Source organism: Dipodomys merriami, unplaced genomic scaffold (genome assembly GCF_024711535.1).
Source record: "Dipodomys merriami isolate MVZ:Mamm:240054 unplaced genomic scaffold, mDipMer1.0.p SCAF_53, whole genome shotgun sequence".
Lineage (NCBI taxonomy): Eukaryota > Metazoa > Chordata > Mammalia > Rodentia > Heteromyidae > Dipodomys > Dipodomys merriami.
In genome coordinates, this window is record NW_027206102.1 from 2,591,989 (window position 1) to 2,658,416 (window position 66,428).

Sequence of the window (66,428 nt, forward strand, 5' to 3'; positions counted from 1 at the left end):
TTTGGGTTACAGTTAGGTTGAGGGTGAGGGTTAGGGTGAGTTTTTGTTTAGGCTTAGTGTTAGGATTAGGGTGAGGTTAAGGGTTAGGGTGATGGTTAGGGTTAGGGTGAGGGTGAGGCTTAAGATGATGGTGAGGGTTACAGTGAGGGTCAGGGTTAGGGTTAGGGTCTGGGTTAGGATGAGGATTAGGGTTAGGGTGAGGGTGATGGTTAGGATTAGGGTTAGGATCATTGTAAGTGTTATGGTTAGGTTTACATTTGCAATTAGGGTGAGGCTGAGGGTGAAGTTTAGCGTTAGGGTTAGGGTTAGTTTTAGGGTTAGGATTAGTGCTAATGTTAGGGTTAGGGTTAGAGTTACGGTTTGGGTGAGGGTGAGGGTGAGATTTAGGGTTAGGGTTATTGTGTGGTTTAAGGATAAGGTTAGGATTAGGGATAGGGTGAGGGTGAGGTTTAGAGTTAGAGTTAGGTTGAGGCTGAGGGATATGGTGACTGTTAGGGTTAGTGCTAGTGTTAGTGTTAGTGCTAGGTTTAGGGTGAGGGTTAGATTGAGGTTTAGGGTTAGGGTTAGGTTTAGGATTAGGTTTAGGGTGAGGGTGAGTGTGAGGGTTAGGATTAGTATTAGGCTTAGGCTTAGGGTAAGGTTGAGGGTGATGGTTGGGGAGAGGATTAGGCTTAGGGTGATGTTTAGCCTTAGGGTTAGGGTGAGAGTTAGGGTTAGGCTTAGGGTTAGGATTAGGGTTAGGGTGAGGGCTAGGGTGAGGGTGAGGGAAAGGTTTAGGGTTAGGCTTAGGCATAGGGTTACGATGAGGATGATGGTGAGGGTGGGGTTAGGGTTATAGTGATGGATTAGGTTAGGTTTAGGGTGAGGGTTAGGATGATCGTGACGGTAAGAGTAACGGTGAGGGTTAGCCTGAAGTAGAGGGTTAGGGTAAGGGTTAGGGTTAGGGTTAGACTGAGGATTTGGGTTAGGGCTAGTGTGAGGTTTAGGGTGAGGATAAGGGTTAGGGTTAGAATTAGGGTTAGGGTGAGGGCTAGCGTGAGGGTGAGCTTTAGGTTTAGGGTTATGTTTAGGGTGAGGGGTAGGGTTAAGTTTAGGATGAGGGTTAGGTTTAGTGTGAGGGTTACGTTTAGGGTGAGGGTGAGGGTGGGGGTAAAGGTTATGGTGAGGCTTAGATTGAGGGTGAGGGTTAGGGTTAGGATTAGGGATAGGGTTAGGTTTAGGCTGAGGGTGAGCCTGAGGGTGAAGGTAAGGTTTAGGGTTAGGGTTATGTTTATGGTTAGGGTGAGGTCTAGGGTGAGGGTGAGGGTTAGGGTGAAGTTGAGGGTTAGGCTGAGGGTCTTGGTTAGGTACTGGTTAGGGTTAGGGTGACGATTAGTTGAGGTTTAGGGTGAGGGTGAGCTTGAGCGTTAGGGTGTGGGTGAGGGTTAGGGTTAGGGTGAGGGTTCGGGTAATGGTGAGCTTTAGGGTGATGTTGAAGGTTAGGGTTAGGGTTATGTGAGGGTTAGGGTTAGGGTTAGGGATAGGGTGAGGGTGACGGTTAGGATTAGGTTTAGGGTTAGGGTGAGGTTTAGTGTGAGGGTGAGGTTTAAGGTTAGGCTTAGGTTTGGGGTGTGGGTAAGTGATAGCATGAGGGTTAGGGTGAGTGTTAGAGTTAGCATTATGGTTAGGGTGAGGATTAGGGTGAGGGTGAGTGTGAGAGTGAGGGTTAGGGTGAGGATTAGGGTGAGTTTTAGGGTTAGGGAGAGGGTTAGGTTTAGGGTGAGTGTTAGGGTGAGGGTTAGGTTTATGGTTATGCTTAGGGTTAGGGTGAGGTTTAGGGTTAGGATTAGGGTGAGGGTTAGTGTGACGATTAGTTGAGGTTTAGGGTGAGGGTGAGCTTGAGCGTTATGTTGTGGGTGAGGGTTAGGGTTAGGGTTCGGGTTCGGTTAATGGTGAGGGTTAGGGTGACGTTGAAGGTTAGGGTTAGGGTTATGTGAGGATTAGGGTTAGGGTTAGGGATAGGGTGAGGGTGAGGGTTAGAAATAGGTTTAGGTTGAGGGTGAGGGTGAGGGTTAGGGTTAGGGTGAGGATTAGGGTTAGGGTGAGCCTGAGGGTGAGGGTGAGTGTGAGGGTTAAGGTTAGATTGAGGGTTAAGCTAAAGGTTAGTTTGAGGGTTAGGTTTAGGGTGATGTTTAGGTTGAGGGTGAGGGTTCGGTTGAGGGTTTGGGTTAGGGTTAGGGTGAGGGTGAGTTTGAGTGTTAGGTTTAGGGTTAGGCTTAGGCTTAGGATGAGGGTGATTGTGAGGGTTATGGTTAGGGTTATTGTTAGGCTTAGGTTTAAGCTGAGGGTGAGGGTGAGTTTGAGGGTTAGGGTTAGGGTGAGTGTGAGCGTTAGGGTTAGGGTTAGGGATAGGCTGAGGGTTAGATGCGGGTGAGGGTTAGGGTTAGGATGAGTGTTAGGCTTAGGGTAAGGGTGAGGGTTAGGTATAGGTTGATGTTTAGGGTGAGATTGAGGGTTAGGGTGAGGGTGACGGTGAGCGTGACTCTTAGGGTGTAGGTGAGGTTTAGGATTAGGTTTAGGGTCAGGGTGAGGGTTTAGATTTAGGGTTAGGATGATGGTTAGGATGAGGGGCAGGGTTAGGGTTAGGGTGAAGTTCAGGGTTAGTTTAAGGGTTAAGATTAGTGGTTGGGTTAGGGTGAGGTTTAGGGTTAGGTTTAGAGTTAGGGTGAGGGTTAGGGTGAAGATAGATTTTAGGGTGAGGGTTAGGGTGAGTGTGAGGTTAGGGTTAGGGTGAGGGTTAGTGTTATTGTTAGGGTTAGGTTTAGGGTTACGGTTACGGTGTGGTTGCGGGTGAGGTGAGGTTTAGCGTCAGGGTTACTGTTAGGGTGAGGGTAAGTGTTTGGGTGAGGGTTAGGCTTAGGGTGAGGTTTAGGGTGAGAGTGAGGGTTAGTTTTAGGGTGAGGTTAAGGGTTAGGGTTAGGGTGAGTGTTAGGATTAGCATTAGCTTTAGGTTGAGGGCTAGGTTGAGTGTTCAGGTTAGGTTAGGGCGAGGGTTAGGGTTAGGGTGAGGGTTAGGGTGAGAAGAAGAATAAGGGTAAGGGCGAGTGTTAGGGTGAGATTGAGGGTTACGGTAAGAGTGAAGGTTATGGTGATGGTGAGGGTTAGAGTGAGGGTTAGGCTTAGAGTGTGGGTGAGGTTGAGTTTTTGAGTGAGTGTTAGGTTTAGGTTTAGTTTGAGGGTTAGGATTAGGGTAAGGGTGAGGTTTAGGGTGAGGGTTAGGTTTAGGGTTAGTGTTTGGGTGTGGGATAGGCTGAGGAATAGTGTTAAGATTAGGATGAGGTTTAGGGTGAGGGTTAGGGTCAGAGTGAGGGTTAGGGTTAGGGTAAGGGTTAGCGTTAGGATTAGGGTTAGGGTCAGGTTTAGGGTGACTGTGAGGTTTAGGGTGAGGATTAGCTTTAGGGTTAAGGTGAGGGTTAGGGTAAGGGGTATGGTTACAGTTAGGGTGAGGGTTAGGTTTAGTGTGAGAGTTATGGTTAGTGTTAGCGTTAGGATTAGTGTGAGGGTAAGAATTAGGGTGATGTTTAGGGTGAGGGTGAGGTTTAGGTTTAGGAATATGGATAGGATTAGAGTTACGCTGAGGGTGCGGATGAGGGTGAGGGTGAGAGTTAGGTTTAGGGTTAGGGTTAGGGTGAGGGTTAGGGTTAGGTTTAGTTTGGGACTGGTGTGAGGGTGAGGTTTAGGGTGAGGCTTGTGGTTAGGGTGAGGGCTAGGTTGAGGGTGAACTTTAGGGTTATGATGAGGGTTAGGGTTATGTTTAGGGTGAGGGTTAGGGTGAGGGTTAGCTTTAGTGTAAGGTTTACTGTTAAGGTTAGGGTGAGTGTTAGGGTAAGTGTTATGGTGTGGGTTAGGGTGAGGGTGAGGTTTAGGGTTATGATTAGAGATAGGGTTAGGTTTAGGCTGAGGGTGAGGGTGAGGGTGCAGGTGAGGTTTAGTGTTAGGGTTAGGGTTAGGATGAGCGCTAGTGTGAGGGTGAGGTTTAGGTTGAAGGTGAGGCTGAGGGTTAGAGTGAGGGTGAGGGTTTGGGTTAGGGTTAGTGTTAGGGTGAGGGTGAGGGTTAAGATTAGGGTTAGGGTTAGAGTTATTGTTAGGGTTAGAGTGAGGGTTACAGTTCAGTTTAGGGTGAGGGTGAATGTGAGGGATATGGTTACGGTTAGGGTGAGGTTTAGGGCTAGGGTTAGGTTAGTGTTAGGAGGAAGTTTAGGGTGAGGGGTAGGGTTAGGGATAGGGTGAGGGTTATGGTTTTGGTTAGGGTTAAGGTGAGGGTTTGGCTTAGGGTGAGGTTTAGGGTTAAGGTTAGTGTTAGGGTGAGGGTTAGGTTTAGCAATAGGATTAGTGTGAGGGCTAAGGTGAGGGTGAGGGTTAGGGTTAGGGTTAGGTTTAGGGTGAGGTTTAGGCTTAGGCTGAGGGTTAGGGTTAGTGTGAGGGTTGTTGTTAGGGTTAGGCTTAGTGTTAGGTTGAGGATAAGGGTTAGAGTGAGGGTTAGGTTTCAGGTGAGGGTTAGGGTTATGGTGAGGGTCAGGGTTAGTGTTATGGTTAGGCTGAGGGTTAGGTGAGAGTTAGGGTTAGGGTTACGGTAAGGGTTAGCGTTAGGGTGAGGGTTAGGTTTAGGATTAGTGTAAGAGTTATGGTTAGGGTTATGGTGAGGCTTTCGGGTTAGGGTTATGGTTAGGGTTAGGTTGAAGTTTAAGGTGAGGGTGACGGTTAGGGTTAGTTTTAGGTTTATCGTGTGGGTAAGTGATAGTGTGAGGGTTAGGTTGAGTGTTAGAGTTAGCATTAGAGTTAGAGTGAAGTTTAGGGTGAGGGATATGGTTAGGGTTAAGGTGAGCTTGAGGGTGAGGTTTAGGGTTAGGTTTAGGGTTGGTTTTAGGGTTATGGTGAGGTTTAGGGTTAGTGTTAGCGTGAGGGTAAGGGTAAGGGTGAGGGTGACGGTTAGGGTTAGAGTTAGGCTGAGGGTTAGGTTAGTATGAGGTTTAGGGTGAGGATGAGGTTAAGGCTTATTTTGAGGTTTAGGGTAAGGGTGAGGGTTAGGGTTAGTGTTAGGGTGAGGGTTAGGGTTAGGGATAGGGATAGGGTTACGGTTAGGGTGAGGGTTAGGGTAATGGGTATGGTTATGGTTAGGGTGAGGGTTAGGTTTAGTGTGAGTATTAGGGTTATGGTTAGGGTTAGGATTAGTGTGAAGGTAAGAATTAGGGTGACGTTTAGGGTGAGGGTGAGGTTTAGGGTTAGGGTTAGGGTTATGGTTAGTGTTACACTGAGGGTGATGGTGAGGGTGAGGGTGAGTGTGAGTTTTAGGGTTAGGGTTAGGTTGAGGGTTAGGGTGAGGATTAGGGTTAGGGTGAGATTTAGGGTTACGGTGAGGTTTAGGGTCAGGGTTAATTTGAGGGTGGTATGAGGGTGAGGTTTAGGGTGAGGGAAAGGGTTAGATTGAGGGCCTGGGTGAGTGTGAGGGTTAGGGTTAGGGTGAGGGTTTGAGTTAGGTTTAGTGTAAGTGTTATGATGAGGGGTAGGGTTAGGTTTAGGGTGAGGTTAGGTTTAGTGTGAGGGTTACTGTTAGGGTTAGTGTGAGGGTGAGGTTAGGGGTTATGGTGAGGGTTAGGGTGAGGGCGAGGTTTAGGGATAGGAATAGGGATAGTGTTAGGGTTAGGCTGATGGTGAGGATGAGGGTGCGGGGGAATTTTTGGTTTAGGGTTACGGTTAGGGTGAGGGATAGGTTGAGGGTGAGGGTTAGGGTGAAGGTGAGTGTGAGGGTGAGGGTCTTGTTTAGGTAATGTTAGGGTTAAGGTGAGGATTAGGTGAGGGTTAGGGTGAGGGTGCAGGTTCAGGTGATGGTGAGGGTTTGGATGAGGTTGAGGGTTATTAACCATAACCGGGTTAGGTGAGGGTTACGGTTAGGGTTAGGGTTAGGGTTAGGAGAGTGTTAAGGTTAGGCTAAAAGTTTGTGTGAGGGTTAGGGTGAGGGGTAGGGTTATGGTTAGGGTGAGTATTAGGGTTAATGTGAGGGTTAGGGTTAGGGTGAGGATAAAGTAAGGTTGAGAGTTAGGGTGATGGTGAGGTTTAGGGTTACTATTAGAGTGAGGGTTAGGGTTAGGTTTAGTGTTAAGGGGAGGGTTAGGGTGATGGTTAGGGTTAGGCTTAGGGTTAAGGAGAGGGTGAGTGTGAGCGTGAGGCTTAGGGTTAGGGTTAGGGTTAGGGTGAACTTTAGGGTTAGGGTGGAGGTTAGTATTAGGGTTAGGGTTAGGCTTAGGGTTACGAAGAGGGAGAGGGTGAGCGTGAGGGTTAGGGTTAGGGTTAGGGTTAGGGTGAACGTTAGGGTTAGGGTGGAGGTTAGTATTAGGGTTAGTGTGAGGTTTTTGGTGAGGGTTAGGGTTATTGTTAGGGTGTGGGTTAGGCTGAGGGTTAGGTTTACGATTAGAGTGAGGTGTAGGGTGAGGGTTAGGGTGAGGGTGAGGGTTATGGTTAGGGTTAGCATTAGGGTTAGGGTCAGGTTTAGGGTGACTGTGAGGTTTAGGGTGAGGTTTAGGGTTAGGGTTAAGGTGACAGTTAGGGTAACGGGTAGGGTTACTGTTAGGGTGAGGTTTAGGTTTAGTGTGAGAGTTAGGGTTATTGTTAGGGTTAGGATTAGTGTGTGGGTAAGAATTATCTTGGTGGTTAGGGTGAGGGTGAGGTTTAGATTTAGGAATATGGATAGGATTAGTGTTATGCTGAGGGTGAGGATGAGGGTGAGGGTGAGGGTTATTTAGAGTTAGGGTGAAGGCTAGGCTGAGGGTTAGGGTTAGGTTGAGGGTTAGGGTTAGGGTGAGGGTTAGGGTTAGTTTTATTTTGAGGCTGGTGTGAGGGTGAGTTTTAGGGTGAGGTTTGGGGTTAGGGTGAGGGCTAGGTTGAGGGTGAACTTTAGGGTTATGATGAGGGTTAGGGTTATGATTAGGGTGGGGGTTAGGGTGAGGGTTAGCTTTAATTTGAGGTTTACGGTTAAGGTTAGGGTGAGGGTGAGGGTAAGGGTTAGGGTGAGGGTTAGGGTGAGGGTGAGGGTGAGGGTTATGATTAGAGATAGGGTTAGGTTTAGACTGAGGGTTAGGGTGATGATGCGGGTGAGGTTTAGGGTTAGGGTTAGGGTTAGGGTGAGGGCTAGGGTGAGGGTGAGGGTTAAGGTGAAGGTGAGGTTGAGGGTGAGCGTGAGGGTTTGGGTTAGGGTTAGTTTTAGGGTGAGGGTGAGGGTTAAGATTAGGGTTAGGGTTAGGGTTATCGTTAGGGTTACAGTTCAGTTTAGGGTGAGGGTGAAGTTGAGAGATATGGTTACGGTTAGGGTGAGGTTTAGGGTTAGGGTTAGGGTTAGTGTTAGGAGGAAGTTTAGGGTGAGGGGTAGGGTTAGGGTTAGGGTGAGGGATAGGGTTAGTGTGAGGGTTAGGGTGAGGGTTAGGGTTAGGGTTAAGTTGAGGGTTAGGGTTTTGGTTAGGGTTAAGGTGAGTGTGAGGGTTAGGGTGAGGTTTAGGGTTAGGGTTAGGGTTAGGGTGAGGGTTAGGTTTAGGGTGGAGTTTAGGATTAGTTTTAGGGTTATGGTTAGGGTGAGACTCAGTGTTAGGGTTAGGGTTAGTGTTAGGAGGAAGTTTAGGGTGAGGGTTAGTGTTAGGGTGAGGTTTAGTGTTAGCAATAGGGTTAGTGTGAGGGCTAAGGTGAGGGTGAGGTTTAGGGGTAGGGCTAGGTTTAGGGTGAGGCTTAGGCTTAGGCTGAGGGTAGGGTTATTGGGAGGGTTGGTGTTAGGGTTAGGCTTAGTGTTAGGGTGAGGGTAAGGCTTAGGGTGAGGGTTAGGGTTAGGGTGAAGGTTAGGGTTAGGGTGAGGGTCAGGGTTAGTTTTAGGGGTAGGCTGAGAGTTAGGTTAGGGTTAGGGTAAGGGTTTGCATTAGGGTTAGGGTTAGGGTTAGGATTAGTGTTAGAGTTAGGGTGAGGGTTATGGTGAGGGTTTCGGGTTAGGGTTAGGGTTAGGTTGAGGGTTACGGTGAGGGTGAGGGTTAGGATTAGGTTTAGGTTTATCGTGTTGGTAAGTGATAGTGTGAGTGTTAGGGTGAGTGTTAGGTTTAGCATTAGGGTTAGAGTGAAGTTTAGGGTGAGGGTTAGGGTTAGGTTTAAGGTGATCTTGAGGGTGAGGGTTAGGGTTAGGGTTAGGGTAAGTTTTAGGGTTAGGGTGAGGCTTAGGGTTAGTGTTCGTGTGAGGGTAAGGTGAGGGTAACTGTTAGGGTTAGAGTAAGGGTCAGGGTTTGGTTTTGTGTGAGGTTTAGAGTGAGGATAAGGTTAAGGCTTAGGGTGGGCTTTAGGGTAAGGTTGAGGGTTAGGGTTAGGGTTAGCGTGAGGGTGAGGGTTAGGGTGAAGGTTAGGGTTAGGTATAGGTTTAGGTTTAGGGTGAGGGTTAGGGTAAGGGGTAGGGTTATGATTAGGGTGAGGGTTAGGTTTAGTGTGAGTGTTAGGGTTAGGGTTAGGGTTAGGATTAGTGTGAAGGTAAGAATTAGGGTGACTTTTAGGATGAGGGTGAGGTTTATGGTTAGGATTAGGGTTATGGTTAGTGTTATGCTGAGGGTGATGGTAAGGGTGAGAGTGAGTGTGAGATTTAGGGTTAGGGTTAGGGTGAGGGTTACGGTGAGGATTAGGTTTAGGGTGAGGGAGAGGGTTAGGCTGAGCGGTAACTGTAGGGTTAGGTGAGGGTAAGGGTTAGTTTGAGGGTTAGGTGTAGGGTTAGGTTGAGGGTAAGGATTAGTGTGAGTGTTAGGGTGAGGGTGAGTGTTAGGGTTAGGCGGACGGTAAGAGTTAGGGTGAGGGTTAGATTGATGGTGAGGTTTATGGTTAGCATTAGTGTTAGGGTTATGGTGAGGGTTAGGTTTGGGGTTAGGGTCAGGTCTAGGGTGAGGGTGAGGGTTATGGTTAGGTTTAGGGATAGGGTGAGTATTAGAGTTAGGATTAGGGTTAGGGTGAGCATTAGGCTGAGGGGTAGGGTTAGGGTTAGTCTTCGTTTTAGGGTTAGGCTTAGGGTGAGGGTGGGGTTGAGGATTATGGTTAGGGTGATGGTTAGGGTTAGGGTTAAAGTGAGGGTTAAGATGAGGGTTAGGGAGAGGGAAAGTGTTAAGGTGAGGGTTAGGGTGAGGGTGAGGGTTATGATTACCATTAGGGTTAGGTTTAGAGTTGGCGTGAGGGTTAGGTTTAGGTTTAGGGTTAGGGTGAGTGTGAGGGTGAGGGTTAGGTTTAGGGTTCGGGTGAGGGCTAGGTTTAGCGTTAGGGTTAGGGTGTGGGTTAGGGTTAGGGTTCGTGTGAGGGTGAGGGTGAGGTTTAGGGTGTGGGTGAGGGTGAGGTTTAGGGTTAGGAATAGGGTGGGGTTGAGTGTGAGTGTGAGGGTTAGGGTGAGGAATTGGGATAGGGTGAAGGTGAGTGTTAGGGTGAGGTTTAGGGGTAGGTTAAGGTGAGGGTGAGAGTTAGGGTGATGGTTTGTATGAGGGTTAGTTTAAGGTTAAGGGTGAGGGTTAGGGTGAGGGTTAGGGTTAGGATTAGGTTAGGGTGAGGGTTAGGGTGAGCGTTAGGGTTAGCGTTAGGGTTAGGGATAGGTTTAGGTTTAGGGTGAGGTTTAGGATGAGGGTTAGTATTAGGGTTAGGGTTAGGGTTAGGGTGAGGGTTAGGGTCAGGGTTAGATTTACGGTGAGCGTAAGGGTTAGCATGAGGTTTAGGGTGAGTGTGAGGTTTAGAGTTAGCATTAGGGTTAAGGTGAGGTTTAGGGTGAGTGTTAGGGTTAGGTTTATGGTTAGGGTGAGGTGAGGGTGAGGGTCATTTTGAGGTTTATAGTTAGGGTGAGAGATAGGTTTAGGGTGAGGGTTAGGCTTTGGTTTAGGGAGTGGGTAAGCGTGAGGGTGACAGTGAGGCTTAGGGTGAGGGTGAGGGTGATTGTGAGGGTTAGGCTTAGAGTTAGCTTTAGGGTTAGGGTTAGTGTGAGGGTGAAGGTGAGGGTTAGGATTAAGAGTACAGTTAGGTTTAAATTTAGGCTGAGGGTGAGCGTGAGGGAGAGGGTAACGGTTAGTCTTAGGGTTAGGGTTGCTGTGAGGATTAGGGTGAGGGTAAGGTTAAAGGTTATGGTGAGGGTTAGGGTTAGTGTTAGGGTGAGGGTTAGGCTTAGGGTGAGGTTAGAGTTAGGGTGAGGTTTATTGTTAGTGTGAGGCTTAGTGTTAGTGTTAGGTTGAGGGTAAAGGTTAGGTTGAGGGTTAGGGATAGGGATAGGTTTAGGGTGAAGTTTCGGGTTATGGTGAGGTTTAGGGTCAGGTTGAGAGTTAGGGTTAGCAATATGGTTAGTGTGAGGGTTAGCGTAAGGTTAGTGTGAGGGTTAGGGTTGGGGTGAGGGTTAGGTTGAGGGTGAGAGTAATGTTAAGTGTGAGGGTTAGGATTATGGTAAGCTTGTGGGTTAGGGTGAGGGTTAGGTTTAGGTTTACAGTAAGGGTGAGGGTTAGGGTGAGTGTTTGGTTTGGGGTTAGGGTTAGGGTGAGGGTGAGATTGAGGGTTGGGAATAGGGTGAGGGTTAGGTTTAGGGTGAGGGTTAGGATTAAGATTAGGTTTAGGGTGAGGGCTAGGGTGAGGGTGAGTGTTAGGGTTAGGGATAGGGTTAGGTTGAGGGTTAGGGTTAGGCTGAGGATTAGGGTTAGTGTAATGGCTAGTTTTAGGTTTAGGGTTAGTGTTAGGGTGAGACTAAGTTTTAGGGTTAGGTTTAGGGTTACGGTGAGGTTGATGGTTAGGTTAAGGGTGAGGGTTAGGGTTAGGGTGAGGGTGAAGGTGAGGGTTAGGATAAGGGTGAAGGTGAGGGTTAGGATAAGGGTTAGGATTAGGCTTCTTTTTAGGTTTAGGGTTAGGTTTATGGTTACGTTGAGGGTGAGGGTGAAGGTGAGGGTTAGGGTTAGTGTGAGGTTTAGGGTTAGGGTTAGGTTTAGGGTTAGGTTTAGGATGAGGTTTAGGGTGAGGGGTAGGTTTAAGGTTAGGGTGAGGGTTAGGGTTAGTGTGAAGGTTAGGGCTAGGGTTAGGATGAGGTTTAGGTTGGGGTTGAGGGTTAGGGTTAGTGTTAGGTTGAGGTGAAGGTTTAGGTTGAAGTTAGGTTAGGGTTTAGATTAGGGTTAGGGTGAGAGTGAGGGTTAGGGTGACGTTAAGGGTTAGCTTATGTTTACGGTTAGGGTGAGGGTAAGGGTTAGGGTTAGGGTTAGGCTTAGGGTGAGGTTTAGGGTGAGGTTGAGGGTTAGGGTTACTGTTAGGTTGAGGTGAAGGTTTAGGTTGAGGTTTAGGGTGAGGGTGAGTGTTAGGGTTAGCATTAGGGTTAGGGTGAGGTTTAGTGTGAGTGTTTTGGTTAGTTTAGGGTGAGGTTTTGGGTTAGTGTGAGGGTTAGGGTGAGGGTAAGGTAAGGGTAAGGGTGAGGTTTTTGGTGAGGGTGAGGGTTACGGAACGGGAGAGGGTTAGGGTTAGTGTGAGGGTTAGAGTTAGGGTTAGGAAACGGGTTAGTGTGAGGGATAAGGTGAGGGTGAGGATTAGGGTTAGGGTTAGGTTTAGGTTGAGGGTTAGGTTTAGGCTGAGGGTTAGGATTAGTGTGAGTGTTGGTGTTAGGTTTAGGCTTAGTATTAGGGTGAGGGTAAGGTTTAGGGTGAGGGTTAGGTTTAGGGTGAGGGTTAGGGTTAGGGTGAGGTTGAGGGTTAGGGTTACGGTGAGGGTAAAGGTTAAGGTTAGGTCTAGGTTTAGGGTAATTGTGGGTTTTGTTGAGGTTTAGGTTTAGGGTTAGTGTACGGGGTAGGGTTAGGGTTAGTGTGAGGATTAGGTTGACGGTTGGCTTGACGGTTAGGGTTAGTGTGAGGGTTAGGGTTAGGCTGAGGGTGAGGGTGAAGTTGAGAGTTAGGGTTAGGATTAGGGTTAGGGAGAGGTTTTGGGTTTGGTTTAGGGTTAGGATGAGGGTTAGGGTGAGGGGAAAGTTTAGGTTTAGAGTGAGGTTAGATTTATTGTGAGGATTAGCATTAGGGTTAGGGTCAGGGTGAGGGTGAGGATATGGTTTAGGGTGCGGGTTAGAGTGAGGGTTAGGGTTAGGGATAGGGTTAGGTTTAGGGTGACTGTTAGCTTGAGGGTTTGGTTTAGGCTTAGGGTTTAGGTTTCTGGTGAGGGTTCGGGTTCAGTTTAGGGTTACGTTAAGGGTTTCGTGTTTGGGTTACTGTTAGGGTTAAGGTGAGGTTTATGGTGAGGGTGAGGGTTAGGGTTAGGTTTAGGTTTATGGTGTGTTTAAGTGATAGCGTGAGGGTTAGGGTGAGTGTTAGAGTTATTAGTAGGCTTTGGGTGAGGGTGAGGGTGAGGGTTAGGGTTAGGGTTAGCGTGAGAGTGAGGGTGAGGGTGACGGTTAGGGTTAGAGTTAGGGTGAGGGTTAGGTTTAGTGTGAGGTTTAGGGTGAGGATGAGGTTAAGGGTTAGGGTGAGGGTTAAGCTTAGGGTGAGGGTTAGGGTTAGGGTTAGTTTGTGGGTGGTGTGAGCGTGAGGTTTAGGATGATGGTTAGGATTAGGGTGAGGGCTAAGGTGAGGGTTAGGGTTAGCATTAGGGTGAGGGTCAGGGTTAGGTTTAGGTTGAAGTTTGGGGTGAGGGGTAGGGTTAGGTTTAGGGTGAGGTTTAGGTTTAGTGAGAGCGTTACAGTTAGGCATAGGGTGAGGGTGGGGGTAAGAGTTATGGTGAGGGTTATGATGGGTTGATGGTTAGGGTTAGGATTAGGGGTAGGGTTAGGGTAAGGCTGAGTATGAAGGAGAGAGTGCGGGTGAGGTTTACGGGTAGGGTTACGTTTAGGGTGAGTGCTAGGGTGAGGGTGAGGGTTAGGGTGAAGGTGAGGGTGAGGGCCTTTTTAGATAATGGTTAGGGTTACTGTGAGGATTAAGTGAGGGTGAGGGTGAGGGTGAGCTTTAGGGTTAGGGTGTGGGTTAGTGTTAGGTTTAGGGTGAGGGTTCAGGTGATGGTGAGTGTTAGGGTAAGGTTGAGATTTAGGGTTAGGTGAGGGTTAGGTTTAGGGTTAGGTTTAGAGTTAGGATGAGGGTTTGGGTAAGGGGTACTATTAAGGTTAGGGTGAGGATTAGGGTTAATGTGAGGGTTATGGATAGGGTGAGGATAATGTTAGGGTGACGGTTAGGGTGAGAGTGAGGGTTAGGGTTACTGTTAGGGTGAGGGTTAGGGTTAGCTTTAGTGTTAAGTTGAGGGTGAGTGTGAGGGTTAGGGTTAGGCTTAAGGTTAAGGTGAGGGTGAGGTTGAGGATGAGGGTTAGCTTGAGGTTTAGGGTTAAGGTGAGGGTTAGGTTTACGATTAGGGTTATTGTTAGGATTAGGTTTAGGGTGAGGGTGAGGATGAGGGTGAGGGTAAGGGTGTGGGATAGGGTTAGGGTTAGGTTTAGGGTGAGCATGGGGGTTAGGGTTAGGGTGAGGGGTAGGGTTAAGTTTAGGGTGAGGGTTAGGGTTAGTGTGAAGGTTAAGGTTAGGGTTAGGGTGAGGTTTAGGCTGAGGGTTAGGTTGTGGATTAGGGATAGGTTGAGGGTGAGGGTTAGGGTGAGGTTTATGGTTAGCTTAGGGTTAGGTTTAGGGTGAGGGTTAGGGTGAGGGTAAGGATTAGGGTGAGGGTTAGGTTTAGGGTGAGGTTTAGGGTGAGGTTGTGGGTTTGGCGTTAGGGTTAGAGTGAGTTTCAGGTTTAGAGTGAGGGTTAGGGTGAGGGTGAGTGTTAGGGTTAGCATTAGGGTTAGGGTGATGTTTAGTGTGAGTGTATTTATTAGGTTAGGTTGAGGTTTTGGGTAAGTGTGAGGGTTAGGGTGAGGATAAGGTAAGGGTAAGGGTCAGGTTTTTGGTGAGGGTGAGAGTTACGGAAAGGGTGAGGGTTAGGGTTAGGGTTAGGGTTAGGGTTAGAGATAGAAAAAGGGTTAGTGTGAGGGATAAGTTGAGGGTGAGGATTTGGGTTAGCGTTAGGTTTAGGTTGAGGGTTAGGTTTAGGCTAAGGGTTAGGGTTAGTGTGAGGGTTTGTGTTAGGGTTAGGCTTAGTGTTAGGGTGAAGGTTAGGGTTGGGTGAGTGTTAGGGTTAGGGTGAGGGTAAGGGTTAGGGTTAGGACTAGGTTTAGGGTTATTGAGGATTTTGGTGATGTTTAGGTTTAGGGTTAGTGTAAGGTTTAGGGTGAGGGTAAGGGTTAGGGTTAGGACTAGGTTTAGGGTTATTGAGGATTTTGGTGATGTTTAGGGTTAGGATTAGTGTAAGGGTTACGGTTAGGGTTAGTGTTGAGGATTAGGTTGAGGGTTAGCGTGATGGTTAGGGTTATTGTGAGGGTCAGGGTTAGGCTGAGGGTGAAGTTGAGGGTGAGAGTTAGTGTTAGGGTTAGGGTTAGTTATGATGAGGGTGAGGGTTAGGTTTAGGATTAGGGTTAGGGATAGGTTTTGGGTAGGTTTAGGGTTAGGATGAGGGTTAGGGTGAGGGGTAAGAGGTTTAGGGTGAGGGTTAGAGTTATTGTAAGCGTCAGCATTAGTGTTAGGGTTAGGGTGAGGGTGAGTATAAGGTTTAGGGTGAGGGTTAGGGTGAGGGTTAGGGTTTGGGATAGGGTTAGGTATAGGGTGACACTTAGCTTGAGGGTTAGGTTTAGGGATAGGGTTAAGGTTTCGGGTGAGGGTTAGGGTTCAGTTTAGGGTTAGGGTTTCGTATTTCGGTTAGGGTTAAGTTTAGGGTGAGATTTAGGGTGAGGGTGAGGGTGAGGGTTATGTTTAGGTTTATGGTGTGAGTAAGTGATAGCGTGAGGATTAGGGTGATTGTTAGAGGTAGCAGTAGGATTGAGTGAGGGTGAGGGTTAGGCTTAGGGTTAGGGTGAGTTTTAGGGTTAGAGTGAGGGTTAGTGTTAGGGTTAGCATGAGGGTGAGGGTGAGGGTGACGGTTAGGGATAGAGTTTGGGTGAGGTTTCGGTTTAGTGTGACTTTAGGGTGAGGATGAGGTTAAGGGTTAGGGTGAGGGTTAAGGTAAGGGTGAGGGTTAGGGTTAGGGTCAGTGTTAGGGTGATGGTTAGGGTTAGGATTAAGGTTAGGGTTAGGGTGAGGGGTAGGGTTAGAGTTAGGTTTAAGGTGAGGGCTAGTGTGCGGGTTAGGGTTAGGGTTAGGGAGAGGGTTAGGGTTAGGGTTAGTTTGAGGGTGGTGTGAGGGTGAAGTTTAAGATGAGGGTTAGGATTAGGGTGAGGGCTAGGGTGAGGGTGAGGGTTAGCGTTAGGGTGAGGGTTAGGTTTAGGTTGAGGTTTGGGGTGAGGGGTAAGGTTAGGTTTAGGGTGAGGGTTAGGTTTAGTGTGAGGGTTAAGGTTAGGGATATTGTGAGGGTGAGGGTAAGGGTTATGGTGAGTGTTATGATCAGGTTGAGCATTAGGTTTAGGATTAGGGGTAGGGTTAGTGTAAGGCTGAGCATGAGGGTGAGAGTGCGGGTGAGGTTTAGAGTTAGCGTTACATTTAGGGTGAGGGATAGGGTGAGGGTGAGGGTTAGGGTTAGGGTTAGAGAGAGGGTTAGGTTAGTGGTTAAGGTTAGAATTAGGGTGAGGGTTAGGGTGAAGGGTAGGGTTAGGGTTAGGGTGAGCATAAAGGTTAATGTGAGGTTTAGGTTTAGGGTGAGGATAAAGAAAGGGTGAGGGTTAGGGTTACTGTTAGGGTGAGGTTTAGGGTTAGGACTAGTGTTAAGGTGAGTGTAAGGGTGAGGGTTAGGGTTAGGCTTAGGTTTAAGATGAGGGTGAGGGTGAGGGCGAGGGTTAGCGTGAGGTTTATGGTTAGGTTGAGGGTTAGGTTCAGGGTTAGGGTTAGGGTTATTGTTAGGGTTAAAGTTCGGGTGAGGGTGAGGATAAGGTTGAGTGTGAGGGTTAGGATTAGGATTGGGGTTAGGGTGAACCTGAGGGTGACTGTGAGGGTTAGGGTGAGGGTTCAACTAAGGCTTACAGTGAGGCTTAGGTTTAGTGTGATGTTTAGGGTGAGGGTGATGTTTAGGGTGAGAGTGAGGGTGAGGTTTTGGTTGAGGGTTTGGGTTAGGTTCAGGGTGAGGGTGAGTGTGAGGGTTAAGGTTAGTGTTAATATTAGGCTTAGGTTTAGGCTGAGGGTGAGGGTGAGTGTGAGAGTTAGGGTTAGGGTGAGTGTGAGTTTTAGGTTTAGAGTTAGGGTGAGGATTAAGGTGAGGGTTAGGGTTAGGATTAGGGTTCGGGTTAGGCTGAGGGTGAGGGTGAGGGTTAGGGTTACTGTGAGGCTTAGGCTTAGGGTGAGGGTGACCGTTAGGGATAGGTTGATGGTTAGGGTGAGGGTGAGTGTTAGGGTGATGGTTAGGGTGAGGGTTATGGTGCGAGTGAGGTTAAGGGTTAGGTTTAGGGTTAGGATTAGTTTTAGGGTGAGGGTGAGTGTAAGGGTTAGGGTTAGCTTTATTGTTAGGCTTAGGATTAAGCTGAGGGTGAGGGTGAGTATGAGGCTTAGTGTTATGTTGAGTGTGAGCATTAGGGTTAGGGTTAGGGTGATTGTTAGTTTAAGTGTTAGGGTGAGGTTTAGAGTTAGGGTTAGGATTAGGGTTAGGTTTAGGCTGAGGGTGAGGGTGAGGGTTATGATTAAGGTGAGTGTTAATCTTAGGGTTAGGGTGAGGGTTAGCCATAGGGTGATGGTTAGGGTGTGTGTGAGGGTGAGGCTTAGGGTGAGTGTGAGGGTGAGTGTTAGGGTGCGGGTAAGTTTTAGGGTTAGATTTTGGGTTAGGGTGAGGGTTAGGATGATGGTTACGATGAGGGGCAGGATTAGGGTTATGGTGAGGTTCAGGGTTAGTTTGAGGGTTAACGTTACGGTTGGGTTTAGGGTGAAGATTAAGGTGAGGGTTAGAGTTAGTTTTAGGGTTAGGCTGAGGGTTAGGGTGAGGGTAAGTTTTAGGGTGAGGGTTAGGTTGAGTGTGAGGGTTAGGTTTAGGGAGAGGTTTAGGGTTATGGAGAGGATTAGGGTTCGGTTTAGGGTGAAGGTGAGGGTGATGATGTGGGTTAGGGTAAGGATTAGGTTTAGGGTTAGGGTTAGGGTTATTGTTAGGGTTAGGGTTAGGTTTACGGTTAAGGTGAGGTTGCGGGTGAGGTGAGGTTTAGCGTTATGGTTAGCGTTAGAGTGAGGGTTTTGGTGAAGGTAAGTGTTGGGGTGAGGGTTAGGGTTAGGGTGAGGTTGAGGGTGAGGTTGAGAGTTAGTGTTAGGGTTAGGGTTAAGGTGAGGTTTAGGGTGAGGTTGAGGGTTAGTGTTAGGGTTAGGTTTAGGGTGCGATTAAGGGATAGGTTGAGGGTTAGGGTGAGTGTTAGGGTTATGTTAGGGTGAGGATTAGGGTTAGGGTGAGGTTTAGGGTTAGTGAGGGTTAGTGTTAGGGTTAGGCTTAGTGTTAGGTTGAGGGTAATGTTTAGATTGAGGTTTAGGTTTAGGGTGAGGGTTAGGGTTAGGGTGATGGTTAGGGTAAGGGTGAGGATTAGGGTGAGGTTTAGGGTTAGGGTGATGTTTAGGGTGAGGGTTAGGGTGAGGTTGAGGGTGAGTGTTGGTTTGAGGGTATGGGTTAGAGTTAGCGTGAGGTTGAAGGTGAGGGTGAGAATTAGGCTTAGGGTTAGGGTGAGGGTGAGTGTGAGGGTTAGGGTTCGGGTTAAGCTTAGGCTTTGGGTTAGGCTGAGGGTGGGGGTGAGGGTGAGGGTTAGGGTTAGGGTTAGGGATAGGGTGATGTTTAGGGTGAGGGTTATTGTCAGAATTAGTGTTAGGGTTTCGCTTAGTGTTAGGGTGAGTGTAAGGTTTAGGTTGAGGGTTAGCATTAGGGTGAGGGTTAAGGTTAGTGTGAGGGTTAGGGTTTTGGTAAGGGTGAGGTTGAGGGTGATGGTGAGGCTTAGGGTTAGGGTTTGTGTGAGGGTGAGTGTGAGTGTTAGGGTTAGGTTTAGGCTTAGGCTGAGGGTTAGGCTGAGGGTGATGGTGAGGGTGTGGGTGAGGATTAGAGTTAGGGTGAGTGTTAGGGTTAAGGTTAGCGTGAGGGTTTGGGTTAGGCTTAAGTTTAGGATGAGGGTTAGGTTGAGGGGTACGGTTACGGTTAGTGTGAGCGTTAGGGATAGCGTTAGGGTTAGGGATAGGTTTAGGGTTAGGGTGAGGTTTAAGATGAGGTTTAGGGTTACAGTAAGGGTTAGGGTTAGGGTTAGGATGAGGGTTAGGGAGAAGGTTAGGATGAGGGTTAGTGTGAGGGTTCGGTTTAGGGTTCGGGTTAGGGTTATGGTGAGGGTGGGGGTGAGGGTGAGAGTGAAGGTTAGGGTTAGAGTTAGGATGCAGGTGAGGATTAAGGTTAGGGTTATGGTTAGGTTTAGGTTTATCCTGAGGATGTGGCTGAGGGTGTGGGTGAGGATTAGGCTTAGGTTGAGTGTTAGGGTTAGTGTTAACGTAAGGGTTTGGGTTAGGGTTAAGTTTAGGATGAGAGTTAGTTTGACGGGTACGGTTACAGTTAGATTGAGCATTAGGGTTAGCTTTAGGGTTAGGGATAGAGTTAGGGTTAGGGTGAGGTTTAGGATGTGGGTTAGGGTTAGGGTGAGGGTTAGGGTGAAGGTTATGGTTAGGGTTAGGGTTAGGGTAAGGGATAGGGTCAGTGCGAGGGTTAGGGGTAGGGTTAGATTTATGCTGAGAGTAAGTGTTAGCGTGAGGTTTAGCGTGAGAGGGTTAGAGTTACATAAGGGTTAGGGTAGGTTTAGGGTGAGGGTTAGGGTTAGGTTTAGGTTTAGGGTGAGGTGAGAGTGAGGGTGATTGTGAGGTTTATTGTTAGGGTGAGGGATAGGTTTTAAGTGAGGGTTAGGTTTAGGGTGAAGGTGAGCGTGAGGGTGACAGTGAGGCTTAGGGTGAGGGAGAGGGTGAGTGTGAGGGTTAGGATTAGGTTTAGGTTTAGGGTTAGGGTTAGTGTGAGGGTAAAGGTGAAGGTTAGTGTTAGGAGTAGGGTTATGTTTAAAGTTAGGCTGAGGGTGAGCGTGAGGGTGATGGTTAGGGTTAGGGTTAGGTTGAGGGTTAGAGTTAGTGTGAGGGTTAGGGTGAGGGTAAGGTTAAAGGTTAGGGTGAGGGTTAGGGTTAGGGTTAGGGTGAGGATTAGGGGTAGGGTTACGGTTAGGGTTAGGGTGAGGGTGAGGTTTAGGGTGAGGGTAAGGGTGAGCATTAGGGTGAGGGTTAGGGTTTGGATTAGGTTTAGGGTGAATGCTAGGTTGTCAGTGAGGGTTAGGGTTAGGGTGAAGGTGAGGGTTAGGTTTAGGGTTAAGTTGAGGGTTTGAGTGAGGTATAGGTTTAGAGTTAGGCTGAGTGTGAGGGTGAGGGTGAGCGTGACTGATAGGGTTAGGGTTAGGGTGAGGGTTAGGGTGAGGATGAGGGTAACTGTTAGAGTGAGGCTTAGGGTTTGGGAGAGTATGAGGGTTAGGGTTTGGGTGAGGGTTAAGGTTGGGTGAGTGTTAGCATGATGGTGAGGTTGAGGGTTAGGGTTGGGTTTAGGGTCAGAGTGAGGGTTAGGGTGAGGGGTAGTGTTAGGTTTAGGGTGAGGTTTAGGGTTAGGGTGAGGTTTACTGTTACTGTGAGGTTTCATGATAGGTTTAGGCTTAGCGTTAGGGTAAGAATAAGGGTTAGGTTGAGGGTTAGGTTTATGGTGAGGTTTAGGGGTAGTATGTGGGTTAGGGCTAGGGTGAGGGCAATGGTGAGGGTTAGGGTTAGGGTGATGTTTAGGGTGAGGGTGAGTATTAGGGTGAGGGTGAAGGAGAGGGTTCATTTGTGGGTTTGGGATAGGGTTAGGGTGAGGTTGAGGGTGAAGGTGAGACTTAGGGTTAGGTTTAGGGTGACGGTGAATGTGAGGATTAGGGATAGGGTTAGGCTTAGGTTTAGGGTTAGGCTGAGGGTGACTGTGAGCGTGAGGGTTAGGTTTAGGTTGAGGGTTAGAGTTAGGGTGAGGGTTAGGTTGAGGGTGAGGGTTAGGGTTAGGATTACGTTTAGGGTGAACCTGTGGGTGAGGGTGAGGGTGAGGGTTAGGGTTAGGGTGAGGGTTAGGCTAAGGTTTAGGGTGAGGGTTAGGTTTAGGGTGATGTTTAGGTTGAGGATTTTGGTTAGGGTTAGGGTGAGATTGAGACTTAGGGTTAGGTTTAGTGTGAGGGTGAGTGTGAGGTTTAGGGATAGGGTTAGGCTTAGGTTTAGGGTTAGGCTGAGGGTGACTGTGAGCGTGAGGGTTAGGTTTAGGTTGAGGGTTACAGTTAGGGTGAGGGTTAGGTTGAGGGTGAGGGTTAGGGTTAGGATTACGTTTAGGGTGAGTCTGTGGGTGAGGGTGAGGGTGAGGGTTAGGGTTAGGGTGAGGGTTAGGCTAAGGTTTAGGGTGAAGGTTAGGTTTAGGGTGATGTTTAGGTTGAGTGTTTTGGTTAGGGTTAGGGTGAGATTGAGACTTAGGGTTAGGTTTAGGGTGAGGGTGAGTGTGAGGTTTAGGGATAGGGTTAGGCTTAGGTTTAGGGTTAGGCTGAGGGTGACTATGAGCCTGAGGTTTAGGGTTATGGTGAGCATTAGGGTTGGGGTTAGGGTGAGGGTAAGTGTTCGGGTGAGTGTTAGGGTTTGGGTGAGTGTTAGCGTTAGGTTTAGGGTTAGGGTTAGGTTGGAGGTTAGGGTTAGGGTGAGGGTTAGCGTTAGGATAAGGGTTAGGTTGAGCGTGAGGGTGAGGGTTAGGATTAGGTTTAAGGTGAACCTGAGGGTGAGGGTGAGGGTGAGGGTTAGGGTTAGGGTGAGGGTTAAGCTAAGGGTTAGGGTGAGGGTTAGGTTTAGGGTGATGTTTAGGTTGAGGGTTTGGGTTAGGGTTAGGGTGAGTGTGAGGATGAGTAAGAGGGTTAGGATTAGTGTGAGGGTTAGGTTTAGGGTGAGGGTGAGTGTGAGGGTTAGGTTTCGGGTTATTGTTAGGCTTAGGTTTAAGCTGAGGGTGAGGGTGAGTGTGAGGGTTAGGGTTATGTTGAGTGTGAGCATTAGGGTTAGGTTTAGGGTGAGGGTGAGGTTGAGGGTTAGGGTGAGAGTTAGAGTTTGGGTTAGGGTGAGGATTAGATGAGGGTGAGGGTTAGGGTTAGGGTGAGGGTTAGGGTTAGGGTGAGAGTGAGGATTAGCGTTATGGTGAGGGTTAGGGTTCTGGTGGGGATTAGGGTGAGGGTTAGGGTGAGGGTGATGTTTAGGGTAAGATGAGGTTGGTTTGAGGGTTTGCATTAGGTTTAGGGTGAGGTTGAGGGTGAGGGTGAGGCTTAGAATTAGGGTTAGGGTGAGGGTGACTGTGAGGGTTAGGGTTAGGGTTAGGCTTTAGGCTGAGGGTTAGGCTGAGGGTGAGGGTGAGGGTGATGTTTAGAGTTAGGGTGAGGGTTAGGGTTAGGTTTAGGGTGACGGTTAGTGATAGTGTGGGGGTTAGGTTTAGGGTGAGGTTTAGGGTTACTGTGAGGGTTCATGTTAGGTTTAGACTTAGTGTTAGGGTGAGGGTAAGGGTTAGGTTGAAGGTCAGGTTTAGGGTGAGGTTTAGGGTTAGTATGAGGTTTAGGGCTAAGGTGAGGGTAAGGGTGAGGGTTAGGTTTAGGGTGATGTTTAGGGTGAGGGTGAGGCTTAGGGTGAGGGTGAGGGTGAGGGTTCAGTTGAGGGTTTGGGTTAGTGTTAGGGTGAGGTTGAGTGTGAGGTTTAGGAATAGGGTTAGTCTTAGTTTCGGGTTAGGCTGAGGGTGACTGTGAGCTTGAGGGTTAGTAATATGGTGAGCATTAGGGTTGGGGTTAGGGTGAGGTAAGTGTTGGGGTGAGTGTTAGGGTTTGTGTGAGGGTTAGCGTTAGGTTTAGGGTTAGGGTTAGGTTGGAGGTTAGGTTAGGGTGAGGGTTAGCGTTAGAGGTAGGGTTAGGTTGAGCTTGAGAGTGAGGGTTAGGGTTAGGATTAGGTTTAAGGTGAGCCTGAGGGTGAGGGTGAGGGTGAGGGTTAGGGTTAGGGTGAGGGTTAGGGTGAGGGTTAGGTTTAAGGTGATGTTTAGGTTGAGGGTTAGGGTTAGGTTGAGGGTGAGGGTGAGTGAGAGGGTTAGGGTTAGGGTTATTGTTAGGCTTAGGTTTAAGCTGAGGATGAGGGTGAGTGTGAGGGTTAGGGTTATGTTGAGTGTGAGCATTAGGGTTAGGTTTAGGGTGAGGGTGTGTTTGAGGGTTAGGGTTTGGGTTAGGGTGAAGGTTAGATGAGGGTGAGGGTTAGGGTTAGGGTGACGGTTCGGGTTAGGGTGACGGTGAGGGTTAGCGTTAGGGTGAGAGTTAGGGTTATGGTGCAGATTAGGGTGAGTGTTAGGGTTACTCTGATGTTTATGGTGAGGGTGAGGGTTGGTTTGAGGATTTGCATTAGTTTTAGGTTGAGGTTTGGGGTGAGGGTGAGGCTTAGGGTTAGGGTTAGGGTGAGGGTGACCCTGAGGGTTAAGGTTAGGGTTAGGCTTAAGCTGTTGGTTAGGTTGAGGGTGAGGGTGAGGGTTAGTTTTAGGATTAGTGTTAATGATATGGTGATATTTAGGGTGAGGATCAGTGTGAGAGTTAGTGTTAGGGTTAGGCTTAGTGTTAGAGTGAGTGTAAGGGTTAGTTTGAGGGTTAGGGTTAGGGATTGGGTGAGGGTTGTGATGACAGTTAGGGTGAGGGTAAGGTTTAGGGTGAGGGTTATGGTGAGTGTGATGGTTAGGGTTAGGGTTAGGGTGAGGGTGAGGGTGAGGGTGAGGATTCAGTTGAGGGTTTGTGTTAGGGTTAGGGTGAGGTTAAGTGTGAGGGTGAGACTCAGGGTTAGGTTTAGGGTGATGGTGAGTGTGAGGATTAGGGATAGGGTTAGGCTTAGGTTTAGAGTTAGGCTGAAGGTGACTGTGAGCGTGAGGGTGAGGGTTAGATTGAGGGTTAGGGTTAGGTTGAGGGTTAGCGTTAGGGTTAGGGTTAGGGTTAGGTTGGAGGTTAGGTTTAGGGTGAGGGTTAGCGTTAGGGGTAGGGTTATGTTGAGGGGGAGAGGGAGGACTAGGGTTAGGATTAGGTTTAGGGTGAGCCTGTGGGTGAGGGTGAGGGTGAGGGTTAGCGTTAGGGTGAGGGTTAGGCTAAGGGTTAGGGTGAAGGTTAGGTTTAGGGTGATGTTTAGGTTGAGAGTTTGGGTTAGGGTTAGGGTGAGTCTGAGGGTGAGTGAGAGGGTTAGGATTAGGGTTAGGGTTAGGATTAGGGTGAGGGTGAGTGTGAGGATTGGGTTTGGGTTATTGTTAGGCTTAGGTTTAAGCTGAGGGTGAGGGTGAGAGTGAGGGTTAGGGTTATATTGAGTGTGAGCATTAGGGTTAGGTTTAGGGTGAGGGTGAGGTTGAGGGTTAGTTTGAGGGTTAGTGTTAGGGTGAAAGTGATGGTTAGCGTTAGGGTGAGGGTTAGGTTTATGGTGCAGATTAGGGTGAGTGTTAGGGTTACGGTGATGTTTATGGTGATGGTGAGGGTTGGTTTGAGGTTTTGCATTAGGTTTAGGGTGAGGTTGAGGGTGAGGGTGAGGCTTAGGGTTAGGGTTAGGGTGAGGGTGACTCTGAGGGTCAGGGTTAGGGATAGGCTTTATGCTGAGGGTTAGCCTGAGGGTGAGGGTGAGTGTTAGGGATAGGGTTAGGGTTAATGATAGGGTGATATTTAGGGTGAGGGTTAGTGTGAGAGTTAGTGTTAGGGTTAGGCTTAGTGTTAGAGTGAGTGTAAGTGTTAGGTTGAGGTTTAGGATTAGGGATAGGGTGAGGGTTGGGATCAGGGTTAGGGTGAGGGTAAGGTTTAATTTGAGGGTTATGGTGAGTGTGAGAGTTAGGGTTAGGGTGAGTGTTAGGGTGAGGGTGAGGGTTCAGTTGAGGGATTGGGTTAGGGTTAGGGTGAGGTTGAGTGTGAGGGTGAGACTTAGGGTTAGGTTTAGGGTGATGATGAGTGTGAGGATTAGGGATAGGGTTAGGCTTAGCTTTAGGGTTAGGCTGAGGGTGACTGTGAGTTTGAGGGTTAGGGTTAGGATGAGAGTTAGGTTTAGGGTGAGGCTTAGTGGTAGGGTTAGGGTTAGGGTTAGGTTGGAGTTTAGGTTTAGGGTGAGGGTTAGCGTTAGGGGTAGGGTTAGGTTGAGTGTGAGGGTGAGGGCTAGGGTTAGGATTAAGTTTAGGGTGAGGGTTACGGTAAGAGTGAGGGTTAGGCTTAGGTTTAGATTTACGGTGAGAGTAAGGGTTAGCGTGAGGTTTAGGGTGAGTGTGAGGGTTAGAGTTAGCATTAGGGTTAGGGTGACGTTTAGGGTGAGGGTTAGGTTTAGGTTTAGGGTTAGGGTGAGGTGAGGGTGAGGGCGATTGTGAGGTTTATGGTTAGGGTGAGAGATAGGCTTAGCGTGATGGTTAGGGTTAGGGTTAGGGTGAGGATGAGCGTGAGGTTGACAGTGAGGCTTAGGTTGTGGGTGAGGGTGAGTGTGATGGTTAGGCTTAGGGTTAGGTTTAGGGTTAGTGTGAGGGTGAAGTTGAGGGTTAGTGTTAGGAGTAGCGTTAGGTTTAAAGTTAGGCTGAGGGTGAGCGTGAGGATGAGGGTGACTGTTAGGGTTAGGGTTAGGGTGAGGTTTAGGTTTAGTGTGAGGGTTAGGGTGAGGTTAAGGCTAAAGTTTAGGGAGAGGGTGAGGGTTAGGTTTAGGGTTAGGGTGAGGGTTAGGGTGAGGTTCAGGGTTAGGGTTATGGTTAGCGTTAAGATGAGGGTGAGGGTTAGGGTGAGGTTGAGGGTGAAGGTTAGTGTGAGGGTTAGGGTTAGTGTGAGGGTTATTGTTAGGGTTAGTGTTAGGGTTACGGTTAAGGTGAGGTTGCAGGTGAAGTGAAGTTTAGCGTTAGGGTTAGCGTTAGGATGAGAGTTAGGGTGAGGGTAAGTGTTGGGGTGAGGGTTAGGGTTTGGCTGAGGTTTAGGGTGAGGTTGAGGGTTAATGTTAGGGTTATGGTTAGTGTGAGTTTAAGGTTTAGGTTGAAGGGTTAGTGTGAGGGTGAGGGTTAGGGTTAGCATTAGGGCTAGTGTGAGGGTTAGGGTGAGTGTTAGGGTTAGGTTAGGGTGAGGGTTAGGGTTAGGTTGAGGGTTAGGATGAGGGTTAGGTTTGGGTTAGGGTGAGGGTTAGATGAGTGTGAGGGTTATTGTTAGATTGAGGTTTAGGTTTAGGGTGAGGGTTATGGTTAGGATTAGGGTTAGCATTAGGGTTAGTGTGAGGGTTAGGATGAGTTTTAGGGTTTGTTTAGTGTGAGGGTTAGGGTTAAGGTGAGGGTTAGCGTTGGGTTAGGGTGAGGGTTAGATGAGGGTGAGGGTTAGGGTTAGGTTGAGGGTTAGGTTTAGGGTGAGGGTTAGCGTTAGGATTAGGGTTAGGGTGAGGTCTATGGTGAGGGTGAGGGTTAGGGTGAGTGTTAGGGTTAGGGTGAGTGTTAGGGTTAGGGTTAGTGTGAGGGTTAGGGTGAGGGTAAGGTTAAAGGTTAGATTGAGGGTGAGTGTTAGGGTTAGGGTTAGGGTGAGGTTTAGGGTTAGAGTTATGGTTAGGGTTAGGGTGAGGGTGAGTGTGAGTGTGAAAGTGAGGCTTAGGGTCAGGGTGACGGTGAGGGTGAGTGTGAGGCTTAGACTTAGGGTTAGGTTTAGGATTAGGGTTAGGTGAGTGTGAAGGTGAATGTTAGTGTTAGGAGTAGGGTTAGGTTTACAGTTAGGCTGAGGGTGAGTGTGAGGGTGAGGGTGATGGTTAGAGTTAGGGTTAGGTTGAGGGTTAGGGTTTGTGTGAGGGTTAGGCTGAGGGTAATGTTAAAGGTTAGCGCGATGGTGAGGGTTAGGCATAGGGTTAGGGTGAGGATTAGGGTGAGGTTTAGTGTTAGGGTTACGGTTAGTGTTAGGTTGAGGGTGAGGGTTAGGTTGAGGGTAAGGGTGAGGTTAGGGTGATGGTTAGGGTTAGGGTGAGGTTTAGGTTGAGGATGAGTGTGAGTGATATTGTGAGGCTTAGAGTTCGGGAGAGTATGAGAGTTAGGGTTTGGTTGAGTGTTAGGGGTGGGTGAGTGTTAGGGTGAAGGTGAGTGTGAGGGTTAGGGTTGGGTTTAGGGTTAGAGTGAGGGTAGGGTGAAGGGTAGTTTTAGTGTTAGGGTTAGGGAGAGGGTTAGGGTTAGTGTGAGGGTTAGGGTTAGGGTGAGGTTTAGGGTTACTTTGAGGGTTTATGTTAGGTTTAGTCTTAGTGTTAGTGTTAGGGTTAGGGTTAGGTTGAGGTTTAGGTTTAGGGTGAGGTTTAGGGTTAGTATGAGGGTTAGGGCTAGGGTGAGGGAAAGGGTGAGTATTAGGGTTAGGGTGATGTTCAGGGTGAGGGTGAGGGTTAGGGTTAGTGTGAGGGTGAGGGTTAAGTTGAGGGTTTGGGTTAGCGTTAGGGTGAGGTTGAGGGTGAGGGTGAGTAGTAGGGTTAGGTTTAGTGTGAGGGTGTGTGTGAGGGTTTGGGATGGCGTTAGGCTTAAGTTTAGGGTTAGGCTGAGGGTGACTGTGAGCGTGAGAGTTAGGGTTAGGGTGAGGTTTAGAGTTAGGGTGAAGGTGATGGTTGAGTTGAGTGTTAGGGTTAGGGTGAGGGTTCACGTTAGGGTAAGGGTGAGTGTTAGCGTTAGGTTGGAGGTTAGGGTTAGGGTGAGTGTTAGCGTTAGGGTTAGGGATCGGATTAGGTTGGAGATTAGGGTAAGGATGTGTGTTAGCGATAGGGGTAGGGTTAGGTTGAGGGTTAGGGTGAGGGTTAGGGTTAGGTTGAGGGTGAAGGTGAGGGTTCAGTTGAGGGTTTCGGTTAGAGTTAGAGTGAGGGTGAGGGTGAGTGTGAGGGTTAAGTTTATGGTTAGGTTTAGGTTTAGGGTGAAGGTGAGTGTGAGGTTTAGGGTTAGGGTTATTTTTAGGCTTATGTTTAAGCTGAGGGTGAGTGTGAGTGTGACCGTTATGGTTATGTTGAGTGTGAGAATTAGGGTTAGGTTTAGGGTGAGGGTGAGGTTGAGTGTTAGGGTGAGGTTTAGTTTGAGGGTTTGTGTGAGAGTTAGGTTTAGGGTTAGTGTTAGGGTTAGGGCTGTGGTTAGGGATAGGCTTAGTGTTAGGCAGAAGGTGAAGGTGAGGGAGAGGGTTAGGGTTTGGGTGAGGATGAGGTTTAGGGTTAGAATTAGCATTAGGGTGAGGGTTAGTGTTAGGGTTAGGGTTAGTGTTACAATTAGGTTTAGGATGAGGGTGAGTGTGAGGGTTAGGGTTAGGATTAGACTTAGGGTGAGGGTGAGAGTGAGGGTAAGGGTGAGGGTTAGGTTTAGGCTTAGGGTTCGAGTATTGGCTAAGGTGAGGGTGAGGGTTAGTGTTAGGGTTGGGGTGAGGGTTAGGGTGAGTGTGAGGGTTATGGTTAGTCTTAGGCTTAAGCTTAGGCCGAGCATGAGTGTGAGGGGGAGAGTGTTAGGGTTAGGATGAGGGTTAGGCTTTTAGGGTTAGGGTGAGGGATAGGATGAGGTTTAGGGTTAGGATTAGGGTTAAGTGAGGTCTACAGTGAGTGTGAGGGTTAGGGTTAGCGTTAGGTTGAGGTTTAGGGTTAGGGTTACGTTGAGCGTGAGGGTTAGGTTTAGGGTGAGTGTTAGGGTTAGGGTTAGGTTGAGGGTGAGGTTTAGGATTAGGTTTAGGGTTAGGGTTAGGTTTAGTATTAGGGTTACAGTGAGGATGAGTGTGTGGATTAGGGTTAGGGTTAGGCTTAGGCTTAGGATTAGGCTGAGGGTGATAATGGGGATGAGAATTCGCTTTTGAGTGATGGTTAGGGTTATGGTTAGGTTGAGGGTTAGGATGAGGGTTAGGGTTAGGATTAGGGTTAGGGTGAGGGCTAGGATGAGGGTGATGTTTAGGGTTAGGGTTAGTCTTAGGCTTAGGGATAGGCTGAGGCTGAAGGTGAGGGTGAGTGTTACGGTTAGGGTGATGGTTAGGGTTACAGTTAGGGTGAGTGTTAGAATGATGATTACGGTTAGGGTGAGGGTTAGGGTGAGGGTGACAATAAGGGTAAAGGTGAGGGTTAGTCTGAGGGTGAGTGTTATGGTAATGGTTATGGTTAAGGGTTAGGGTGAGGGTTAGGTGAGGGTTAGGGATAGGGTTAGTGTTAGCGTTAGGGTGAGGGTTAGTGTGAGGGTTATGGTTAGGGTTACAGTTACGATTAGGGTTAGGGTGAGGGTGAGTGTGAGGGTTCGGGTTAGTCTTAGGCTTATGCTTAGGCTTAGGCCCAGCTTGAGGTTGAGGGTGGGGGTTACGGTTAGGGTGAGTGATAGGGTTAGGGTAATGGTTAGGGTTAGGGCAAGGTTGAAGTTTAGGGTTAGGGTTAGGGTGAGTTTTAAGTTTAGGGTGATGGTTAGGTTTAGTGTGAGGGTTAGTTTTCGGGTTAAGGTGAGTTTTAGTGTGAAGGTAAGTGTTAGGGTGAGGTTTAGGGTTAAGGTGAGGTTTAGGGTTAGAGTTAGTGTAGGGTGTGTGTTAGGGTTATGGTTAGTGTTAGGGTTGGGGTTAGAGTGTGGTTTAGGGTGGGGGTGAGTGTTAGGGTTAGGGTTAGGATTAAGATTAGGGTTAAGGTGAAGGTGAGTGTGAGGGTTAGGGTTAGGGTTAAGGTTAGGATTAGAGTTATGGTGAGGGTGAGGTGAGGGTTAGGGTTAGGGCAAGGGTTGGGGTTAGGGTTAGAGTGAGGTTTAGGGTGAGGGTTAGTTTTAGGCTCAGGGTTAGGGTATGGCCTAAGGTGAGGTTGAGGGTTACGGTCAGGGTTAGAGTGAGGGTTAGGGTGAGGGTTAGGTTTAGGGTTAGTTTTAGGGTTAGGGTTGGGGTTAGGGATAGTCTTAGTGTTAGGCGGAGGGTGAGGGTGAGGGTGAGGGTTAGGGTTGGGGTTTGGGTGAGGTTTATGTTTAGTGTTAGTGTTACGGTGAGAGTTAGTGTGAGGGTTAGGGTTAGGGTGACTGTTACTTTTAGGGTTAGGGTGAGGGTCAGTGTGAGTGTAAGGGTTAGTTTTAGTCTTAGGCTTAGGCTTAGTCCGAGCCTAAGGGAGAGGGTAAGGGTTAGGGTAGGGTCAGGGTTAGGGTTAGTATGAGGGTTATGTACAGGGTGAGGGTTAGGGTCAGGGTTAGGGTTAGAGTGAGGGTTAGGGTGAGGGATAGGGTTAGGGTTAGTGTGAGGGTTAGGGTTAATGTGAGGTTTAGGGTTAGGGTGAGTTTTAGGGATAGTGTGTGGGTTCATGTTAGGTTTAGGCTTAGTGTTAGGGTGAGGGTAAGTGTTAGGTTGAGTGTTAGGGTTAGGGTGAGGTTTAGGGTTAGTATGAGGGTTAGGGCTAGGGTGAGGGTATGGGTGAGGGTTAGGGTTAGGGTGATGTTAGGGTGAGGGTGAGACTTAGGGTTGGGTTCAGGGTGAGGGTGAGGGTTAAGTTGAGGGTTTGGGTTATGGTTAGGCCTAGGTTTAGTGTTAGGCGGAGGGTGACTGTGAGCATGAGGTTTAGGTTTAGGGTGAGGTTTAGGGTTAGGTTGAGGGTTAGGTTAAGGGTGAGGTTTAGGGTTAGGTTCGAGGTTAGGTTTAGAGTGAGGGTTAGCATTACGGGTAGGGTTAGGTTGAGGATGAGAGTGAGTTTTAGGGTTAGGAATATGTTTAGTGTGAGCCTGTTGATGAGGGTGAGGGTGAGGGTTAGGGTTAGGGTGAGGGATAGGCTAAGGGTTAGGGTGAGGGTTAGGTTTAGGGTGATGTTTAGGTTGAGGGTTTGGGTTTGGGTTTGGGTGAGTCTGAGGGTGAGTGAGAGGGTTAGGATTATGGGTTAGGGTTAGGTTTAGGGTGTGGGTGAGTGTGAGGGTTAGGGTTAGGGTTATTGTTTGGCTTAGGTTTAAGCTTAGGGTTAGGGTGAGTGTGAGGGTTAGGGTTATGTTGAGTGTGAGCATTACGGTTAGTTTTATGGTGAGGTTGAGGTTGAGGGTTAGGGAGAGGTTTAGGGTTTGGGTTAGGGTGAGGGTTAGATGATGGTGAGGGTTAGGATTAGGGTGAGGGTTAGGGTTAGGGTGAGGGTGAGGGTTATCGTTAGGGTGAGGGTTAGGGTTTTGGTGCCGATTAGGGTGAGTGTTAGGTTTACGGTGATGTTTATGGTGAGGGTGAGAGTTGGTTTGAGGGTTTGCATTAGGTTTAGGGTGAGGTTGAGAATGAGGGTGACGCTTAGGGTTAGGGTTAGGTTGAGGGTGATTGTGAGGGTTAGGGTTAGGCTTTAGGCAGAGGGTTAGGGTGATAGTGGGGGTGAGGGTGATGATTAGGGTTAGGGTGAGGGTTAGGTTAGGGTTAGGGTGAGGGTTAGGCATAGTGTGATGGTAAAGGTTAGGGTGAGGTTTAGGGTTATTGTAAGGGCTCATGTTAGGTTTAGGCTTAGTGTTAGGGTGAGGGTAAGGGTTAGGTTGAGGGTTATGTTAGGGTGAGGTTTAGGGTTAGTATGAGGGTTAGGGCTAGGATGAGGGTAAGATTGAGGGTTAGGGTTAGGGTGATGTTTACGGTGAGGGTTAGGGTGAGGGAGAAGGTGAGGGTGAGGGTTCAGTTGAATATTTGGGTTAGGGTTAGGGTGAGGTTGAGGCTTAGGGTTAGGTTGCGGGTGAGGGTGAGTGTTAGGGTTAGGGTTAGGGTTAGTGTTATCGTTAGGGTTAGGGTTAGAATAACGTTGAGGGTGAGGATTAGGGTTAGGGTTAGGGTGAGATTTAGGCTTAATGTTAGTGATTGTGTTAGGGTTAGGGTTAGGGTGAGAGTTAGGAGGAGGGTTAGGGTTAGGGTTAGGATTAGGTTTAGGGTGAGGGTGAGTGTGAGGTTTAGGGATAGGGTTAGGCTTATGTTTACGGTTATGCTGAGGGTGACTGTGAGCTTGAGTGTTAGGGTTATGGTGACCATTAGGTTTGGGATTAGGGTGAGGGTAAGGGTTGGGGTGAGTGTTAGGGTTTGGGTGAGGGTTAGCGTTAGGTTTAGGGTTAGGGTTAGTTTGGAGGTTAGTGTTAGGGTGAGGGTTAGCGTTAGGGGTAGGTTTAAGTTGAGGGTGAGGGTGAAGATTAGGGTTAGGATTAGGTTTAAGTTGAGCCTGAGGGTGAGGGTGAGGTTGAGGGTTAGGTTTAGGGTGAGGGTTAGGCTAAGGTTTAGGGTGAGGGTTAGGTTTAGGGTGATGTTTAGGTTGAGCATAAGGGTTAGGGTTAGGGTTAGGGTGAAGTTTCAGTTGATGGTTTGGGTTAGGGTTAGGTTGAGGGTGAGGGTGAGTGAGTGGGTTAGGTTTAGGGTTAGGATTCGGTTTAGGGTGAGGTTGAGTGTGAGTGTTAGGGTTAGGTTTATTGTTAGGCTTAGGTTTAAGCTGAGGGTGAGGGTGAGTGTGAGGTTTAGGGTTATGTTGAGTGTGAGAATTAGGGTTAGGATTATGGTGAGGGTGTGGTTGAGGGTAAGGGTGAGGGTAGGGTTTGGGTTAGGGTGAGGGTTAGATGAGGGTGAGGGTTAGGGTTAGGGTAAGGGTTAGGTTTAGGGTGAGGTTGAGGGTTAGCGTTAGGGTGAGGGTTCGGTTTATGTTGCAGATTAGCGTGAGTGTTAGGGTTACGGTGATGTTTATGTTGAGGGTGAGGGTTGGTTTGAGGGTTTGCGTTAGGTTTAGGGTGAGGTTGAGGGTGAGGGTGAGGCTTCGGGTTAGGGTTAGGGTGAGGGTGAATCTGAGGGTTAGGGTTAGGGTTAGGCTTTAGGCTGAGGGTTAGGCTGAGGGTGAGGGTGAGGGTTAGGGTTACGGTGAGTTTTAGGGTTAGGGTTAATAATAGGGTGATATTTAGGGTGAGGGTTGGTGTGAGAGTTATTGTTAGGGTTAGGCTTAGTGTTAGAGTGAGTGTAAGGGTTAGCTTGAGGGTTAGGGTTAGGGATAGTGTGAGGGTTGGGATGAGGGTTAGGGTGAGGGTAAAGTTTAGGGTGAGGATTATGGTGAGTGTGAGGGTTAGGGTTAGGGTTAGGGTGAGGGTGAGGTTTAGGGTCATGTAAGGGCTAAGGTTAGGGTTAGGATGAGGGTTAGCGAGAGGGTTAGGATGAGAGTTAGGGTGAGGCTTCGGGTTAGGGTTAAGTTTAGGGTTATGGTGAGGGTTAGGGTTAGGTTTAGGGTCAGGGTGAGGGTGAGGTTTAGGGTTATGGTAAGGGCTAGGGTTAGGGTTAGGATGAGGGTTAGGGAGAGGGTTAAGATGAGGGTTAGGTTGAGGGTTCGGTTTAGGGTTCGGGTTAGGGTTAGGGTGAGGGTGGGAGTGAGGGTGAGAGTGAAGGTTAGGGTTAGAGTTAGGATGAGGTTGAAGTTTAGGGTTAGGATTAGGGTTAGGGTTAGGTTTAGGCTGAGGATGAAGCTGAGGGTGTGGGTGAGGATAAGGGTTAGGTTGAAAGTTAGGGTTAGGGTTAGGTTGAGGGTTTGTGTTAGGGTTAAGTTTAGGATGAGAGTTAGTTTGAGGCGTATGGTTATGGTTAAGATGAGCGTTAGGGTTAGCGTTAGGGTTATGGTTAGGGTTAGGGTTAGGGTGAGGGTTAGGGTCAGTGTGAGGGTTGGGGTTAGTGTTAGCTTTATGGTGAGAGTAAGGGTTAGCGTGAGGTTCAGGGTGAGTGTGAGGGTTAGAGTTAGCATTAGGCTTAGGGTGAGGTTTAGGGTGAGGGTTAGGGTGAGGTTTAGGGTTAGGGTGAGGTGAAGGTGAGGGTGAATGTTAGGTTTATGGTTAGGGTGAGAGATAGGTTTAGCGTGAGGTTTAGGGTTAGGGTTACAGTGAGTGTGAGCGTTAGGGTGACACTGAGGCTTAGGGTGTGGGTGAGGGTGAGTGTGAGGGTTAGGTTTAGGGTTAGGGTTAGTGTGAGCGTGAACTTGAGGGTTAGTTTTAGGAGTAGTGTTAGGTTTAAATTTAGGCTGAGGGTGGGCGTGAGGGTGAGGGTGACGGTTAGGGTTAGGGTTCGGGCTAGGTTGAGGGTTAGGTTAGTGTGAGGGTAAGGTAAAGGTTAAGTTTAGGGTTACAGTGAGGGTTAGGGTTAGGGTTAGGGTTATTGTTAGTGTTAGGTTAGTGTTACATTTGCGGTGAGGGTGAGGCTGAGGGTGAAGTTTATGGTTAGGTTTAGGGTTAGGGTTATTGTTAGGGTTAAGGTTATGGTGAGGTTTAAGGTGAGGGTTAGGGTTAGGGTTAAGATTAGTGTTATGGTGCGGGTGAGGGTGAGGGTTAAGTTTAGGGTGAGTGTTGGGGTTAGGGTAAGAGTTAGCGTTAGGGTGAGGGTTAGGATTAGGCTTAGGGTTAGGGTATGGGCTAGGGTGAGGGTGAGTGTTAGGGTGAGGGTTAGGTTTAGGGTTAGTGTTAGGTTTAGGGTTGGTGTGAGGGATAGGCTTAGTGTTAAGCGGTGGGTGAGGTTGAAGCTGAGGGTTAGGGTTACGGTGCGGGCGAGGTTTAGGTTTAGTGTTAGCATTAGCGTGAGGGTTAGTGTAAGGGTTAGGATTAGGGTGAGTGTTACTGTTAGGGTTAGGGTGAGGGTGAGTGTAAGGGTAAGGGTTAGTCTTAGGCTTAAGCGTAGGTTTAAGCTGAGCCTAAGAGTGAGGGTGAGGGTTAGGTTTAGGGTGAGGGTTATGGACAAGGTGAGGGTTAGCGTTAGGGTTAGGGTTATTGGTAGGATTAGGTTTAGGTTTAAAGTTACTGTGACGGTGAGGGTTGGGGATAGGGATAGTGTAAGGTTTAGGTTTAGGGATAGGGTTAGAGTTAGGGTTAGGGTAAGGGTGAGGTTTGGGGTTAGTTTTAGGTTTAGTGTTAGGGTTAGGGTTAGGGTGAGGGTTAGTGTGAGTTTTAGGGTTACGCTTAGGCTTAGGCTTAGGCTTAGGCCTAGCATGAGGGAGAGTTTTAGGGTTAGGGTTAGTGTGAGGGTTAGGGTTAGGGTGAAATTGAGTGTGAGGGTTAGGGTTAGTCTTAGGCTTAGGCTTAGGCCGAGCATATGGGTGAGGGTGAGGGTTAGGGTTAGGGTCAGGGTTAGGGTGAGGTTTAGTGTGAGGGTTAGGTATAAGGTTAGTGTTAGGGTTAAGGTTGGGGTTAGGGATAGTCTTAGTGTTAAGCGGAGGGTGAGGGTGAGGGTGAGAGTTAGGGATAGGGTTTGGGTTTGGGTGTTAGGATTTGGGTGAGTGTTAGGATGAGGTTTAGGGTTAGGATTAGGGTTCGGGTGAGGGCTAGTGTGAGGATGAGGATTAGGGTTAGCATTAGGGTGAAGTTAGGGTTAGGGTTAGGGTTACATTGAGGATGAGTTTTAGGGTTAGGGTGAGGGTTAGGGTCAGGGTTAGGGTGATGGTGAGGGTTAGAATTAGGGATATGGTTAGGGTTATTGTTAGTGTTATGGTTAGTGTTAATCTTATGTTGAGGGTGAGGCTGAGGGTGAGCGTTAGGGTTAGGGTTAGGGTGACGTTTAGGGTTAGGGTTAGGTTTAGGGTTAGGAGGAGGGTTTGGTTAAAGGTGAGGGTGAGGGTTAGTGTTAGGGTTAGGGTTAGTGTTATCGTTAGGGTTAGGGTTAGAATAACAGTGAGGGTGAGGATTAGGGTTAGGGTTAGGATGAAGTTAAGGGTTAGTGTTAGTGTTAGGGTTAGGGTTAGGGTTAGGGTGAGAGTTAGGAGGAGGGTTAGGGTTAGGATTAGTGTTAGAGTGAGGGTGAGGGTGTGGTTTAGGGTTAGGATTGGGGTTAGGCTTAGGGTTAGGCTGAGGGTGAGTTTGAGGGTGACGGTTAGGGTTAGGGTGAGGCTGAGGTGAGGGTTAGGGTTAGGCTTAGTGTTAGAGTTAGAGTTAGGGTGAGGGTGAGGGTTAAGATTAGGGTTAGGATTAGGGTTAGTGTGAGTTGAGGTTTAGGGTTAGTGTTAGGGTTAGGCTTAAGTTTAGGCTGAGGGTGAGGGTTAGGGTGAGGGTTAGGATTAGGTTTAGGGTTAAGGTATGGGCTAGGGTGAGTGTGAGGGTTAGGGTCATGTTTAGGTAAGGATTAGTGTGAGGCTTAGGTTTAGGGTTAGTGTTAGGGTTAGGGTTGGGATTAGGGATAGCCTTAGTGTTAGGCGGAGGGTGAGGTTGAGGGTGAGGGTTAGGGTTAGGGTGAGGTTTAGGGTTAATGTGAGGGTTCATGTTAGGTTTAGCCTTAGTGTTAGGGTGAGGGTAAGGGTTAGGTTGAGGGTTAGGTTAGGGTGAGGTTTAGGGTTAGTATGAGGGTTAGGGCTAGGTTGAGGGTAAGGGTGAGGGTTATGATTATGGTGATGTTTAGGGTGAGGGTGAGGGTTAGGGTGATGGTGAGGGTGAGGGTTCAGTTCAGGGTTTGGGTTAGGGTTAGGGTGAGCTTGCGACTTAGGGTTAGGTTTAGGGTGAGGTTGAGGTTTAGGGTTAGGGTTAGGGTGAGGGTTCAGTTGTGGGTTTGGGTTAGGGTTAGGGTGAGGTTGAGACTTAGCGTTAGGGTTAGGGTGAGGGTGAGGGTTAGGGTAAAGGTTAGGGTTAGTGTTATCATTAGGGTTAGGGTTAGAATAACTGTGAGGGTGAGGATTAGGGTTAGGGTTAGGGTGAGGTTTACGGTTAAGGTTAATGATAGTGTTAGGGTTAGGTTTAGGGTGAGAGTTAGGAGGAGGGTTAGGGTTAGGGTTAGGGTTACGATTAGGTTTAGGGTGAGGGTGAGGGTGAGGTTTAGGGATAGGGTTAGGATTAGGTTTAGGTTTAGGCTGAGGGTGACTGTGAGCTTGAGTGTTAGGGTTATGGTGAGCATTAAATTTGGGGTTAGGGTGAGGGTAAGGTTTGGGGTGAGTGTTAGGGTTTGGGTGAGGGTTAGCGTTAGGTTTAGGGTTAGGTTTAGGTAGGAGGTTAGTGTTACGGTGAGGGTTAGCGTTAGGGGTATGGTTAGGTTGAGGGTGAGGTTGAGGGTGAGGTTGAGGGTTAGGGTTAGGATTAGGTTTAAGGTGAGCCTGAGGGTGAAGGTGAGGGTGAGGGTTAGGTTTAGGGGGTGGGTTAGGCTAAGGGTTAGGGTGAGTGTTAGGTATAGGGTGATGTTTAGGTTGAGGGTGAGGGTTAGGGTTAGGGTGAGGGTGAAGGTTCGGTTGAGGGTTTGGGTTAGGTTTAGGTTGAGGGTGAGGGTGAGTGAGAGGGTTAGGTTTAGGGTTAGGATTAGGTTTAGGGTGAGGGTGAGTGTGAGGGTTAGGGTTAGGTTTATTGTTAGGCTTAGGTTTAAGCTGAGGGTGAGGGTGAGTGTGAGGTTTAGGGTTATGTTGAGTGTGAGCATTAGGGTTAGGTTTAGGGTGAGGGTGTGGTTGAGGGTTAGGGTGAGGGTTAGGGTGAGGGTTAGATGAGGGTGATAGTTAGGCTTAGGGTGAGTGTTAGGGTTAGGGTTAAGGTGAGGGTTAGGGAGAGTGTGAGGGTTAGGGTTAGTCTGAGGTTTAGGGTTACTGTGAGGGTTCATGTTATGTTTACCCTTAGTGTTAGGGTGAGGGTAAGCGTTAGGTTGAGGATTAGGTTAGGGTGAGGTTTAGGGTTAGTATGAGGGTTAGGGCTAGGGTGAGGGTAAGGGTGAGGGTTAGGGTTAGGGTGATGTTTAGTGTGAGGGTGAGCGTTAGGGTGACGGTGAGTGTGAGGGTTCAGTTGAGGGTTTGGGTTAGGGTTAGGGTGAGCTTGAGACAGGGATAGGTTTAGGGTGAGGGTGAGGTTTAGGGTTAGGGTGAGGGTTAGTGTTATCGTTAGGGTTAGAGTTAGAATCAGGGTGAGGGTGAGGATTAGGTTAGGGTTAGGGTGAGTTTTAGGATAATGTTAGTGATAGTATTAGGGTTAGAGTTAGGGTGAGAGTTAGGAGGAGGGTTAGGGTTAGGGTTATTGTTACGATTAGGGTTAGGGTGAGGGTGAGTGTGAGGTTTAGGGTTAGGGTTAGGATTAGGTTTAGGGTTAGGCTGAGGGTGACTGTGAGCTTGAGTGTTAGGGTTATGGTGAGCATTAAGTTTGGGGTTAGGGTGAGGGTAAGCGTTGGGGTGAGTGTTAGGGTTTGAGTGAGGGTTAGCGTTAGGTTTAGGGTTAGGTTTAGGTAGGAGGTTAGTGTTAGGGTGCTGGTTAGCGTTAGGGGTATGGTTAGGTTGAGGGTGAGGTTGAGGTTTAGGGTTAGGATTACGTTTAAGGTGAGCCTGAGGGTGAGGGTGAGGGTGAGGATTAGGTTTAGGGGGTGGGTTAGGCTAAGGGTTAGGGTGAGGGTTAGGTTTAAGGTGATGTTTAGGTTGAGGGTGAGGGTTAGGGTTAGGGTGAGGGTGAAGGTTCGGTTGAGGGTTTGGGTTAGGTTTAGGTTGAGGGTGAGGGTGAGTGAGAGGGTTTGGTTTAGGGTTAGGATTAGGTTTAGGGTGAGGGTGAGTGTGAGGGTTAGGGTTAGGTTTATTGTTATTCTTAGGTTTAAGCTGAGGGTGAGGGTGAGTGTGAGGTTTAGGGTTATGTTGAGTGTGAGCATTAGGGTTAGGTTTAGGGTGAGGATGTGGTTGAGGGTTAGGGTGAGGGTTAGGGTGAGGGTTAGATGCTGGTGAGAGTTAGGGTTAGGGTGAGTGTTAGGGTTAGGGTGAGGGTTAGGGAGAGTGTGAGGGTTAGGGTTAGGCTGAGGTTTAGGGTTACTGTGAGGGTTCATGTTATGTTTAGCCTTAGTGTTAGGGTGAGGGTAAGCGTTAGGTTGAGGATTAGGTTAGGGTGAGGTTTAGGGTTAGTATGAGGGTTAGAGCTAGGGTGAGGGTAAGGGTGAGGGTTAGGGTTAGGGTGATGTTTAGTGTGAGGGTGAGCGTTAGGGTGACGGTGAGTGTGAGGGTTCAGTTGAGGGTTTGGGTTAGGGTTAGGGTGAGCTTGAGACTTAGGGATAGGTTTAGGGTGAGGGTGAGGTTTAGGGTTAGGATGAGGGTTAGTGTTATCGTTAGGGTTAGAGTTAGAATTAGGGTGAGGGTGAGGATTAGGTTAGGGTTAGGGTGAGTTTTAGGATAATGTTAATGATAGTATTAGGGTTAGAGTTAGGGTGAGAGTTAGGAGGAGGGTTTGTGTTAGGGATAGGTTTACGATTAGGGTTAAGGTGAGGGTGAGTGTGAAGTTTAGGGATAGGGTTAGGCTTAGGTTTAGGGTTAGGCTGAGGGTGACTGTGAGCTTGAGGGTTAGGGTTAGGGTGAGCATTAAGTTTGGGGTTAGGGTGAGCGTAAGGTTTGGGGTGAGTGTTAGGTTTGGGTCAGGGTTAGGTTTCGGTTTAGGGTTAGGGTTAGTTTGGAGGTTAGTGTTAGGGTGAGGGTTAGCGTTAGGGGTAGGGTTAGGTTGAGGGTGAGGGTTAGGGTTAGGATTAGGATTAAGTTGAGCCTGAGAGTGAGGGTGAGGGTGAGGGTTAGGTTTAGGGTGAGGGTTAAGCTAAGGGTTAGGGTGAGTGTTAGGTTTAGGGTGATGTTTAGGTTGAGGGTGAGGGTTAGGGTTAGTGTGAGGGTGAAGTTTCTGTTGAGGGTTTGGGTTAGGGTTACGTTGAGGGTGAAGGTGAGTGAGAGTGTTAGGTTTAGGGTTAGTATTAGGTTTAGGGTGAGGGTGAGTGTGAGGGTTAGGGTTAGGTTTATTGTTAGGCTTAGATTTAAGCTGAGGGTGAGGGTGAGTGTGAGGTTTAGGGTTATGTTGAGTGTGAGCATTAGGGTTAGGTTTAGGGTGAGGGTGTGGTTGAGGGTTAGGGTTTGGTTTAGGGTGAGGGTTAGATGAGGGTTAGGGTTAGGGTTAGGGTGAGGGTTAGGGTTAGGGTGAGGTTGAGGGTTAGCGTTAGGGTGAGGGTTCGGGTTATGGTGCAGATTAGGGTGAGTTTTAGGGTTACAGTGATTTTTATGGTGAGGGTAAGGGTTAGTTTGAGTGTTTGTGTTAGGTTTTGGGTGAGGTTGAGGGTGAGGGTGAGGCTTAGGGTTAGGGTGAGGGTGAGGTTGACTCTGAGGGTTAGGGTTAGGGTTAAGCTTTAGGCTGAGTTTTAGGCTGAGGGTGAGGGTGAGGGTTAGGGTTAGGGTGAGTGTTAGAATTAGGCTTAATGATAGGGTGATATTTAAGGTGAGGTTTAGTGTGAGAGTTAGTGGTAGGGTTAGGCTTAGTGTTAAAGTGAGTGTAAGTGTTAGGTTGAGGGTTAGTGTTAGGGATATGTTGAGGGTTGGGATGAGGGTTAGGGTGAGGGTAAGTTTTAGGATGAGGGTTATGGTGAGTGTGAGAGTTAGGGTTAGGGTTAGGTTTAGGGTGAGGGTGAGGTTTAGGTTTATGGTAAGGGTTAGGTTTAGGGTAAGATGAGGGTTTGGGAGAGGGTTAGGATGAGGGTTAGGGTGAGGGTTCGGGTTAGGGTTCGGGTTAGGGTTCGGGTGAGGGTGGGGGTGAGGTTTAGAGTGAAGGTTAGGGTTAGGATGAGGGTGAGGATTAGTTTAAGATTATGGTTAGGGTTAGGTTTAGGCTGAGGATGAGTCTGAGGATTTGGGTGAGGATTAGGGTTAGGTTGAGTTTTATGGTTAGGGTTAGGGTGAGGATTTTTGTTAGGGTTAACTTTAGGATGAGAGTTAGTTTGAGGGGTACGGTTATGGTTAAGATGAGCGTTAGGGTTAACGTTAGGGATAGGGATAGGGTTAGGGTTAGGGTGAGGTTTAGGATGAGGGTTAGCGTTAGGGTTAGGGTTAGGGTCAGGGTTCGGGTGAAGGTTATGGTTGGGGTTAGGGTTAGGGTGAGGTTTAGGGTCAGGGTGAGGGTTAGGGTTAGTGTTAGATTTATGGTGAGAGAAAGGTTTAACATGAGGTTTAAGATGAGTGTGAGGTTTACAGTTGGCATTAGGGTTAGGGTGAGGTTTAGTGTGAGGGTTAGAGTTAGGTTTATGGTTAGGGTGAGGTGAGGGTGATGGTGATTGTGAGGTTTATGGTTAGGGTGAGAGATAGGTTTAAGGTGAGGGTGAGGGTTAGGGTTAGGGTGAGGGTGAGCATGAGGGTGACAGTGAGGCTTAGGGTGTGGGTGAGGGTGAGTGTGAGGGTCAGGGTTAGGGTTAGGTTTAGGGTTAGTGTGAGGGTGAAGTTGAGGGTTAGTGTTTGGAGTAGCGTTAGGTTTAAATTTAGACTTAGGGTGAGCATGAGGGTGAGGGTGACGGTTAGGGTTAGGGTTAGGTTGAGGGTTAGGGTTATTGTGAGGGTTATGGTGGGGTTAAGTCTAAAGGTTAAGGTTAGGGTTACAGTGAGGGTTAGGTTTAGGGTTAGGGTTATTGTTAGTGTTAGGTTAGTGTTAATTTTATGGTGAGGGTGAGGCTTAGGGTGAGGTTTATGGTTAGGTTTAGGGTTAGGGTTAGGGTTAGGGTTAGGATTAGGCTTAGGGTTAAGTTATGGGCTAGGGTGAAGGTGAGTGTTAGGGTGAGGGTTAGGTTTCGGGTTAGTGTTAAGTTTAGGGTTGGGGTTAGGGATAGGCATAGTGTTAGGCGGAGGGTGAAGGTGAGGGTGAGGGTTAGGGTTAGGGAGAGTGTTACTGTTAGGGTTAGGGTGAGGGTGAGTGTGAGGGTAAAGTTTAGTCTTAGGCTTAGGCTTAGGTTTAGGCTGAGCCTAAGGGTGAGGGTGAGGGTTAGGGTTAGGGTGAGGGTTATGGACAGGGTGAGGGTTAGCATTAGGGTTAGGGTTATTGTTGGATTAGGGTTAGGTTGAAAGTTACTGTGAGGGTGAGGGTTAGGGTTAGGGTTAGGGTGAAGTTTAGGTTTATGGATAGGGTTTGAGTTAGGGTTAGGGTAAGGGTGAGGTTTAGGGTTAGAGTTAGGTTTAGTGTTAGGGTTAGGGTTAGGGTGTTGATGAGTGTGAGGGTGACAGTGAGGCTTAGGGTGTGGGTGAGGGTGAGTGTGAGGGTTAGGCTTAGGGTTAGTGTTAGGGTTAGTGTGAGGGTGAAGTTGAAGGTTAGTTTTAGGAGTAGCGTTAGGTTTAAAGTTAGGCTGAGGGTGAGCGTGAGGATGAGAGTTACGCTTAGGGTTAGGGTTAGGTTGAGGGTTAGGGTTATTGTGAGTGTTATGGTGAGGGTAAGACTAAAGGTTAAGGTTAGGGTTACAGTGAGGGTTAGGGTTAGGGTTAAGGTTATAGTTAGTGTTAGGTTAGTGTTAAGTTTACAGTGAGGGTGAGTCTGAGGGTGAGGTTTATGGTTAGGTTTAGGGTTAGGTTTAGTGTTAGGGTTAGGGTTAGGGTTAGGATTAGGCTTAGGGTTAGGGTATGGGCTAGGATGAGGTTGAAGGTTAGGATGAGGGTTAGGTTTTGGGTTAGTGTTAAGTTTAGGTTTGGGGTTAGGGATAGGATTAGTGTTAGGCGGAGGGTGAGGGTGAGGGTTAGGGTTAGGGTTAGGGTTAGGGTGCGGGTGAGGGTTATTGTTAGGGTGCGGGTGAGGTTTAGGGTTAGTGTTAGAATTAGGGTGAGGGTTAGTGTGAGGGTTAGGGTTAGGGTGAGTATTACTCTTAGGGTTAGGGTGAGGGTGAGTGTGAGGGTAAGGGTTAGTCTTAGGCTTAGGCTTAGGTTTAGGCTGAGCCTAAGTGTGAGGTTTAGGGTTAGGGTTAGGTTTAGGGTTATGGACAGGGTGAAGGTTAGCGTTAGGGTTAGGGTTAAGGATTAGGGTTAGGTTGAAAGTTACTATGAGGGTGAGGGTTAGGGTTAGGGATAGTTTGAGGCTTAGCTTTAGGAATAGGGTTAGAGTTAGTGTTAGGGTAAGGGTGAGGTTTAGGGTTAGAGTTAGGGTTAGTGTTAGGGTTAGGGTGAGGGTTAGGGTGAGGGTTAGGGTTAGAGTTAGTCTTAGGCTTAGGCTTAGGCCGAGCATGAGGGTGATTTTTACGGTTAGGGTTAGTGTGAGTGTTAGGGTTAGGGTTAGTGTTATGGTTAGGGTTAGGCTGAAGGTGAGTGTGAGGGTTAGGGTTAGTCTTAGGCTTAGACTTAGGCTTAGGCCGAGCTTAAGGGTGAGGGTGAGGGTTAGGGTAAGTGTGAGGGTTAGGGTGTTAGGGTTTGGGTGAGGTTTAGGATGAGGTTTATGGTTAGGATTAGGGTTACGGTGAGGGCTAGAGTGAGGGGTTAGGGTTAGCATTAGGGTGAAGTTAGGGTTAGGGTTAGGGTTATATTGAGGGTGAGGTTTAGGGTTAGGTTGAGGGTTAGGGTTAGGGTTAGGGTGATGGTGAGTGTTAGGATTAGGGATATGGTTAGGGTTATTGTTAGTGTTATGTTTAGCATTAATCTTATGTTGAGGGTGAGGCTGAGGGTAAGGGTTAGGCTTATTGTTAGGGTGACGGTTAGGGTTAGGAGGAGTGTTTGGGTTATGGTGAAGGTGAGGGTTAGGGTTAGGGTTAGGGTTAGTGTTAAGTTTAGGGTTAGGGTTAGAATAACCGTGAGGGTGAGTATTAGGGTTAGGGTTAGGGTTAGGGTTAGGGCTAGGGTGAGAGTTAGCAGGAGGGTTAGGGTTAGGGTTAGGGTTAGAATTAGGTTTAGGGTGAGTGTGAGGGTGTGGTTTAGGGTTAGGGTTGAGGTTAGGCTTGGGTTAGGCTGAGGGTGAGTTTGAGTGTGAGGGTTAGGGTTAGGGTGAAGCTGAGGGTGAGGGTTAGGTTTAGTGTTATCATTAGGGTTAGGGGTAGAATAACGGTGAAGGTGAGGAGTATGGTTAGGTTTAGGATGAGGTTAAGGGTTAGTGTTCCTATTAGTGTTAGGGTTAGGTTTATGGTGAGAGTTAGGAAAAGGGTTAGGGCTAGGGTTAGGGTTAGGTTTAGGGTTAGGGTGAGGGTGAGGGCGTGGTTTAGGGTTAGGTTTGGAGTTAGGCTTAGAGTTAGGCTGAGGGTGAGGTTGAGGGTGAGGGTTAGGGTTAGGGTGAGGCTGAGGGTGAGGGTTAGGGTTAGGCTTAGTGTTAGAGATAGGGTTAGGGTGAGGGTGAGTGTTAAGTTTAGGGTTAGGATTAGGGTTAGGGTGAGTGTGATGTTTAGGGTTAGGGTTAGGGTTAGGCTTAGGTTAAGGTTGAGGGTGAGGTCAGGGTGAGGGTTAGGGTTAGGGTGAGGGTTGGGGTTAGGGTTAGAGAGGGTCATGGTGAGGGTTAGAATTAGGCTTAGGGTTAAGTTATGGGCTAGGGTGATGGTGAGGTTTAGGGTCATGGTTAGGGTGAGGGTTAGTGTGAGGATTAGGTTTAGGGTTAGTATTAGGGTTAGGTTTGGGTTTAGGGATAGTCTTAGTGTTAGGTGGAGGTTGAGGGTGAGGGTGAGGGTTAGGTTTAGGGTGAGGATGAAGTTTAGGGTTAGAGTTAGCATTAGGGTGAGGGTTAGTTTTAGGGTTAGGGTTAGTGTTACAGTTAGGGTGAGGGTTAGGGTGAGGGTGAGTGTGAGGGTTAGGGACATGTTTAGACTTAGGGTGAGGGTGAGGGTTAGGGTGAGGGTTAGGCTTAGACTTTGGGTTAGATTATAGGCTAGGGTGAGGGTGAGGGTTAGTGTTAGGGTTAGGGTGAGGGTTAAGGTGAGTGTGAGGTTTACGGTTAGACTTAGTCTTATTCTTACGCTTAGGCCGAGCATGAGTGTGAGGGAGAGGGTTAGGGTTAGGATGAGGATTAGGGTTTTAGGGTTAGGGTGTGGGTTAGGATGAGGGTGAGTGTTAGAGTTAGCGTTAGGTTGAGGTTTAGGGTTAGGGTTAGGGTTACTTTGAGGGTGAGGGTTATGATTAGTGTGAGGGTTAGTTTTAGGGTTAGGGTGAGGGTGAGGGTTAGGGTTAGGTTTAGGGTTAGGGTTATTGTTAGTTTTATGGTTAGGGTTAAGTTTACAGTGAGGGTGAGGCTGAAGGTGAGGGTTAGGATTAGGGTTAGGTTTAGGGTGTGGGTTAGGCTGAGGTTTAGAGTTAGGCTGAGGGTGAGTTTGGGGATGAGGATTAGCTTTTGAGTGATGGTTAGGGTTATGGTTAGGTTGAGGGTTAGGATGAGGGTTAGGTTTGGGATTAGGGTTAGGGTGAGGGCTAGGATGAGGGTGAGTGTTAGGGTAAGGGTGAGGGTTAGGGATAGTGTGAGGGTTAGGGTTAGGGTGAGGTTTAGGGTTACTGTGAGCTTTCATGTTAGGTTTAGGCTTAGTGTGATGGTGAGGGTAAGGGTTAGGTTGCGGGTTAGGTTAGGATGAGGTTTAGGGTTAGTTTGAGGGTTAGGCCTAGTTTGAGGGTAAGTGTGAGTGTTAGGGTTAGGGTGATGTTTAGGGTGAGGGTGAGTGTTATGGTGAGTGTGAGGGTGAGGGTTCAGTTGAGGGTTTGGGTTAGGGTTAGGGTGAGGTTGAGACTTAGTGTTAGGTTGAGGGTTAGGATGAGGGTTAGGGTTAGGTTTAGGGTTAGGGTGAGGGCTAGGATGAGGTTGATGTTTAGGGTTAAGGTTAGGCTTAGGTTTATTGTTAGGCTGAGGCTGAAGGTGACGGTGAGGGTTAGGGTTAGGGTGATGGTTAGGGTTACAGTTAGGGTGAGGGTAAGGGTGAGGGGGACAGTAAGGGTTAAGGTGAGGGTTAGGCTGAGGGTGAGTGTTATGGTAATGTTGAAAGTTAGGGTTAGGGTGACGGTTAGGGTGAGGGTTAGGTTTAGGTTTAGGGTTAGGGTTAGGGTTAGCGTTAGGGTGCGGGTTAGTGTGAGGGTTAGGGTTAGGATTAGGGTTACGGTTAGGGTTAGGGTGAGGGTGATTGTGAGGGTTAGGGTTAGTCTTAGGCTTATGCTTAGACTAAGGCCCAGCTTGATGGTGAGGGTGGGGGTTACGGTTAGGGTGAAGGTTAGGGTTAGGGTAATAGTTAGTGTTAGAGCGAGGTTGAGGGTTAGGGTTAGGCTTAGGGTGAGTTTTAAGTTTAGGGTGATGGTTAGGGTTAGTGTTCGGGTTAGTGTTCGGGTTAAGTTTAGTTTTAGTGTGAAGGTAAGTGTTAGGGTGAGGTTTAGGTTTAGGGTGGCATTTAGGTTTAGAGTTAGTGTTAGGGTGCGGATTAGGGTTATCGTTAGGGTTGGGTTTAGGGTGAGGTTTAGGCTGGGGGTGAGTGTTAGGGTTAAGGTTAGGATTAGGATTAGGGTTAAGGTGAGGGTGAGTGTGAGGGTTAGGTTTAGGGTTAGGTTTAGGATTATAGTTATGGTGAGGGTGAGCTGAGGGTTAGGGTAAGGGTGAGGGTTGGGTTAGGGTTAGAGTGAGGGTTAGGGTGAGGGTTAGGATTAGGCTTAGGGTTAGGGTCTGGGCTAGGGTGAGGGTGATGGCTAGGGTCATGGTTAGAGTGAGAGTTAGGGTGAAGTTTAGGTTTAGGGATAGTTTTAGGGTTAGAGTTGGGGTTAGGTATATTCTTAGTGTTAGGTGAAGGTTAGGGTGAGGTTTAGGTTAAGGGTTTGGGAGAGGTTTATGGTTAGTGTTAGTGTAAGGGTGAGGGTTAGTGTGAGGGTTAGGGTTAGGGTGAGTGTTACTTTTAGGGTTAGAGTGAGGGTGAGTGGTAGGTTAAGGTTTAGTCTTAGTCTTTGTCTTAGGCTTAGACCAAGCCTAAGGGTGAGGGTGAGGGTTAGGGTGAGGGTTAGGTTTAGGGTGAGGGTTATGCAGAGGGTGAGGGTTAGGGTTAGCGTTAGGGTTATTGTTAGGATTAGGTTTAGGTGTAAAGTTACTATGAGGGTGAGGGTTTGGGTTACGGTTAGGGTTAGAGTGAGAGTTAGGGTTAGGGTGAGGGTTAAGGTTAGGTTGAGGTTTAGGGTTACTGTGAGGGTTCATGTTAGGTTTAGGCTTAGTGTTAGGGTGAGGGTAAGGGTTAGGTTGAGGGTTAGGTTTAGGGTAGGTTTAGGGTTAGTATGAGGTTTAGGGATATGGTGAGGTTAAGGGTGAGGGTTAGGGTTAGGGTGATGTTTAGGGTGAGGGTGAGGGTTAGGGTGAGATTGAGGGTGAGGGTTCAGGTGAAGGTTTGGGTTAGGATTAGGGTGAGGTTGAGGGTGAGGATGAGACTTAGGGTTAGGTTTAGGGTGATGGTTAGCGTGAGAATTAGGGATTGGGTTAGGCTTAGGTTTAGGTTTAGGCTGAGGGTGACTGTGAGCATGAGGGTTAGGGTTAGGGTGAGGGTTATTGTTAGGTTGAGGGTTAGGTTTAGGGTGAGGTTTAGGGTTAGGTTGGAGTTTAGGTTTAGGGTGAGGGTTAGCGTTAGGGGTAGGGTTATGTTGAGGGTGAGGGTGAGGGTTATTGTTAGGATTAGGTTTAGAGTGAGCCTGTTGGTGAGGGTGAGGATGAGGGTTAGGGTTAGGGTGAGGGTTAGGCTAAGGGTTAGGGTGAGGGTTAGGTTTAGGGTGATGTTTAGGTTGAGGGTTTGGGTTAGGGTTAGGGGGAGTGTGAGGGTGAGTGAGAGGGTTAGGATTAGGTTAGGGTTAGTTTTAGGATGAGGGTGAGTGTGAGGTTTAGGGTTAGGGTTATTGTTAGGCTTAGGTTTAAGCTGAGGGAGAGGGTGAGTGTGAGGGTTAGGGTTAGGTTGTGTGTGAGCATTAGGATTAGGTTTAGGTTGAGGGTGAGGTTGAGGGTTAGGGTGAGGTTTAGGATGTGGGTTAGGCTGAGGGTTAGATTAGGGTGAGGGTTAGGATTAGGGTGAGGGTTAGGGTTAGGGTGAGGGTGAGGGTTAGCGTTAGGTTGAGGGTTAGGGTTTTGGTATGGATTAGGGTGAGGGTTAGGGTAAGGGTGATGTGTAGGGTGAGGGTGAGGGTTGGTTTGAGGGTTTGCTTTAGGTTTAGGGTGAGGTTGAGTGTGAGGGTGAGGCTTAGGTTTAGGGTTAGGGTGAGGGTGACTGTGAGGGTTAGGGTTAGGTTTAGGCTTTAGGCTGAGGGTTAGGCTGAGGGTGAGGGTGAGGGTGATGATTAGGGTTAGGGTGAGGTTTAGGGTTAGGTTTAGGTTGAGGGTTAGGGATAGTATGAGGGTTAGGGTTAAGGTGAGGTTTACAGTGACTGTGAGGGTTCATGTTAGGTTTAGGCTTAGTGTTAGGGTGAGGGTAAGGGATAGGTTGAGGGTTAGGTTACCTGAGGTTTAGGGTTAGTATGAGGGTTAGGGATAGGATGACGGTAAGGGTGAGGGTTAGGGTTAGGGTGATGTTTAGGGTGAGGGTGAGGATTAGGGTGAGGGTGAGTGTCAAGGTTCAGTAGAGGGTTTGGGTTAGGGTTAGGGTAAGGTTGAGACTTGGGGTTAGGTTTAGGGTGAGGGTGAGGGTTAGGTTTAGGTTGATGTTTAGGTTGAGGGTGAGGGTTAGGGTTAGGGTGAGGGTGAAGTTTCGGTTGAGGGTTTGGGTTAGGGTTAGGTTGAGGGTGAGGGTGAGTGAGAGGGTTAGGTTTAGGGTTAGGATTAGGTTCAGGTTGAGGGTGAGTGTGAGGGTTAGGGTTAGCTTTATTGTTAGGCTTAGGTTTAAGCTGAGGTTGAGGGTGAGTGTGAGGTTTAGGGTTATGTTGAGTGTGAGCATTAGGGTTAGGTTTAGGGTGAGGGTGTGGTTGAGGGTTTGTGTGAGGGTTAGGGTTTGGGTTAGAGTGAGGGTTAGATGAGGGTGAGGGTTAGCTTTAGTGTGAGGCTTAGGGTTAGGGTTATGTTGCGGATTAGGGTGAGTGTTAGGGTAACGGTGATATTTATGATATTTATTTATTTATGATATTTATGATATTTATGAGGGCGAGGGTTGGTTTAAGGGTTTGTGTTAGGTTTAGGGTGAGGTTTAGGGTGAGGGTGAGGTTTGGGTTATGGTTAGGTTGAGGGTGACTCTGAGCGTTATGGTTAGGGTTAGGCTTTAGGCTGAGGGTTAGGCTGAGGGTGAGGGTGAGGGTTAGGGTTAGGGTGAGGGTTAGGGTTAGGGTTAATGGTAGGGTGATATTTAGGGTGAGGTTTATTGTGAGAGTTAGTGTTAGGGTTAGGCTTAGAGTTAGATTGAGTGTAAGGGTTCGGTTGAGGGTTAGGTTTAGGGGTAGGGTGAGGGTTGGGATGAGGGTTAGGGTGAGTGTAAGGTTTAGGGTGAGGGTTATGGTGAGTGTGAGGGTGAGGGTTAGTGTTAGGGTTAGGGTGAGGTTGAGGTTTAGGGTTATGATAAGGGTTAGGTTTAAGTTTAGGATGAGGGTTAGGGAGAGGTTTAGGATGAGGGTTAGGGTGAGGATTCGGGTTATGGCTCGGGTTAGGGTTAGGGTGAGGTTGGGGTTGAGGGTGAGATTAAAGTTTAGGGTTAGAGTTAGGATGAGGGTGAGGATTAGTTTTAGGATTAGGGTTAGGGTTAGGTTTAGGCTGAGGATGAGGCTGAGGGTGTGGGTGAGGATTAGGGTTAGGTTGAGTGTTAGGGTTAGGGTTAGGGTGAGGGTTTGGGTTAGGGTTAAGTTTAGGATGAGAGTTACTTTAAGGGGTACGGTTATGGTTAGGATGAGCGTTAGGGTTAGTGTTAGGGTTAGGGATAGGTTATGGTAGGGTGAGGTTTAGGATGAGGGTTAGGGTTAGGGTTAGGGTTAGGGTCAGGGTTCGGGTGAAGGTTATGGTTAGAGTTAGGTTTAGGGTGAGGGTTAGGGTCAGGGTGAGGGTTAGGGTTAGGGGTAGTTTTATGTTGTGAGTAAGGGTTAGCGTGAGGTTTAAGGTGAGTGTGAGGGTTAGAGTTAGCATTAGGGTTAGGGTGAGATTTAGGGTAAGGGTTAGGGTTAGATTTAGGGTTAGGGTTACGGTGAGGGTGAGCATGAGGGTAACAGTGAGGCTTAGGTTGTGGGTGAGGGTGAGTGTGAGGCTTAGTGTGAGAGTTAGGGTTAGGGTTAGTGTTAATTTTTGGGTTAGGGTGAGGTTGATTGTGAGGGTAAGGGTTCATCTTAGTCTTAGGTTTGGCTTAGTCCGAGCCTAAGTGTGAGGGTGATAGTTAGGGTTAGGGTGAGGTTTAGGGTTAGAGTGAGGGTTATGGACAGGGTGAGGGTTAGTGTTAGGGTTAGGGTGATTGTTAGGATTAGGGTTAAATTTAAAGTTACTGTGAGAGTGATGTTTAGGGTTAGGGTTAGGTGAGGTTTAGGTTTAGGTTTAGGGTTAGAGTTAGGATTAAGGCAATGGTGAGGTTTCGGGTTAGAGATAGGGTTATTGTTAGGGTTAGGGTTAGGGTGAGGGTTAGGGTTAGGCTTAGGATTAGGCTTAGGCTTAGGCCGAGCCTGAGGGTGAGGGTTAGGGTTAGGGTTAGGGTGAGTGTTAGGGTTAGGGTGAGGGTTAGGCTGAGGTTAAGGGTTAGGGTAGGCGTAGGTTTAGGGTAAGGGTTAGGGTTAAGATAATGTTTAGATTTAGGGTTATGGTGAGGATTAGGGTTAGGTTTTGGTTTAAGGTGAGAGTAAGGGTGAGAATAAGGTTTAGGGTTAGGGCTAAGGTTAGTGTAAGTTTTAGGTTTACAGTTAGGGTTAGGGTTAAGGTTAGGGTTACAGTGTAGGTTAGGTTTAGGTTTAGGGTTAGGGTTATTGTCAGTGTTATTGTTAGGGTTAAGTTTGCGGTGAGGGTGAGGCTGAGGGTTAGGTTTATGGTTAGGTTTACTGTTAGGTTTAGTGTTAGGGTTAGGGTTAGGGTGAGGTTTAAGGTGATGATTAGGGTTAGGGTTAGGATTAGAGTTATGGTGCTGGTGAGGGTGAGGGTTAGGGTTAGGGTGAGGGTTGGGGTTAGGGTTAGAATGAGGGTTAGGGTGAGTTTTAGGATTAGGTTTATAGTTAGTGTATGGGCTAGGGTGAGGGTGAGGGTTAGGGTGAGGGTTAGTGTTAGGTTTAGGGTGGGGGTTAGGGTGAGTGTGAGGGTTATGGTTAGTCTTAGACTTAGGCTTAGGCTTAGGCCGAGCATGAGTGTGAGGGAGAGGGTTAGGGTTAGGATGAGGTTTAGGGTTTTAGGGTGAGGGTGAGCGTTAGGATGAGGTTTAGGGTTAGGATTAGGGTTAGGGTGAGGCCTAGAGTGAGGGTGAGCGTTAGGGTTAGCGTTAGGATGAGGTTTAGGGTTAGGGTTAGGGTTACATTGAGGGTGAGGGTTAGGGTTATTGTTACGGTTAGGGTGGGGTTGAGGGTTAGGATTAGGTTTAGGGTTAGGGTTATTGTTAGTTTTATGGTTAGGGTTAAGTTTACAGTGAAGGTGAGGCTGAGGGTGAACGTTATGGTTAGGGTTAGGTTGAGGTTTAGGGTTAGGCTTAGGGTTAGGGTGAGGGTGAGGGTTGGATTAAGGTTAGGGTCACGGTGAGGGTGAGGGTTAGGGTTAGGGTTAGGCTGAGGTTTAGGGTTAGGGTTAGGGTTAGGGTGAGGGTGAGTTTTAGGGTTAGAATTAGGGTTAGAGGAAGGGTTAGGGTTTGGTTTAGGATTAGGTTTACAGTGAGGGTGAGTGTGTGGATTAGGTTTAGGATTAGGCTTAAGCTTAGGATTAGGCTGAGGGTGATAGTGGGGATGAGGATTAGCTTTTGATTGATGGTTAGGTTTATGGTTAAGTTGAGGGTTAGGATGAGGGTTGGGGTTAGGATTAGGGTTAGGGTTAGGGCTAGGATGAGGGTGATGTTTAGGGTTAGGGTTAGGCTTAGGCTTAGGGTTAGGCTGAGGCTGAAGGTGAGGGTGAGGGTTAGGGTTAGGGTGATAGAGTTACAGTTAGGGTGAGCTTTAGGATGTGGATTAGGGTAAGGGTGAGGGTTACTGTGAGGGGGACAGTAAGAGTAAGGGTGAGGTTTAGGCTGAGGGTGAGTGTTATGGTAATGGTGAAGGTTAGGGTTAGGGTGAGGTTTAGGGTGAGGTTTAGGGTTAGGTTTAGGGTGAGGGTGAGGCTTACATTGAGGATTAGTGTTAGAGTTAGTGTGAGGTTTAGTGTGAGGATGAGAGTTAGGATTAGGGTGAGGCCTAGGGTGAGGGTGAGGTTTAGGGTTAGGGTTAGGGTGAGGTTTAGGGTTAGTGTGAGGGTTAGAATGAAGGTTAGCCTGAGTGTTAGTGTTAGGGTTAGGGTGAGGATTAGGGCGAGGGTGAGGTTTAAGGTGAGGGTTAGGTTTAGGATGATGACTAGGGTTAGTGTTAGGGTGAGGTTTATGATTAGGGTGATACTTAGGGTGAGGGTGAGGTTTAGTGTGAGGGTGATGGTGGAGGTGTAGTTGAGGGTTAGGTTTAGGGTGAGGGTTAGGGTGACGGTGACGGTGAGGGTTAGGGTGAAGTTGAGGGTTTGGGATAGGGTTAGTGTGCGGGTTAGGATTAGGGTTTGGGTTAGGGTGAGGGGTAGGGTGAGGGGTAGGGTTAGGGTTAGGGTGAGGGATAGGGTTAATGTGAGGATTATGGTTACGGTTAGGGTTAGTGTGAGGATAAGGATAAGCGTGAGGGTTAGGGTGAGAGTGAGGTTTAAGGGTTAGCGTTAGGGTTAGGGTGAGGGTTAGCGTGAAAGTTAAGGTGAGGGTTAGGGTTAGTATGAGGGTGAGGGTTAGAGTTAGGTTTCGATTGCGGAGTACGGTTAGGGTGAGGTTTAGGTTCTGGTTAGGGTTCGGGTTCGGGTTCGGGTGAGTTTTAGGGTATGGTTGACGGTTAGGGTTAGGGTGAGTGTTAGGGTTACAGTGAGGATTAGTGTTAGGGTTAGGGTTAGGGTTATAGTGAGGGTAAGGGTTAGGATGAGGTTTAGGGTGAGGGTGAGTTTTAGGAATAGCGTTAGTGTTAGGGTGAGGGTTAGGGTGGGGGTTAGGATCCAGGTTAGGTTAGGTGAGGGTGAGGGTTATCATTAGGTTTAGGGTTAGGTTTAGGGTGAGGGTAAGGTATAGGGTGAGCGTTAGGGTGAGGGTGAGGGTTAGGGTTAAATTGAGGGTTAGGGTGAGCGTTAGGGTAAAATTTCAGTTGAGGGTTTGGGTTAGGGTTAGGGTGAGGTTGAGGGTGAGGGTGAGACTTAGGGTTAGATTTAGGGTGAGGATGAGGTTTAGTGTTTCTTTTAGGGGTAGGGTGAGGGTGAGGGTTAGGGTGATGGTAAGGGTTAGAGTGAGGTTTTCAGGGAAGGTGAGGGTTAGGGATAGCATTAGGGTTAAGGATAGGTTTAGGGTGAGGGTTAGGGTTAGTGTTAGGGTGAGGGTTAGGTTTAGGGTGACGGTGATGGTGAGGGTAAGGGATAGGGTGAGGACTAGGGTTAGGGTTAGGGTTATGGTAATATTTAGGTTTAGGTTGAGGGTGAGAGTGAGAGTTAGGTTTAGGATTAGGCTTAGATGTAGGGTTCAGCTTAGGGTGAGGGTGAGGGTGAGTGTCAGAGTTAGATTTAGGGTGAGGGTTAGGGTTAGTGTTAGGGTTACGGTGAGGGTGAGAGTTAGGGTTAGGGTGACGGTGAGGGTAAAGGTCAGGGTGAGGGCTTGGTTAAGGTTTAGGGTTAGGTTCAGGTTTAGGTTTAGGGTTAGTGTGAGTTTGAGGGTTTGGTTTAGGATGAGGCTTAGGTGTAGGGTTCGGCTTAGGGTGAGGGTGAGGGTGAGTGTGAGAGTTAAGTTTATTGTGAGGGTTAGGGTTATGGTTATTTTTAGGGTGAGGGTGAAGGTGAGGGTTAGTGTTTGGGTGAGGGTTAGGGTTGGGGTTAAGTTTAGGGTGAGGGTTTGGTTTAGTGTTAGTGTTAGGATGAGGATTAGGCTGAGGGTTAGGTTTAGGTTTAGGGTGAGGGTAAGTGTTAGGGTGAGGGTGAGGGTTAGTTTTAGGATTAGGGTTAGATTTAAGGTGAGGGTTAGGGATAGGGTTAGGATTAGGGTGAAGGTTTTGTTTAGGGTTAGGTTTAGAGTTAGGGTGAAGGTGAGGGTGAGGGTTAGCGTTTGGATTAGGGTTAGGGTTAGGCTGAGGTTGATGTTGAGCGTGAGGGTTAGGGTTAATGTGAGGGTTGGAGTTAGGGTTATCTTTAAGGTTAGGGTGAGGGTTAGGGTTAGGGTTAGGATGAGGGTAAGGGTTAGGGTAAGGGCTAGGGTGAGGGTGAGGGTTAGGGTTAGGCTTAGGGTTAGGGTGAGGTTTAGGGTGAGGGTTAGTGTTAGTGTTAGGGTTAGGGTTAGGGTGAGGGATAGGGTGAGGGTAAGGGTTAGGGTGAAGTTTTGGGTGAGGGTGAGGGATAGGCTTAAGGTCAGGGGAAGGGTTAGGGTCGAGGTTTCCGGTGAGGTTGAGGGTTAATGTTAGCATTAGGGTTATGGTGAGTGTGAGGGTTAGGGTGAGAGTTAGGGTTATGTTTAGGGATATGGTGAGGATTAGGTTTAGGGTTAGGTTTCCGGTGAGGGGTAGGTTGAGGGGTAGGGTTAGGGTTACAGTTAGGGTGAGGGTTAGGGTGAGGGTGACAGTAAGTGTAAAGGAGAGGGTTAGGATGAGGATTAGGGTTAGGGTTAAGATGAGGGTGAGGATTAGATTGAGGATTAGTGTTAAGTTTAGAGTGAGGTTTAGGGTGAGGATGAGGGTTAGGGTTAGGGTGAGGGCTAGGGTGAGGGTGAGGGTTAGGGATAGGGTTAGGTTGAGGTTTAGGGTTAAGGTGAAGGTTAGGGTTAGTGTGAGGGTTAGTGTTAGGACTAGGTTTACTTTTAGGGTGAGTGTAAATGTTAGGGTGAGGGTTATCGTTAGGGTGAGGGTTATAGATAGGGTTAGTGTTAGTGTTAGGTTCATGGTTATTGTTAGGGTTAGGGTTAGGGTTACAGTTACGGTGAGAGTAAGGGTGAGGGTTAGGGTTTATGTGAGGGTTAGTCTTAGGGTGAGGGCTAAGGTTAGGTTTAGGGTTAGGTTGAGGTTTAGATTTAGTGTGAGGGTGAGGCTGAGGGTCAGAGTGAGTTTAGGGTGAGGGTTAGGTTTATGGATAGGGTTAGGGTGAGAATGAGGGTTAGGGTTAGGGTGATGGTGAGGGTGAGGGTGAGGGTTAGGTTTAGGGTGAGGGATAGGGTTATGGTTACGGTTAGGGTGAGTGTGAGGGTGTGGGTTATGGTGAGCGTGATGGTGAAGTTGAGGGTGAGGTTGAGGGTTAGGGTTAGGGTTAGGATGAGGGTTATCCTGAGGGTTAGGTTTAGGGTTAGGGTGTGGGTAAGGGTTAGGGTGAGGGTGAGGGTTAGGATTAGGATTAGGGTTAGTTTTAGGGTGAGGGTTAGGGGGAGGGTTTGGTTAGGGTTAGGTTTAGAGTTAGGGTGAGGTTGAAAATTAGGGTTTGGTTTTGGATTATGTTTAGGGTTAGGCTGAGTGTGAGGTTGAGGGTGAGGGTGACGGTTAGGGTGAATGTTAGAGTTAGGGTTAGTGTTAGGATGAGGGTTAGGCTGAGGGTTAGGTTAGGTTTCGTGTAAGGCTAAGGGTTCGGGTGAGAGTGAGGGTTAGGGCTAGGTTTAGGGTTGGGGTGACGTTTAGGGTGAGGTTTAGTTTTAGGGTTAGCGTTAGGGTTAGATTCAGTGTGAGGGTGTGGGTAAGGGTAAGGGTGAGGTTTAGGATGATTGTGAGGGATAGGGTTAAGGTGAGGGTAAGGGTTACGGCGAGGCATTGAGTGAGGCTGAGTGTTAATGTAGAATTAGGGGTACGGTGAGGGTGAGGGTTAGGGTGAAGGTTAGGGTTAGGGTTAGGGATAGGGTGAGGATTAGGTTTAGGGATAGGTTTAGGATTACGGTGAGGCTTAGGGGTTAGGGTTAGGGTGAGGTTGAGGGTGAGGGTAAGGGTTAGGGTGAGGGTTATGGTGAGGTTGAGGTTTAGTGTTAGCATTAGGGTTAGGGTCAGGGTTTGGGTTAGGGTTAGGGTTAGGGTTAGGGTGAGGGTGAGGGTTAGGATGAGGGTGAGTTTTAGGGTGTATGTGACTGTTAGGGTTAGGGTGAGGGTTAAGGTGATGGTGAGGGTTAAGGTGAGGGTGAGGGTTAGGGTTAGGGTGAGGGTTAAGGTTAGGGTGATGTTTAGGGTGAGGGTGAGGTTTAGGGTGAGGATTAGTGTAAGGGGGAGGATTAGGGTTAGGGTTAGGGTGAGGGTTAGGTTTATGTTTAGGGTGAGGGTGAGGGTTAGGATGAGGGTGAGGGTGAGGGTCAGGGTGGAGGTTTAGGTGAGGATTAGGGTTAGGGTTAATTTTAGGGTGAGGGTTAGGGTTAGAGTTAGGGTTAGGGACAGGGTTAGGGTTAGGGTGAGGTTTAGGGTTAGGGTGAGGGTTGCGGTTACCGTGAGCTTTAGTTTTATGGTTAGGGTGAGTTTATGTGTGAGGATTAGTGTTAGGGTTAGGGTTAGGATGGGGGTAAGGGTTAGGGTGAGGTTTAGGGTGAGAGTGAGGGTTAGGGTTAGTGTTAGGGTTAGAGTTAGGGTTAGGGTGAGGGTTAGAGTTAGGGTGATGTTTAGGCTGACGGTGAGGTTTCGGCTGAGGATTAGGGTTAGGGTGAGTTTTACGGTTAGGGTGAGTGTGAGGGTTAGGATTAGGGTTATGTTTAGTGTGAGGGTAAGGGTTAGGGTGAGGGTTATGGTGAGGTTGAGGTTTAAGGTTAGCATTAGGGTTAGGTTTAGGATTAGGGTTAGGGTTATTATTAGGGTTAGGGTGAGGGTGAGGGCTAGTGTCATCATTAGGGTTAGGGTTACGGTTAGGGTGAGGGTGAGGGATTTGGTTAGGAAAGGATTAGGGTTAAGGTTAGGGTGAGGATTAGGGTGAGGGTGAGGTTTAAGTTGAGGATTAGGGTTAGGGTGAGGATTAGGGTTAACGTTTGTGTTTGAGTTAAGGTTAGGGTGATGTTTAGAGTGAGGGTGATGGTTAGGGTGGGGTGAGGCTGAGAGTGAGGGTGAGGGTGTAGGTGAGTGTTAGGGTGGTGGTGATGGTTGTGGTGACGGTGAGAGTTAGGGTAAAGGTGAGGGTGAGGGTTCGGTTAGGGTTAGGGTGAGGGTTAGGATTAGAGTTAGGGTTACTGTGAGGATAAGGGTTAGGGTGAGGGTTAGGGTGAGAGTGAGGATTAGGGTTAGCATTAGGGTTAGGGGTAGGTTTAGGATGAGGGTTAAGGTGAGGTTTAGGGTTAATATGAGGGTGAGGGTTAGAGTTAGGTTTAGGGTGAGGGTTAGGGTTAGGGTTAGGGTTAGAGTGAAGGTTAGTGTGAGGGTTAGTGTGAGCATGAGGGTGAGGTTGAGGGTGAGGTTGAGGGTTAGGTTTTAGGAGAGGGTCAGGTTTACGCTTAGGGTTAAGATTAGGGTGACGGTTAGGGTTAGGGTTAGGGTTAGGATGAGGGTTAGACTGAGGGTTAAGTTTAGGTTTAGGGTGAGGGTAAGGTTTAGAGTGAGGGTAAGGGTTACATTGAGGGTGAGGGTTAGGTTTTGGATTAGGGTTAGGGTTAGGTTGAGGGTTTATGGTTAGTGTTTGGATTAGGGTTAGGGTTAGGGTTAGGCTTAGGATGAGGTTGAGGGTGAGGTTGAGGGTTAGGGTTAATGTGAGGGTTAGGGTTAGGATTAGCGTTAAGTTTATTGTGAGGGTTAGGTTTAGGGTTAGGGTTAGGATGAGGGTTAGTCTGAGGGTTAGGTTTAGGGTTCGGGGCAGGGTAAGGGTTAGGTTGAGGTTTAGGGTGAGGGTGAGGGTTAGGTTAAGGCTTAGGATTAGGGTGAGGGTTTGGGTTAGGGTTAGAGTGAGAGTGAGGTTTAGGGTTAGGGTGAGGGTGAGGGTTAGTGATAGGGTGGGGTTTAGGGTCAGGGTCAAGTTTAGGGTTAGCGTTAGAGTTAGGGTGACGATGAGTGTGAGGGTTAGGGTTAGGCTGAGGGTGAGGGTGAGGGTGAGGGTGAGTTTTAGGTTTAGGATGAGGGTTAGAGTTAGGGTTAGGGTTAGGGTTGGGTTTTGGGTTAGGGTTAGGGTTAGGAAGTGGGTTTGGCTGAGAGTTAGGGTTATGGTTAGGGTGAGGTTTAGGGTTAGTGTGAGGGTTAGGATGATGGTTAGGCTGATTGTTAGGGTTAGTGTAAGGGTGAGGGTAAGGGTTTGGGTGAGGGTGAGGGTAAGGTTTAGGGTTAGGTTTAGGGTTAGGGTGAGAGTTAGGGATAGGGTTAGGATTAGGGTGAGGGTTACGGTGAGGGTTAGGGTTAGGGTTAGCGTTAGGGTGAGGTGTAGTTGAGGGTTAGGGTTAGGGTGAGGTTTAGGGTGACGGTGACGGTAAGGGTTAGGGTGAAGTTTAGGGTTTGGGATAGGGTTACTGTCAGAGTTAGGCTTAGGGTTAGGGTTAGTGTGAAGCTTAAGTTGAGGGGTAGGGTTAGGGTTAGGGTGAGTTATAATGTTAATGTGAGGATTAGGGTTAGGGTTAGGGTTAGTGTGAGGGTAAGGATAAGAGTGAGGGTTAGGGTTAGCGTTAGGGTTAGGGTGAGGGTTAGTGTGAAGGTTAAGGTCAGGGTTTGGGTTAGTATGAGGGTGAGGGTTAGAGTTAGGTTTAGATTGAGGGTTACGGTTAGGGTGAGGTTTAGGGTCGGGTTAGGGTGAGGGATCGGGTTCGGGTTCGGGTGAGTTTTAGAGTGTGTGTGACGGTTTAGGTTAGGGTGAGGGTTAGGGTTACGGTGATGATTAGGGTTAGGGTTAGGGTTATAGTGAGGGTAAGGGTTAGGATGAGTTTTAGGGTGAGGGTGAGGTTTAGGGAAAGCATTAGAGTTAGGGTGAGGTTTAGGGTTAGGGTTAGGGTTAGGGTGAGGGGTAGGGTGAGGTGTAGGGTTAGGGTTAGTGTGAGGGTTAGGGTTAATGTGAGGATTAGGGTTAGGGTTAGGGTTAGTGTCAGGATAAGGATAAGTGTGAGGCTTAGGATGAGATTGAGGTTTAGTGTTAGCGTTAGGGTTACGGTGAGATTTAGGGTGAGGGTTAAGGTGAGGTTTAGTGTTAGTATGAGGGTGAGGGTTATAGTTATGTTTAAGGTGAGTGTTAGGTTTAGGGTGGGGTTTAGGGTCGGGTTAGGTTTCTGGTTCGGGTTCGGGTTCGGGTGAGTTTTAGGGTGTGGGTGAGTGTTAGGGTTAGTGTGAGGGTTAGGGTTATGGTGAGGATTAGGGTTAGGGTTAGGGTTATAGTCAGGGTAAGGGTTAGGATGAGGTTTAGGGTGAGGGTGAGGTTTAGGGATACCGTTAGATTTAGGTTGAGGTTTAGGGTAAGGGTTAGGATCCAGGTTAGGTTAGGTGAGGGTGAGGTTATCGTTAGTTTTAGGGTTAGGTTTAGGGTGAGGGTAAGGTTTAAGGTGAGCATTAGGGTGAGGGTGAGGGTTAGGGTTAAGTTGCGTTTTCGGGTGAGCGTTAGGGTGAGGGTTCAGTTGAGGGTTTGGGTTAGGGTTCGGGTGAGGTTGAGGGAGAGGGTGAGACTTAGGGTTAGGTTTAGGGTGAGGATGGGGTTTAGGTTTAGTGTTAGGGTGAGGGTTAGGGTGAAGGATAGGGTGAGGGTAAGGGTTAGAGGGAGGTTTAGGGGAAGGGTTAGGGTTAGGGATAGCATTAAGGTTAAGGATAGGTTTAGGGTGAGGGTTAGGGTTAGTGTTAGGGTTACGGTGAGGGTGAGGGTTAGGGTTAGGGTTTGGGTTAGGGTGAGGGTTAGGTTTAGGGTTAGGGTGACGGTGAGGGTAAAGGTTAGGGTGAGTACTAGGGTTAGGTTTAGGGTTAGGGTAATTTTTAGGTTTAGGGTGAGGGTGAGAGTGAGAGTTAGTTTTAGGATTAGGCTTAGGTGTAGGGTTAGGCTTAGGGTGAAGTTGAGGGTGAGTGTCAGAGTTAGTTTTAGTGTGAGGGTTAGGGTTATGGTTATTTTTAGGGTGAGATTGAGGGTGAGGGTGAGGGTTAGGGTGAGGGTGAGGTTGAGGTTGAGGGTGAGGTGGAGGGTTAAGGTTTGTGTGAGGGATAGGGTTAGTTAAGGTTAGGGTGAGGGTTAGGATTATGGTTAGTGTTAGGATGAGGGTTAGGTTTAGGGTTAGTGTGAGGGTAAGGTTTAAGGTGAGCGTGAGGCTTAGGGTTAGGATTAGGGTTTGGGTTAGGGTGAAGGTCATGGATAGGGTTTGGATTAGAGTGACGGTTTTGTTTAGGGTTAGGTTTAGAGTTATGGTGAGGGTGAGGGTGAGGGTTAGCGTTTGGATTAGGATTAGGGTTAGGGTTAAGCTGATGTTGATGTTGAGGATGAGGGGTAAGGTTAATTTGAGGTTTAGCGTTAAGGTTAGGGTGAGGGTTAGGTTTAGGTTTAGGATGAGGATAAGGGTTAGAGTGAGGGCTAGGGTGAGGGTGAGAGTTAGGGATAGGGTTAGGTTGAGGTTTAGTGTTAAGGTGATGGTTAGGGTTAGTGTGAGGGTTAGTGTTAGGACTAGGGATAGTTTTAGGGTGAGGGTTAGGGTGAGTTATAGCGTTAGGGTGAGGGTTATGGTTAGGGTTAGGGTTAGTGTTAGCTTTAGGTTCATTGTTTGGGTTAGGGTTAAGCTTACGTTGATGGTGAGGGTGAGGGTAAGTGTTAGGGTGAGGGTTACCGTTAGGGTGAGGGTTATGGTTAGGGTTAGGGTTAGTGTTAGGTTTAGGGTTATTGTTAGGGTTAGGGTTAGGGTTAAGGTTACGGTGAGGGTGAGGTTGAGGGTAAGGTTTAGGGTTAGGTTGAGGTTTAGGTTTAGGGTTAGGGTTAGAGTTAGGGTTAGGGTGAGGGTGAGGTTTAGGTTTAGAGTTAGTGTTAGGGGGAGGGTTAGGTTGAGGGTGAGGGTTAGGGTTAGGGTTAGGGTTAGTGTTAGGATTAGGGTTAGGGTGAGGTTGAGTGTGAGGGTTAAGGTTAGGGTTAGTCTGAAGGTGAGGGTGAGGGTTAGATTTAGAATTAGGGTGAGGTTTAGGATGAGGTTAAGGTTAGGATTAGGGTTAGGATGAGGGCAAGTGTCAGGGTGAGGGTTAGGGTTAGCATTATGGTGAGGTTTAGGATTACTGTTAGGTTTATGGTTAGGGTGAGGGTTAAAGTTAGGGTTACAGTGAGGGTAGGTCTAGGGTTAGGGTGAGGGATAGTGTTAGGGTTAGGGTGAGGGTGAGGTTTAGGGTTAGAATGAGGTTTAGTGTTAGGGTTAGGGTTAGGGTGAGGGTTAGAGTTCGGGTTAGGCTTAGGCTTAGGCCGATTTTGGTGGTGAGGGTTAGGGTTAGGGTTAGGGTGAGGGTTAGGGTTAGGTTTAGGGTGAGGGTTCGGATGAGGTTTGTGATTATGGTTATGGTTAGGGTTAGTTTTAGGGTTACGATTAGGGTTAGGTTTAGGCTTAGCGTTAGGTTGAGGGATTCTTTTAGGGTTAGGGTTAAGTTTAGGATTAGGGTTAGGGTTAGGGTTATTGTTAGTGTTGTGGTTAGTGTTAAGTTTGTGGTGAGGGTGAGGCTCAGGGTGTGGGTTATGGTTAGTGTTAGGGTTTGGGTTAGGGTTAGTATTATTGTTAGGGTTAGGTTTAGAGTTACGGTCATGGTGAGAGTGAGGGTGAGGGTTAGAGTGAGGTTTAGGGTGAGGTTTAGGGTTAGGGTTAAGGTTAGGTTTAGGGTGCTGATGAGGTTTAGGGTGAGAGTTAGGTTGAGGGGGAGGGTTAGGGTGAGGGTTAGGGTTAGGTTTAGTGTTACCATTAGGCTGAGGGTGAGGGTTAGGTTGAGGTTTAGGGATAAGGTTAGGGTTAGGATTAGGGTTAGGGTGAGTGTGAGGGTTAAGGTTAGGCTTAGGATTAGGGTTAGGCTGAGGGTGAGGCTGGGGGTGAGGATTAGGGTTAGGGTGATAGTTAGGGTTAGGGTTATTGATAATGTTAGGGTTAGCATTAGAGTTAACGTGAGGGTGAGGTTGCGGGTAGTGTTTCGGTTAGGGTTAAGCTGAGGTTTAGGGTTAGGTTTAGAGATAGGGTTAGGGTGAGGGTGAGGTTTAGGTTTAAAGTTAGGGTTAATGTTAAGGTTAGGCTTAGGGTTAGAATGAGGCTGAGATTGGGCATGAGGATTAGGGTTAGGGTTAGAGTTAGGGTTAGGGTTAGGGTTAGGGTTAGGGTTAGGCTAAGGGTTAATGTTAGTGTTATGGTTAGTGTTAGGTTTAAGTTTGCAGTGAGGGTGAGGCTGAGGGTGAGGTTTATGGTTAGGGTTAGGGTTATGGTTAGTGTTATTGTTTGGTTTAGGGTTAGAGTTACGGTTAGGGTGAGGGTGAGGGTTAGGGTTAGGTGAGATTTATGGTGAAGTTTAGGGTTGGGGTTAGGTTGAGGGTGAGGATTATGTTTAGAGTCAGGGTTAGTGGGAGGGTTAGGGTGAAGGTTAGGGTTAGGTTGATTTTTAGGCATAGGGTTAAGGTTAGGATTAGGGTTAGGGTGAGTGTGAGTGTGAGTGTTAGGGTTAGGGTTAGGCTTAGGTTTAGGGTTAGGCTGAGGGTGAGGGTGAGAGTGAGCATTTGAGTTACAGTGAGGGTGAGGATTAGAGTTAGGGTAAGGGTTAGGATGAGGGTTAGAGTTACAGTGAGGGTGATGTTTAGGGTTAGGGTGAGGGTTAGGGTTAGGATTAGGGTTAGGGTGAGGGTGAGGGTTAGGATTAGGGTTACAGTTAAGTTTATTGTTAGTGTTATGGTTAATGTTACTTTTGGAGTGAGGGTGATGCTGAGGGTGAGGGTTAGGGTTAGGTTTAGGGTTAGGGTTAGGATTAGGGTTAGGGTGAGGGTGAGTTTGAGGGTAAAGGTTAGGGTTAGGGTGATGGTTAGTGTTACGGTTAGCTTGAAGGTTAGGATGAGGGTTAGGGATAGATTGAGTGTTAGGGTGAGGGTGAAGGTAAGGGTAAATTGAGGGTTAGGCTGTGGGTGAGGGTTAAGATAAGGGTGAGTGTTAAGGTTAGGGTGAGGGTTAGGGTAAGTGTGAGGGTTAGGGGTTAGGGTGAGGGTGAGGGTTAGATTGAGGATTAGGGTTAGGGTTAGTGTGAGGTTTAGGGTGAGGATAAGGGTTTAGGTTTAGGTGAGGATAAGAGTTAGAATTAGGGTTAGGGTGAGGGCTAGGGTGAGGCTGGGTGTTAGGGTTAGGGTTAGGGTTAGGGTGCGGTTTAGGGTTAGGATGAATATTAGGGTTAGTGTGAGGGTTAGTGTTAGGGTTATGGTTAGTGTTAGGGTAGGGGTAAGTGTTAGGGTGATGGTTAAGTTTAGGGTGAGGGTTACAGTTAGGTTGAGGGTTAGGGTTCGTGTTAGGGTTATTTTTAATTTTAGATTTAGGGTTACGTTGAGGGTGAGGGTGAGGTTGAGGGTTAGGGTTATTGTGAGGTTTAGGTTTAGGATTTGGGTTAGAGTTAGGGTTAGGGTTAGGGTGAGGTTTAGGGTTAGAGTTAGGCTTAGGTTGAGGGTTAGGTTGACGGTTCGGGTTAGGGTTAGTGTTAGTTTAGTGTTACGGTGAGGGTTAGTTTGAGGGTTAAGGTTAGAGTTAGGGTTAGGTTTAGGATTTGGGTTAGGGTGAGGGTGAGTGTGTGGGTTAGGGTTAGGTTTAGGGTAAGGCTTAGGGTTACGGTGAGGGTGAGTTTGAAGGTGAGGGTGAGGTTTAGGGTGAGTGTTAGGATTACGGTTAGGGTGAGGGTAAGGGTGAGGGTTAGGGTTAGGATTAGGGTTAGGCTGAGGGCTAGGGTGAGGGTGAGGTTTAGGTTTATGGTTAGGGGGAGGTTTAAGGTTAGGGTTAGGTTGAGGATGAGGTTTAATTTTAGAGTTAGTATTAGGGTGAGTGTGAGTGTTAGGATTAGTGTTAGGGTTAATGTAAGGGTTATTGTTAGGGTTAGGTTGAGGGTTAGTGTTATGGTTAGGATTAGGATTAGGGTTAATGTGAGGGTGAGTGTGAGGGTTAGGGTGAGGGTTAGGTTGGGCTTAGGGTTAGGCTGAGGGTGATGGTGAGGGTTAGGGTTAGGGTTAGTGTGAGGGTGAGGTTTAAGGTTAGAGTTAGTGTTAGTGTGAGGGTTAGTGTGAGAGTGAGTGTTAGGGTTAGGTTGTGGGTGAGGGTTAGGATTAGGTTGATGCTAAGGGTTATGGTCAGGGTGAGGGTTAGGATGAGGGTTAGGGATAGTGTGAGGATTAGGGTGAAGGTGACAGTAAGGGTAAAGGTGAGGGTTAGGCTGAGAGTGAGGATTACTGTAAGGGTGAGGGTTAGGGCTAGGGTGAGGGTTAGGTTTAGGGTTAGGGTTAGGGTGTGGTTTAGAGTGAGGATTCGTTTTTGGGGTTAGTTTGAGATTTAGGGTGAGGATGAGGGTTAGGGTTGGGTTGAGCGCTAGGGTGAGGATGAGGGTTAGGGTTAGGGTTAGGGTGAATGTTAGGTTTTGGGTGATCGTTAGGGTTAATATGAGGGTTAGTAATAGGGTTTGGGTTAGTGTTGGGGTGAGGGTAAGTGTTAGGGTGAGGTTTAGGGTTAGGGTGAGAATTATGGTTAGAATGAGGGTTAGGGTTATGTTTAGGGTTATTTTTAGGGTTATTGTTAGGGTTAGGATGAGGGTCAGGTTTAGGATTAGGGTTAGGGTGAGGGCTAGGGTGAGTGTGAGAATTAGGGTTAGGGTTAGGCTTAGGCTTAGAGTTAGGCTTAGGCTGAGGGTGAGATTGAAGGTGAGGGTTAGCATGATGGTTAGGGTCATGGTTAGAGTGTGGGTTAAAATGAGGGTTAGGTTTAGGGTGAGGTTTAGGGTGAGGGTGACAGTAAGGGTCAAGATGAGGGTTAGCGTGAGGACTAGGGTTAGGGTGAGGGTGAGGATAAGATTGAGGATAGTGTTAAGGTTAGAGTGACTTTTATGGTGATAATGAGGGTTAGGGTTAGGGAGAGGGCTAGGGAGAGGGTGAGGATTAGGGATAGGGTTAGGGTTAAGGTGATGGTTAGAGGGTTAGTGTGAGGGTTAGTGTTAGGACTAGGGTTAGTTTTAGGGTGAGGGTGAGTGTTAGGGTGAGATATAGCGTTAGGGTAAGGGTTATGGTTAGGGTTAGGGTTAGTGATAGCTTTAGAGTTATTGTTTGGTTTAGGGTTAAGCTTACGTTGAGGGTGAGGGTGAGGTTAATATTAGGGTGAGGGTTACCGTTAGGGTGAGGGTTATGGTTAGGGTTAGGGTTAAGTGTTAGGTTTAGGGTTATTTTTAGGGTTAGGGTTAGGGTTAAGGTTACGGTGAGGGTGAGGGTGAAGGTAAGGTTTAGGTTTATGTTGAGGTTTAGGTTTAGGGTTAGGGTTAGAGTTTGGGTTAGGGTGAGGGTGAGGTTTAGGTTTAGAGTTAGTGTTAGGGGGAGGGTTAGGGTGAGGGTTAGGTTTAGGGTTAGGGTTAGGGTTAGTGTTAGGATTAGGGTTAGGGTGAGGTTGAGTGTGAGGTTAGGGTTAGGGTTAGTCTGAGGGTGAGGGTAAGGGCTAGGTTTAGGATTAGGGTGAGGTTTAGGATGAGGTTAAGGTTAGGATTAGGGTTAGGATGAGGGCAAGTTTGAGGATTAGGTTTAGGGTTAGCATTATGGTGAGGTTTAGGATTAGGGTTAGGTTTATGGTTAGGGTGAGGCTTAGGGTTAGGGTTACAGTGAGGGTGAGGTTTAGGGTTAGGGTGAGGGTTAGTGTTAGGGTTAGGGTGAGGGTGAGGTTTAGGGTTAGAGTTAGGGTTAGTGTTAGGGTTAGGGTTAGGGTGAGTGTTAGGGTGAGGGTTAGGCTTAGGCTTAGGCTTAGGCCGAGCGTGGGAGTGATGGTTAGGGTTAGGGTTAGAGTGAGGGTTAGTGTTAGGTTTAGGGTGACTCTTAGGATGAGGTTTGTTGTTATGTTTAGGGTTAGGGTTAGTTTTAGGGTTACAATTAGGGTTAGGTTTAGGGTTAGGGTTATGGTTAGGGTTTGGGTTAGGGTTAGAGTTAAGTTTAAGATTAGGGTTAGGGTTAGGGTTATTGTTAGTGTTATGGTTAGTGTTAAGTTTGCGGTGAGGGTGAGGCTTAGGGTGAGGGTTATGGTTAGTGTTAGGTTTTGGGTTAGGGTTAGTATTATTGTTAAGGATAGGGTTAGAGTTACCGTCATGGTGAGAGTGAGGGTGAGGGTTAGGGTGAGGTTTAGGGTGAGGTTTAGGGTTAGAGTTAGGGTTAGGGTTAGGGTGATGGTGAGGTTTAGGGTTAGAGTTAGGGTGAGTGGGAGGGTTAGGGTGAGGGTTAGGGTTAGGTTTAGTGTTACCATTAGGGTGAGGGTGAGGGTTAGGTTGAGTTTTAGGGATAGGGTTAGGGTTAGGATTAGGGTGAGGGTGAAGGTGAAGGTTAGGGTTAGGCTTAGGCTTAGGGTTAGGCTGAGGGTGAGGCTGGGGGTGAGTATTAGGGTTAAGGTGATGGTTAGGGTTAGGGTTAGTGTTATTGTTAGGGTTAGGGTTACAGTTAAGGTGAGGGTGAGGGTGCACGTAGGGTTAGGGTTAGGGTTAAGCTGAGGTTTAGGGTTAGGTTTAGAGATAGGGTTAGGGTGAGTGTAAGGTTTAGGGTTAAAGTTAGGGTTAATGTTAGGGTTAGGCTTAGGGTTAGAATGAGGCTTAGCTTGGGCGTGAGGATTAGGTTTATGGTTAGGGTTATAGTTAGGATTAGGTTTAGGGTTAGGGTTAGGCTAAGGGTTAATGTTAGTGTTATGGTTAGTGTTAGGTTTAAGTTTGCAGTGAAGGTGAGGCTGAGGTTGAGGTTTATGGTTAGGGTTAGTGTTATGGTTAGTGTTATTGTTAGGGTTAGGGTTAGAGTTACGGTGAGGGTGAGGGTGAGGGTGAGGGTAAGGCTTAGGTGAGATGGGTGAGGTTTAGGGTTAGGGTTAGGTTGAGGGTGAGGATTATGTTTAGAGTTAGGGTTAGTGGGAGGGTTAGTGTGAGGGTTAAGGTTAGTTTGATTTTTAGGGATAGTGATAGGGTTATGATTAGGGTTAGGGTGAGGGTGAGGGTGAGGGTTAGTGTTAGGTTTAGGCTTAGGCTTAGGCTTAGGCTGAGGGTGAGGATGGGAGTGAGCGTTTGTGTTACAGTGAGGATGAGGATTAGAGTTAGGGTGAGGGTTAGAAGGGGGGTTAGGGTTACAGTGAGTTTGAGGGTTAGGGTTAGGGTGAGGGTAACTTTTAGGATTAGGGTTAGGGTGAAGGTGAGGGTTAGGATTAGGGTTAGAGTTAGGTTTATTGTTAGTGTTATGGTTAAGGTTACTTTTGGAGTGAGGGTGAGGCTGAGTGTGAGGGTTAGGGTTAGGATTAGGGTTAGGGTTAGGATTAGGGTTAGGGTGAGGGTGAGATTGAGGATGAGGTTGAGGGTTAGGGTTAGGTTTAGGGTGAGATTTACGTTTAGGATTAGGGTTAGAGTTAGGGTTAGGTTTAGGGTGAGGGTAAGTGTTAGGGTGAGGTTTATGTTTAGGGTTAGGTTTACAGATAGGTTGAGGGTTAGGTTTCCTGCTAGTGTTAATTTTAATTTTAAGTTTATTGTTACGTTGAGGGTGAGGGTGAGGGTGAAGGTTATGATTAGGGTTAGAGTGAGGTTTAAAGTTAGGATTAGGGTTAGAGTTAGGGTTAGGGTTAGGTTGATTTTTAGGGTTAGAGTTAGGCTTAGGGTTAGGTTGAGGTTTAGGGTTAGAGTTAGGCTTAGGGTGAGGGTTAGTGT